This window comes from Gossypium hirsutum, chromosome A07 (genome assembly GCF_007990345.1).
Source record: "Gossypium hirsutum isolate 1008001.06 chromosome A07, Gossypium_hirsutum_v2.1, whole genome shotgun sequence".
Taxonomy (NCBI): Eukaryota; Viridiplantae; Streptophyta; class Magnoliopsida; order Malvales; family Malvaceae; genus Gossypium; species Gossypium hirsutum.
In genome coordinates, this window is record NC_053430.1 from 24,326,302 (window position 1) to 24,398,390 (window position 72,089).

The 72,089-nt window shown below is 33.0% G+C and overlaps 3 protein-coding genes, 1 long non-coding RNA gene and 2 pseudogenes across 12 annotated transcripts; 4 read left to right on the forward strand and 2 right to left on the reverse strand.

Annotated features, from left to right (window-relative positions):
• Positions 1-11,473: 11,473 nt before the first annotated feature.
• Positions 11,474-12,291, forward strand: LOC107955888 (protein MAINTENANCE OF MERISTEMS-like). Its single transcript, XM_016891673.1, has 2 exons — positions 11,474-12,056; positions 12,227-12,291. Exons 1-2 carry the CDS (start codon positions 11,474-11,476, stop codon positions 12,289-12,291), a joined length of 648 nt encoding a protein of 215 aa, XP_016747162.1.
• Positions 12,292-21,899: 9,608 nt separating this feature from the next.
• LOC107953186 (uncharacterized) lies at positions 21,900-24,135 on the reverse strand. Its single transcript, XR_001699116.2, has 3 exons — positions 23,976-24,135; positions 23,806-23,907; positions 21,900-22,215 (listed from the first exon to the last, which is right to left on the reverse strand). It is a non-coding gene; the product is annotated as an uncharacterized lncRNA (long non-coding RNA).
• A 2,018-nt stretch (positions 24,136-26,153) lies between these two features.
• Positions 26,154-27,932, forward strand: LOC107953185 (flavonoid 3',5'-hydroxylase 1-like; annotated as a pseudogene).
• Positions 27,933-28,375: 443 nt separating this feature from the next.
• Positions 28,376-39,373, forward strand: LOC107953187 (homeobox-DDT domain protein RLT1-like). Of its 9 annotated transcripts, none has more exons than XR_005930535.1 (5): positions 28,376-29,688; positions 29,760-30,410; positions 31,919-32,438; positions 32,620-32,821; positions 33,351-33,437. XR_005930535.1 is itself a non-coding variant. In XM_041117817.1 (4 exons), the coding sequence occupies exons 2-4, from the start codon at positions 29,783-29,785 to the stop codon at positions 38,910-38,912; spliced, it is 726 nt and encodes a 241-aa protein (XP_040973751.1). In that variant the 5' UTR covers positions 28,376-29,688; positions 29,760-29,782; the 3' UTR covers positions 38,913-38,942. The 9 variants fall into 9 exon arrangements, 5 of the variants coding, with proteins under 5 accessions (XP_040973751.1, XP_040973747.1, XP_040973748.1 ...); XR_005930532.1 differs by having other exon boundaries at positions 32,359-32,438; XR_005930534.1 differs by having other exon boundaries at positions 32,359-32,438; positions 33,393-33,437.
• On the reverse strand, positions 32,655-33,363 carry LOC107953188 (zinc finger CCCH domain-containing protein 45-like; annotated as a pseudogene).
• A 15,654-nt stretch (positions 39,374-55,027) lies between the features above and the next one.
• LOC107953189 (flavonoid 3',5'-hydroxylase 2-like) lies at positions 55,028-56,934 on the forward strand. The gene is made up of 2 exons (NM_001327601.2): positions 55,028-55,964; positions 56,045-56,934. The coding sequence occupies exons 1-2, from the start codon at positions 55,065-55,067 to the stop codon at positions 56,675-56,677; spliced, it is 1,533 nt and encodes a 510-aa protein (NP_001314530.2). The 5' UTR covers positions 55,028-55,064; the 3' UTR covers positions 56,678-56,934.
• The last annotated feature ends 15,155 nt before the right edge of the window (positions 56,935-72,089 follow it).

Below are 72,089 nucleotides of genomic sequence, written 5' to 3' on the forward strand. Positions count from 1 at the left end.
TTATATAAAAAGATTTAAATTTTTTATATATTATATAAGATATTTTTACATCTTTAGCCAATATAATATATGACATTAAAAAATAAAAAGGTTATTAATTCAAATTTAATATTTTTATTTTAAATAAATCTAATTGCCACATAACATTTTTTTCATTGGCCAAAGTGGCCTAACAGATTTTTTTTAATGGCGGTTACAAAATGGACCAAAAATAGAGAAAATTGAAACTTTAAGTACTAAATTGGGACAAACAAAGTTTAAGTATCAAAATGAAAAAATGAGTATACTTTAGAGGCTAAATTGTAAATTAAGCCATTTAAATATTGTACTAGTTTATTTATTTTTTTATTATAAGTAAAAAACATGTTTAAGGTATTGATTTGACGGTAATAAAATTTTGTTGAAAAACGTAAAAATTGGTTGTGGCAACCACCGATAGGGGCTGACACTACAGTATTGCGTCCAACTGCTTTTACAGTTATACATATTCACCAATCATTTGATTAGATTCATAGTTCTTCCAATCAATAAACTATACACTGTTAAATATACAGGGTATATGTCCAACACACTACATGTTTAAAAATAAAATACAATTTCGATTGAGACTTACTTCACTTGGCATAGTTATTGTTGTCAGTATAAGAGGACATAGGTTTGAGTATACTAAAATGCATTATCATCTTATTTAAAGGTTAAAGAAGGACTATGAATAGTTCTAGGTATTATATAAAAAAAAATCCAATCCCTTCTTTTCATACATTTTTTTTAGGTATTCTCCCAATACTTTTTCGTATATTTTAATTTCATCTTCATGCTTTTATTTTCAGAAATTTAATCTTTTTGCTTTTCAGATTTAAAAATTTAAGTCAAAATGTTAACACCGTCAAATTCTTTTATTAAATATGCTAATGTACATTTTTTTAAAAAAACTACTCAGTAATCATGTAACAAAAAATGACATTGTAATGAATCTTAATTAATTAGAAAATTTTAATTATGTTAACATTTTTTAAAATGTCATAATAAGTTTTTAATAAGAGGAAAGTATAGGTTAACTAATGATATTATAATAATTGAGATATTAAATTATATAAAAATTTAAAATATAAAAATTAAATATTGAATTCAAAAGTTGTATAAGGACTTATTTTCAAAAAGGTCAACATCAAAGGATTTGATTGATAGTTGTGGCATAGACATTTAAGGATGGATTTTTTTTTAAGACTGGTTGTTATTATTATCACTATGTACTAAATATAGATTAATCATTAAAAAATATCAAATTGTATACTTTTTTAATAATTTCATTATTTTTAAATTTTTTAAATTTTTAAAAAATTATAATTATTACTGCGACATTCATATGACAATTTATGTGTATATTACATTAATAAATTAATGAAATTAACAAAAAAGAAAAATTAAATAAAAATTTAAAATAATTATTTTTATAAAATTATAAGGTGAGATGCTATGGGCAGGTGCACAATTATATATAAAATGACAAACATCAATATATTTGTACTTAGAAAAATCTAAGAGCTAATCAATCCATGGGTGATTTTAGAAGGTGATACTTGTACATTGTTTTTATAAATTGATGGAATCGAGATTTTAATAATTTAATCGATGTAATTAATAGCTTATAATTAAAAATATTTTGATTTGGTAAAAATAAAAAATTTAAAAATAAAAAACTAGTTAAAAGTGAAAAAAATATTTTTTATTTATTAAAAATTATTATTTTTATTTATTTCTAACCAAAAAATTGAAATTGAAATATATTTTAGCTAATTTTATATTCCTATTATTAGAAAAGGGAGTGGGTGGAGGCCAACAAAAGGTAGTCTCCAAACCTCATTTACCAACAGACCCTTCCGAGAAATAAATGGAATAGTTCCCATCTAAATAGTTTTCTCAATAGTTTAATAACTCCTTACTTTTGAGGCCTCTAGTATTTTACTAGAAATTTTATCACATGTATATATGTGTAGAATATATAAATCGGGTTTTTAAATTCAAGTCGAGTTAAATTTTACAATTCGAAAATGTGTAAATTGATTCTTCTCAAAAATAAAAATATTTAAAATATTTAAAAAAATAATTTTTTCCAAACATTCATAAATGTATATTAAAAAATTACTAAAAATCTTAAAAGATATATAAAAATACTAATCATAATTTTTTTGACATAATGACTTTTTGGGCCATTCAACTTTACACTTATCCTTCCATTTAATTTTTTGTCTATTTTAATTCTTGAATTTGTATTTATTTTTTTTTTTGCCAAAACACCTCAAATTGGGTGAGAAAGTTAATATTTGGTAACTTTACTTATGTGGCATACACGTGGGTTATGACATAGATGTCACATCAACAATTAATTTTAAATTTTTAAAAAATATTTTTGTTATTAAATAAAAAAAGTGAGGAGAATAAAGAACAAAGAAAATATGAAAGCAATAGAGAATGTATTTTATTGATCAATTGGGATGATTACAATACTTAATCAGAGTCTCTATTTATAGGCATAAGAAGTATAAAAGAAGTAGAGATCTAATTCTAATAACTATTAGAATTTAAAATAATCAAAACTTTATCTTGATCATGATGGACATCCACTTAATAAGATATATAACACTCTCCATTGGATGTTCATTGATAGATAATGTTCATTGGTAGATAATGTGGCTCGTTAAAATCTTATTAGGAAAAACCCTGTGGGATAAAAACCTAATGAAGGAAAAAGAGTACACGATCTATAATATGCATTATATACTGCCTCATTAAAAACTTTACCAGGAAAACCCAATGGGACAAAACCTCGGTTAAGGGAAAAAGAGTACAACGCGTATTTACTTCCCCTCATGAAAACATAACATACTTTCTCATATTCTATGTATTCAATCTTGAATACTAGTTTTTCAAATAACTATTTGAATGTATTGCTAAGCATTTCTACCACTATTCTTTTGAAAATCATGAGTGAGGGGAAATTTTTGGAAAACATATTTTTATCTCTTCAGGAATTTCAACAATAATTTTAGGAAACTTTAATCATGATCCTTCTATAAAAATACAAATAGGTATTTTGGATCATTTTATAATCCTCTTTCATCTACTATTGACTAAGTCAAATTTACCACATATGTTCAATTATTTCAATTCATATATGTGAAAAATTTCCCGAGAATTTCAATATACTTCTAGTATTTTGAATCATTCAATGATTTTAATATAAACTTTACTATATATTGATTCATAAAAGGTTGTAACAATATCCATTAGACGCAAGTTAAATCGTTTATGAATTGACAATTTAATAATATATCTAAAGGTTATTGCATCCACCACAGAAGAATATTATATCTTTTCATAATCAATGCCAAGACTTAGCGGAAAATTCATATTTTTATTCCGCTTTTGCAAAACTACTTTACTTGCACCTTTACTAGCTTTATACCTTTAGATATTTTGACTACTGGTCCAAAAACTCTACAAATTTAATTGTACTTGAGTTGCATCTTTCTATTTTGATCAATTTATTCTATATCTATATTTCTCAATAGATTTATTCAGGATCTTCCTTTTATTTCATTATAATAATACTGCATGCAAAATCATTGTCAACCACTTTTATTATTCGGTTCCACATTTTCTTGAATTGACATAACTTATCGAGATCTCTTATTTTCATTATTTTAAAATTCAGTTTCAGGTACCTGAATCTCTTCTAAAGTTTTACTTATTAGTTATGTCTTGGGTCTCTTCTAGAGCACCCACCTCCACTATATGACCATCTAGAATAATTTTCATATTTGGAACCGATCAATCTATTATTTATTCCAATTGATTGTCCTACTGGGACTTTGAATCAAATTAAAATATTAGATGGTATATAACACTTGGTTATTCTCATTAAGTTTGTAAATACATCTAACAGTTAACTTGTAATGAATTATCCTTATTGAACTTCTGGTTCAAATTATTCTCCCCTTAACTCATTACATGCAATACCCCGAAAATTTTTACAGTAAGATATTATCCTTGATATAGTAAAATAAGAAAATAAAGTGACAAAAAGGGAAATTTTGAGTTATGTTAATATTGGGAAGTATATTATGATATATTAATTCAAGAAAGGACTAAATTGCAAAAGAGAGAAAAGTTTTGTTGCACAAGAGTAAATACTCAAAATTTGATGGGTTAAAGTGTAAATATGAAAAAGTTGAAGGACCAATAGTGTAAATATTTTAAGGGCGGAATGATCTAGAAACTAAGGAAAATGGATGAATTAGGACCAAATTGAATAGGTGAAGAACTATGAGGGACTAAATTGTAATTTTACCAAAGTAAATGATGACTCAAGGATGGAATTTTAAAAGATAATAAAGGGAAAAATGGTCAATTGAAAGAGAGAGAAATCTAGAAAGTAATAATGATGCTAGAGATATTTTGATATTTTATAATTATTTAATTAAATAACTATTATTTTATTAATATTTTAATAAGATATTTTATTAATATTTTATTAGTATATAAAGAAAGAAAGAAGAGGAATTCTCATCCATTTTTCCTATGCAAAACCAACATGAGAAGAAGAAGAAGAAAAGAAGTTTTTATTTCTTTACAATTTGGTCCTTTTACCAAAAATTTACTATTTTCACCCAAAAATCAAAAGAATTTCCATAGCTACGAATAGAGAAAAATGTTAAGGAGACTATGGGAAGTTAGAATATCAAGTTGGATTCAAGAAATGGAAGCTGAAGGAGAGAGAAAATCAAGATGAAGATTGAAATCAATAGAACAAGGTAAGAACATCATGATTTCAATATATTTTTAAGTTTGATATTATTGATAAAGCATGGGATTAATGTTAATGTAGAGTTTCCTTACTTATGGTCCTATGTTCTTAATATGTTAGTGAAGAGAAAATAAGAGAAAATGATGAGAAATAGTGTAGAAAAAGAAAATAAGGGTGTTATAAACATGGTAATTAATATCTTGCACTAAAATAGTTTTGGACAGCAGTAGTAGTCTAAATTTGAAAAATCACCAAAAATTGTAGAAATCTAATTATAGGATGAATAAAATATGAAATTAAATATTATTGAGTCTAGTGTCTCATAAAATAAATTATGTAAGCAATGAAATTTTAAATCATGAGATATAATTAATTTTGTGAGACAAGGTCAGAATGATTTTGGGTTCCCCTGTTCTGACTTTGGAAAATCATAAAAAATGGAGAAAAATAATTAGGGGCTTAAATTTATATTTTTAGAATCTTGAATGAGTATATTTTCAAGAGAAATAAATGTAAACATCATTCGAATTCTTTACTAGGAGATAATTAATTTTTAGTGAAGAAGGGTCAGAACTATAAGATAGCAGAACAGGGGTAACTTTAAAGAATAAACTGTACTTATTGGATAAACCAAAAATTATGAAAATTTTATGGTAATAATATATATGAGTCTAGTTTCAGGGAAAATTATCAGATCTTAATTTGGAGTTATTTAGTTCCAGATATAAATAATTTAGTGACTATAACACAGATGGACAGCTTGAATATTCATAAAAGTAAATAATAAAAATTATAGATAATGTTACTTACAAGTGTGTTATATACATTAAGGATGTGAAATGGAGAGGAGGAGGAGGAAAATATATATGAATATTCAGCTAGCATGGCTAATTTTCATGTTTTAGGCTTAGGGACTAAATTGAATAAAAGTAAAACTTCAGGGGGCAATTTTGTAAAAATATCAAAAATAACCAAATTGAAGGGAATGAATTGTTTTATTATTTAAATTAATAAATTAAGTGAAATTATCAATTTAAGATCTGGTGAAAATTGGGAAATGGTAAATTACCAAAATGCCCCTAAATCTTGATATTTCTGCAATTTCGCCAAGTAAGTTCGTGTAACTTGAATTATATTCTTAAATGCTTGAAATGTATGTTATTGATGTGAATATGATTTGAATGTTCATTGTATGAAAATTGATGAAACATTGATAATTTTGATAAAAAGGGAAAGAAATCCCGGTTGAATGAAAGGAAAATTAGATGGATCTCTGAAAAAGAATTGATGGTAAAAAAGGATCTGGCCCGGATGGGTGATTCTATCCTGTTACAGCCCTCCCGAAGAATATGTGTAAAATGGATTTAGCCCGGACGGGTAATCCAAATTAGGGTCTGAATTTAGCCTGGACTGGTAATTCAGATCCAAGCTTATTAGAGTAATTGTCGTTGCAGGGGATTTAGCCTGGACTGGTAATCCCGACAATACTCTATGAGTTTATATTACAAGGGACTTAACTTGGACTGGTATTCTCGCTGTAAGGATGAGGTTCGCGAGAGTGTGCTCCCTGAAATGAAATGTGTAAGACCATGGTTGAAAGATACCATGGCAACATGATATGAAATGTGTAAGACCATGGTTGAAAGATACCATGACAACATGATATGAAATGTGTAAGACCATGGTTGAAAGATACCATGGCAACATGAGATGAAATGTGTAAGACCATGGTTGAAAGATACCATGGCAACGTGACATGAAAAGAATAAGACCATGGTTGAGAGATACCATGGAAACATGACGGGAAATGAATAAGACCATGGTTAAAAGATACTATGGCAGCGTGATGTGAAATGAATAAGACCATGGTTGAAAGATACCATGGCAACGTGACATGAAAAGAATAAAACCATGGTTGAAAAATACCATGACAACATGACAGAAAATGAGTATTTATAACTTATTGGCTTGATGCATACAACAACATAATCTCATGTTGAAATAGAAAGTTTAGGTCTCATAAGTAATGGTTTAGCTATTAGTTGGAGCCATTTGATAAACAATTCAGCTAAATCATTTTGTCTGTGAACATGAGCTATAGGATGTTCAACTTTTATCCCAATTGACATGAAATAATCATTAAAAACTTGGGATGTAAATTCACCAACATTAGCAAGATGAATTGTTTTAATTGTATAATCTGAAATTAATCATTTAAACAAGCAATCTCGCAAACAACAGGTTGCGAGTTGATAATGCATGTGACTATTTTGTAGATCCATCTACAAAAATCATATAATATCAAAACCATCCACATGGTGGATGAATGGGCCCATATTCATTTCAGAAATGCAAAACATTAAATCTTAACTTTAGCTAGTGAGTTTCTAATAATCAATTTTCATTGAGAACAAACAACAAATGAGAATTATTTAAATTAAAGAATCTTCTGGTTCTTTAATTGAATGTCCATATGAATTCTCAATTAATTTTCGCATCATATATGATCCAGGATGGTCTAACTGGTCACGCCAAGTAGTAAACGTATTTGTATTAGTAAACTTTTGGTTTACTTTAACATGCATTTTAATTTAACTAACAATGTCAATATAAATTGCGACAAATTGATACTTTTACTGTTATTCTTTTTTCTTTGTATCCACATATAAGTAATATTGTGACATTTACTACTGAAATGTCTAAATCAATGTGAAGTCTATAATGCCACTAAGTCAATAAATATAATTTCCAAATAATTATATGCAGTATTCGCTTCAGGGAATATGCCAAAATCTTCAAATGCCCAAAAATCTGTTAATATCAAATTTTGAGAGTGGATCTCATTTTCCAGGTGTACAACAGGTACATAGCCAATGACTTTTCATACATAAGTTTCTCTTGTAAGTTCTCATCAATAATATTTTTCCACGTAATTTTAATTGAGAACTTATTCTGAATACTGTAGAGTTATACTCAATTTAAAAAAAAACTTGCAACTTCAGGTGCATCCAACCATAACGAGCTTTAGATAGAATTATCATATTCCATTACTCATAAGTAGATCTTTTACAATCAAATATTTTGTTTTCAACCCCTTTAATAAAGATGATGACAAAAGAATATCACAAAGATTATAAATTAATAACCCAATCCCCTTTTTTATTCATATGAAATATAATATTTTCCTCATTCAGAATCTTAATATAAGATCCATTATAAATATATTTTAAAGCCAATGGATTAACCATCACAAGATATGAATATATTAGCTGTTCTGGAGCTTTCGACTAATTTTGTACTACCAAATATTGGAATAATATTGGTTTGTTTTAGTACCAAATAAGATAAATATTTTCTAACTGTAATGATAGAATTCATTACTACATTTTCATATCATTCCTCAAAGAATATTAACAAAAACAAAATATTTACGCCATATATGTAGCCAATAATATTTCATATCACATTGATAACATGAGTTATCTTTACCCTTTCAAGAGTTATCTTGAGAACTCTTATTGTTCTCTTACTTATTACTATGTTCCCACTTTTAGTTGTTCATGAGTATATCTTTTATTTTTTTATTATTTACATTCACTTCGGGGAATGCAACAATCTAGTAGGATGGACTTATAAACATCCCAATAGATTCTTTATTTCATAATCACCATCGCAAACATGCATGAGATTTCAAATCAGAACTATCCATTCATGTTATCATCTTTAATCTCCAATTATAATAAACATGATATGATAAATAAAACATAGTAAAATACACCAGAAGATTTTTAACATCATCGTCATCACTAGAAGGTATGAGATAGTTCAAAAATATTCTTGATTTCATATAGATAACGATATCAAATCTTTCACCATCCTTAAGAACAAGAAGTAAAATAAGTTAATCAAAACAATGATAACATATAATGAAAGAAGAATGAAAAATAATAATCAAATATGAAACATTAAATAAAGAAACTTCTTGTAAAAACTTTGCATCTTGCCATCAAAGAAATTGAAAATCATGAAGGATAAATTTGATCGTCGATAAAAGGAACTATCACTTTGAGCAATATCATGCTGATAACATATTATAAAATAAAGAGAAATGGGGAGAATAAAGAACAAAGAAAATATGAAAGCAATAGAGAATGTACTTTATTGATCAATTGGGATGATTACAAAGCTTAATCAGAGTTTCTATTTATAGGCATAAGAAGTATAAAAAAAGTAGAGATCTAATTTTAATAACTATTAGAATTTAAAATACATCAAAACTTTATCTTGATCAAGATATTCATAACAATTTTTATATCATTTTAATAAATTTTAATTTTAAAAAATAACTCTTTATGCTTAACATATATAAATATATATGTGTAGAAATATAAATCGGGTTTTCAAATTTAAGTCGAGTTAAATTTTACAATTCGAAAATGTACAGATTGATTCTTCTCAAAAATAAAAATATTTAAAATATTTAATAAATAATTTTTTCCAAACATTCATAAATGTATATTAAAAAATTACTAAAAATCTTAAAAGATATATAAAAATACTAATCATAATTTTTTTGACATAATGACTTTTTGGGCCATTCAACTTTACACTTAGCCTTCCATTTAATTTTTTGTCTATTTTAATTCTTGAATTTACTTTTTTTTGTCAAAACACCTCAAATTAAATGAGAAAGTTAATATTTGGTAACTTTGCTTATGTGGCATACACGTGGGTTACGACATATATGTCACATCAATAATTAATTTTAAAATTTTTAAAAAATATTTTTATATAATTTTAATAAATTTTAATTTTCAAAAATAACTTTTTTATGATTTTTTTGAATTTTAAAAATAATTAAATGTTAATGTATCTACACGTCAACAAAATAAAAAAAATGTTAGCTTTTTTTTTTATAACACAAGCTTAAGGATTAAAAAAAAGGCAAAAAATGAAATGAATAGCTAAACTGACTTTTTTGTAAAGTTGGAGGGCTAAATAAGTTATTATACTTTTTCTTTTTTAAAATTCCAAAATGATAAATTTGAGGCTTAAAACAAGTAAATTATGAAATCATGTTTATCATATTATCTTGTTTTATTTTCTTATTTTGTTTTAGAAGAGTTTTCAAATATACATAATATTTATGTTTTTTAATTTGGAATTTAGTATTATTGTCTACAAGATTTCAATATGATCTGTTTAATTTTTTAAAATTTAATTCTAATAAATTTATTTGACACAGCTCGACTGAAATCTTATTTTACTCGACTTGATTTAAGAAAATTTTGAATCAAATTAGAATGATAGAATAATACTCATCAACTTAACTAACTCACTAAATTTTTTCACTCCAATAGATTTTATGTTATAATTGAAACTTCTCAAAGCTCACAATAAGACAATAATGAAGGTAAGAAAAGGATTTGATAATTTTTTAATAATTAAAAATCAATCAAATGTGAGGAATTATTGAAATTAAGAATCGTGTTATAAATATAGGAGAGAGATTGAGTGCACGGGTGTAAAACATAAATAGTTTTACATCTTTTCGTATATTTTTATAGAAATAATATTTGCATGCCAATTTGTTAATGTTGATTCTGATACATAGAAAGATATTGATTCCAATAACAGCAATTTATTATAAATAGAAACGAAATTCATTAAAGAAACATTAAAAAGGGCAAAGAGAAAAGAAAACAAGTAACTCAAAAATGATTTAATTTGAGTTATTGTAGGCATTAAACCATGAATTTTACCAAACCTGAGTTTTTCTTTTATTCTTTTTTTCTTAAATTATTGGAAACAAAACATGAAAATAGAAAACCTGAAGGACTACCTGTTGACATCAATTTAATTCAAGAGGGGATAAGAAAATTATATATTATAGTTTTATTGTAATTAAAAAATTTACACAATAGAAAACGACCATTTTACCCAAAAAGGCCATTTAAAAAATATAAATACAGAAATGGGCCGTTTATTGCATTATTTATCGGATTAGGTCGTTTTCCATGAAAACGCGTCCACGTAAACGCGATTTAGTGTCCACATCGGGCAAAATGCTACAGTCAAATTTTTGACCGTTGGCTTCCAACGGTCCAAAAGAAAAACTATAAACCCCTTAAACCATTTTTTCATACAAATCTCTCACAATTTCTGTAATTCTCTCAAAATTTCTTTCCCTTTAATTATTTTTCACACAATTCTCTCACAATTCTCAACATTCTTTCAATATTCCCTTCAAAAATCTATCAAATTTCATTGAAATTTTCTCAAAATTCTATCAAAATTCTTTTTTTAAAATTTTTTTTGAATTTAATTTTTTAAATTAAAAAAATCCGATAGTGTTAGCAATGGCCGGAGAATTAATCCGTCTCAATAATAAGCACATCTCCGTTGATCAAATGACAATTGTAAGTGATAATTTTAAATTTTCAATACTATTCGATATTTTTTTAATTTATGCAAATTTAAATAAATTTGCAATACTATTTGATATTTTATTCATTTATGCAATTATAATTACAATTTCAATACTGCTTGATTTTTTTTTCATTTATGATGTTTGCATTAATTAATTTATGCAATTTTAATTAATTTTTGTTTTATAAATTTTTATAGTAGTCTGTAGATCGAGTGTTGCAATGCTACATCTGTAATATGTTTGGTCCTCCATCGCCATTGATCGAGAATTACTTGCGGGAAGGGGGATTTGGGCATGTGGCCACGATAGGCCAGGGGTGCAAGTTGGACCTGAAACTAATTAGTGCATTGATAGAGAGGTGGAGACCCGAGATGCACACTTTTCATCTTCCATGCAGAGGGTGTACTATCACTCTGGAAGACGTGCATTTGCAATTGGGATTGTCGGTGGATGGGTACACAGTCACTGGGTCCACATCATCTACTGATCGGAGAGCCGTATGCTACGAGCTTTTGGGTGTTATACCGGATAATATTAACGAAGGTCGGATCGAGATGCGATGGTTACGAGACACATTCCCGGAGCCGGATAATAATTTGACTGAACTCGAAAGAATACGATATGCTCGAGCATATATTCTTGAGATGATTGGAGGTTATTTGATGACGAACTTGTCACGAAACCTTGTACATCTGAGATGGCTGCTGAAACTCATAGATTTTAGAGCAGCCAGCGAATTGAGTTGGGGGTTTGCCGTGTTGGCAACATTGTACAAGGAAATGTGTGGGGCGACGCGACTGAACGAAGCCAAAATAAGAGGTTACCTATCACTACTACAATCATGGGCACGGTTTCGCTTTCTATTTTCATGCCATCGAGTGGACCACCCATATACATTTCCACTCATAACGAGGTAAGTTTTATATTAGATTTTACAATTATTACGTAGATTTAGAATATAATTGTATGCTAAAAATTTATTTAATTAGGTGAAACCATTCGGCGAGTTATGTCGGAATACCTACCTCTCTCGAAGATATACGGCATCTATTAGACCAACAATCGAAAGCAGAAGTAAATATTAAATAAAATATATATACTAAAATAGTCGTTTCGTATTTAGTATTTACTATGTATATAAGTAATATTTTTATCATGTTCATATAGTTTCAATGGACACCATACGAGGATCAGAAAATTTGAGTAGTAATTCTGGATGAATTCCTTCAAAATCCAAACATTTGACATGTGAATGTCCCATTGGTGAGCTATGCTACTGTGGAGATGCACCAGTCAGATAGAGTATTGCGGCAATTTGGATTCTGACAACCGATTCCCGTGGCACCCGAGGTGTTTGATGATGAGCACAAAGTCGACTTGCGGCAACTGCATACGGATTGGCTGAGATTTTGGTCACACTATATCGAAATATGGGAAAATCAGTATGATTATATACCTACTCGGGAACCGATCATCATTCTAAAGTTAGCGTGCATAGCGAAATACACACCATGTTTTAGGATCCATGGTAAGCCATATTTATTGTCGGAAGAGGAGAGGCGACGACAAATTCGTGCCCAAAGGGAACGACAAGGCCCTTTAAATCCAAGAAGAAGGGATGACGACGAAGGCCCATCAACAGCGCCCACACAATCATCAGGCCCAACAGTTCAACCGACGACACCCACATCACAGCCTTTTCAGATTATGACAGGTGCGTATCCTAGCCCTTATATGTATCCTAACCCTTATATGTTTTTTTTCCTAGTCCTATAGCAGGTTGGAATCCATGGCCCGGTTTATCTTCGTTCCCGATTACTCCGAGTCAACATCTGATCTATAGGCCGCAGTAGCATGAGGAATCACACGAGGTACCATCGGGGAGCTCTTCTTTATACCAATCCCCATCACCTTACGGGATTCAAACACCTCCGCCATGGGTGATGCAAACACCGCCGCAATCATTATTCTATCAAGGTGGGTCACCCTCCCAACACCCACAACCAGATCTCCTGCCGGAGGAACCACAACCTCTGCCGGAAATTAATCGAATGAGGAATCCAGCACGGACCTATTGACGACCCCCATATGGCACTGATTCTGACCGTCACAGACATTGATTTTTTTAATATATTTGTACAAAATTTTTTATATTGTTTCATTAAATAGAAATAAAAGTTCTTTTAAATAAGATAATTGTAATACAACATAGTTTCATTTAATAAAATATAAATAATACAACATAGTTTTTTTCGACAACTATTAACTATTTCGATTTGGACATGATCTACTTGGATAGCCTGGGTTCCTACACCATCTGCACAAATTCTGATGATTGGTTGTTTCTCGGATATCCATATTGGTACGTATTCTATTCGAGCAAGGTCGACCCTTTGGTTTGCGATGCAATTCTCTATCTGGTAACAACTTAAACGGAGCAAGCGATTCAGGCAGCCAGTTACGTTCATCTAGAACAGGTGGAAATACGTGTCTTCATACGTTGTATATGGTTTCTAGTTTGTACACTTCGTCGACATAGCTCATGGGATCTAGACGGAGATTCTGACAAACTACAATTACATGAGTGCATGGATAACGAAGTGCGTCAAACCTCCCACAGTCGCAAGTCCTATTTCTCAAGTGTACACGATATTGCCCACCAATAATACCTTTGTGCGGTCTGTCAAACTCCGTCACACGAAACCATAGGTTGCCTCGATCGTAACATACTGTGTGCATGGTGTTCGCCTGCGCCTTCGCCTTGTTAATTTCTTGCAATACCTTTGCGCACCATACACGGCCTCTTTGCATTTGGCCTTTATAACTCACTGCTCGCTTCAAAAATAGTGTCACTAAATGAAAATATGTCTCTCGAACAACCGATATTATCGGAAAATGACGTGTTCTTTTTAGAATAGAATTTATGCATTCAGCCACGTTTGAGGTTATATGACCATATCTTAGGCTGCCATCATATGCTTGTGTCCACTGTTCGAAAGGTATGTTACAGAAGTAGTCTGCGCCTTCTTCGTTAACTGAACCCAAAACTGCCAACATCTCATGAAAACAATCCTTACTTATCTCATACCCTGCCAATATAAGTTGATAGTAAAAATTGCATACTATTCCATTTAAAATAAATGAAATATTACAAACAAAATTACATTAATAAATATTAAATACCCATGTTGATTACTTGTCGTTTTTCACTTGAAAATCGAAATTACCCGTAGTAGTTGGACGCAACGTGCCTTAGGCAATTCCGATGGTGTGTGTAATGCCATAGGCTTCCCTGTCACTGAATTGCGACTAGTATTCCGGTGCCCTAATCCGATATGACACAGATATTAGGTTAGGGGCAGACATGCCTCCTTAACCTAGAAAGAAAGAACTTCCAGTCATCTGCTAACTCCCCCGGTGTTATTGCAAACACAATTGGAAGGATTCTCCCACTGCCATCCTGTGTCACAGCTAGCAATAACCAATGGATATATCTACCGTACATAAAGGTACCGTCAATTTGTACCAATGGCTTGCAATATAAAAATGCGTCTTGGCATTGCTTAAAGGTCCAGAACAGATGCTTAAATACTTGGCATCCACGGAGCAATCAGTCGTTGTACGCAGGTTCCGTTTCAAGGTCTGTTACACAACCTGGGACATGTCTCTCCAGCACCTGACACTACTGCCACACTTCATTATCTGAAGCGTCTCACCCACCATGAATATTTTTTAACGCCTTCTGCTTAGCTATCCAAGCCTTGCAATAAGAGGGCGTGTACCTCAACTGGCTACGAATATTGGCAATTAAGACCGGCATTGAAGTTCTGGGATCAGTCTTCACCGTCGGTAAAATTAAGGTAGCTAACATATCTGAATTCATCTTGGGATGATCTTCTGAAACACCTATCAACGAAGTATGTTAAAAAAATGCAACAATACGTAATAACAGTACCATTAAAAAACTGTAAACGGTTAGTGATACTGTACCAGCAGCACATGAATATGGACCTTTGTACATTTTTATCTCCCACAAGCCTGTCTTTTTCCTCAACGACGCCATGATTTTCCATGAACATGTACCGTCTTGCACTGCACACTTGGCCTCAAACTTATTGGATTTGGATTTAATCACGTTGTAGTTAGCCCCGTTCATGATGTTTTGTTATTTTAATGCACCAAGAAAACTATCTTTATTGAAAAACTCCTTACCAACTTCTAATTCACCTGAATCCAATGAGGAACTTGTACGGTCACGCCTTCTGTATGGTAGATCTGGAAACTCCAACGCATCGTCTTGAGATAGATCGACATTATGCATATGGGCTGGAGGCGAGTACGCCCTGAATCACAGATCTTCTTCATCATCATCTGAACCCCCTTCAACATCTTCAGGTATGGTTGGAACAGGCTCTAGTTTAGAAAATAATGCAACTTCTGCACCATCGGGGCTAGCCTCTCGAGGTGGATCTGCATCGAACTCATTATCTAACCCATCATCATGTGCAACGTAAAAGGTCCTCTTACTGGTGGACGTCGTAGGGAGTACATTATCTGTAACGCCCCGTATCCGAGACCGTCACCGGAGTCGAACACGAGGTGTTAACGGACTTAATTCTTTACTTAAACAGCTCAAACAATTTTTTTAAAACTTCCAGAGAAGCTGGCAATCTGCGTCACAGTCACTTAAAAATTCATATCTCGAGTTACGAAACTCGAAATCCAATTCCGTAAATTTTCCTGAAACTAGACTCATATATATATCAACTAATTTTTTTCTAGAATTTTTGGTCGGGCCAACTGGTACAGTTTATTAGTTAAAGTCTCCCCTGTTTCAGGGTTTGACTGCTCTGACCTCTGTGTATTACGAATCAAATATCTCCCTATACAGAGTTCCAATTACTATGAAGTTTATTTCTCATAAAACTAGACTCAATAAGGAATCTGTACATTAAAGAATGACTTCTAATTATCTTTGTACAATTTTTGGTGAATTTAGAAAGTCAGAACAGGAGATCCAGAAATCTCTTTGGCCCTGTTTCACAAAAATTTAAATATCTCATAAAATATATCTCATTTACCTATTTTGTTTCTTCCATTAGAAAATAGACATAATAATATTTGATTTCATAACTTATTCATCATTTAATTCAATTTATACTATTTTTAGTGATTCTTCAAATTCACGTCACTGCTACTGTCTGATTTTGTTTTGTGCTAATTTCACCTTTTTCATGATTTCCATGGAATAACTAGCATTTAGGCATACATAACACCAAACATGTCCTTGATTAGCCATTCCAACAGCTAATCATTATCAAGCATTTACATACCATTTATTAGCCATATCATAAGATCATACACACAAAATGGCTACGATACTATACATGCCATACTCAAAATGAAACGTCTAGCTATACCAAAATAATCCTAGTGATAGTGTGCCCGGACCTCCGACGTACTTTACGATTCCCGAGTTAGCTTGACAAAACTATAAAAAGAAGGAAAATAAAGGGGGTAAGCATTAAGCTTAGTAAGTTTGCGTGCAAATAAATAACAACATTCATAAGAACTATCTTACTACTTGGCATGATACTACATAATGCAACTTCATTAATTGTCATAGACATATTTTAAACTTCTTCACTTACTCACTTACTTAAATACTTACTTACTTAATCAAATTTATTAATACATTTTACTTACCTTTTTCCTTATCAGCATACATGAACATTATGTACTTACCTTTGCTCTTCTAGCATGAACTTGTCTTACCTTTTTAGTATAACTCATCTTACCTTACCTTACTTTACCTTGATATTCTCTTTAAATTTTCCCGTTGAACCACTTGGAATACTAAGGATACACGGGTACCTTACCATTGCCATGACTTGTCATGGTCTTACGTGGTATCCTTTTGAAAATTACCATTGCCATGTCTTGACATGGTCTTACATGGTATCCTTGCCTTATGAACTCACCAATGCCATGCCTTGGCATGGTCTTACATGGGACCTTTGCCTTATAGTAACTTATCAATGCCATGTCTTGACATGGTCTTACATGATTTTCTTGCCTTAGAAACCTTACCAATTGTCATGCCTTAGCATGGTCTTACATGGTATCCTTGAACCCTAATGTCATGACATTTGTATCCTACACATTCCTAAGGTTCAACCGGGACTTTCTGAAATTTCTTCTTCGTCAATTCATGCTTAAGTCTTCTTTGAATAATTTCATAAAATAAATATACACATGCTGGAAATTAACAAAATTAACATAAAATAATAGAATATTTCATTTATTTACCGCAAACTTACCTCGAAACAAAATACGATCAACTATATCGATTTAGTCCACTATCTTTTTCTTTCCCCGGTCTAACTCCGGATTTTGTTCTTCTTGATCTATAATAAAAAAATTAGCTTATTTAATACTCATATTTATTAAAACAATCCTTGACCCAAACTTTGGCAAAATTACATTTTTGCCCCTAAACTTTCACATATTTGCACTTTTCCCCAAGGCTCGTAATTTAAACTTCATCCTATTTTCTTATGTTTTATGACATGCTGATCATTTTTCCCTTCTATGATAACATCAAATTCACACTCTAACATGTACTTATGACTATTAGGTATTTTTATCGATTAAGCCCTTTTACTCGTTTTCACTTAAAACCGAGTAGCACAAGTTGTCTAACATAATTTAAAACCTCATATTCTATCATAAAACACCAAAATACACAAATTTCACCTATGGGTATTTTTCCAAATATGAATCCTAGGTTGAATATTATTGCTAGAATAAGCTTAATCAAGTTATCGGGACTCTAAAAACGTAAAGATCATTAAAAACGGGGTTTGGAATCACTTACTATGGAGTTTGAAAGCTTGAAACAAACCCTAGCTATGGAGAACACTTGAAATTTCGTCCTAATGAAGAAGATGGACAAAAATTGACTTTTAATTTTGTTTTTAATTCATTTTAATAACTAAATGACCAAAATGCCCTTACTACTAAACTTTCCAAAAATTCCATCCATGTCCAATTTTTGTCCATAGACTTAGAAATTGGTCAAATTGGTATTTAAGACCTCCTCATTAATATTCCAAAGCAATTTCATACTAAAAACTTCTAGAATGCAAGTTTTGCAAATTATTCGATTTAGTCCCTAATCTCAACTTAAGCACTTTATGCATAAAATTTCATCACGAAATTTTCACACAATCATGCAATCATATCATGAACCTCAAAATAATAAAATAAATTTTCTAGCTCGGATTTGTGGTTTCGCAACCACTGTTCCGTTTAGGCCCTATTTCGGGATGTTACATTATCCCTCCTTATGGATGTTTCACAACGTCTCCAATCAGATGTGGAATGCCAAAACCACTAGAAGTTGATGTCATTCCCCAGTACGTATTTCTAGCATCAAACATCGACCCACTGAGGTGCATGTCCTATCCACTAACGGAGTGTCGTGCAGGGGTTGGGTATTCCATACTACTACTAAACATGGGCACTTCCGTGTTTTGCCACCCACTAACGGAGTGTCGGGCAGGGGTCGTGTATTCCTCTCGACTAGCAGTAAATGTTGAAGCTGCAAATGCATCATTTGGCGATGAAAATTGTACATATAACTCAAAATAGGTTGATCCACTAGTGAGATGAGTCTGCACCATTGCCTCCAAGCTACGAGCGCCTTTGATGTCGAATAATTCATATGTTACAAGATCAACTGCAGCACAAAATCGATACTTAATTGACAAAACTGTCATTGCCACCGTTTCGAAGATTTACACCTAATTCTTTTACGAAGTTCTTTCAAATCTATGTTCTGGTTAAAACCAGTCTCGCTGTGTTCTCCGATAAAAAAACAACACCGTTCTCGGTGTTACAGACCTCACCATCATAGTAAATAACAACACTAATACGTTCACTCATCTTCAATTTCTTTTCTTCTTAGCCTCTCTAATTTTTTTGTTGTAAGTTACGCAACCTGAGAATAAAATTTGGCTCATTTATAGCCTCATTTTTCTACGATCTACTGTAGCAAAAAAGCGTCCACGTGGGAGCTTTTTCCAGAAATGTTGCTGACAGTGCATCCTGCTTGAAGCATTTTCGACACTATTTGTTCAGAAACGTCTACTCAGAATTATTTTTCTACGAACTACTGTAGCAAAAGAGCGTCCATGTGGGAGCTTTTTCCCGAAATTTTGCTGACAGTGCATCCTGCTTGAAGCATTTTCGACACTATTTGTTCAGAAACGTCTACTCAGAATTATTTTTCTACAAACTACTGTAGCAAAAGAGCGTCCATGTGGGAGCTTTTTCCAGAAATTTTGCTGACAGTGCATCCTGCTTGAAGCGTTTTCGACACTATTTGTTTAGAAACGTCTACTCGAAATTATTTTTCTACGAACTACTGTAGTAAAAGAGCGTTCAAGTGAGAGCATTTTCCAGAAATTTTGCTGACAGTGCATCCTGCTTGAAGCGTTTTCGACATTATTTGTTCATAAATGTCTACTCAGAATTATTTTTCTACGAACTACTGTAGCAAAAGAGCATCCACGTGGGAGCTTTTTCTAGAAATTTTACTGACAGTGCATCCTGCTTGAAGCGTTTTTCGACACTATTTGTCCAGAAACGTCTGCTCAGAATTATTCTTACAGAAACCCTAAACCTTAAACCCTAAGAAAAAAAATTATATTGCTTATATGTTTTTTCTAATACCCTAAACACAAATTTATTTAAAAAAACTAAACCCTAATCCCTAATTTAATAAATTAACCCTAATACCCTAAACTCTAATTTAGTATTTAGTATTTAAAATTAATAGTTAATTTAATGAATTAAACCTAAAACCCTAAATCCTAATTCAATTAATTTTTTCTCGAAACCCTAAACTTAGCATAGCGCCAGTATGTATATATGCTGCAATCATATTATCTTTGAGAATTTTTTTTCATGTATGTATATTGGAAATTAATAATTAAAAAAATCAGAAATAAGCTTATTACAAAGTAAAAGAAACTTAGCCGGTGATCAAAAATAAAATGATTTAAGCCATTGATAAAGGAAAAAAAACCTAAACGCTGAAGTAATCGAATTACCAAGTTGTTGTTTACACGTTAAGAGTTATTTAAGGGTTTTATACTAAAATATTATAAGAAATAAAATATTAAAATAGTATGTTTAAACCATTATGTCTCAATTAACCCTAAAATTAATCAATTAATCCTAAACCCTAAATCAATCCCTAATTTAATCAATTAACCCTAATACCCTAAACTCTAATTTAATATTTAGTATTTAAAATTAATAGTTAATTTATACCCCAATTCAATTAATTTTTTCCTTAAAACCTTAAAACCCTAAGACCCAAAAAACCTAAAACCCAAAAAACCTTAACCATAAACCCTAAAAACCCTAACCCTAAATCAATTAAATAATAAAACCCTAACACTAAAAAAAGGGCAAAATGCTTTCTTAGGGGAGCGTTTTGTCTATGTCAGCAAAGCGCGCCCTGAAAGTCGTGTTTTTTGATGACGTGGACAAAGTGCTCCTCTAGGGAAGCGATTTGCTAACACGTACTCTCAAATCGCACTTACATGGATGCGTTTTCGTGAAAAATAACCTAATCCAATAAATAACATAATAAACGACCCATTTCCATAATTATATTTTTTAAAGGGTCTTTTTGGGTAAAACCCCTTGAAAAACACCAAGGGCACGTTTGGTTCGCTGTATTGGATTAGAGGTGTATTGGATTAGAGGTGTAATGGAATAGAGGTGTAATAGCAAATCAACTGTTTGGTTGAATGTAATGGAATAGAGGCGTAATAGTAAAACTGTGTTTGGTTGAATGTAATAGAGGTGTAATAGCATAATGGAGAAAACTAAAATGACCAGAATACCCTTAGCATAAATTTGTTTTGGTAAATGATTATTGTTATTGTTATTTAAATTTTAATAAGATTATTTATTATCAAAAATAAATAATTTAATCATATTTAAACATAATTATTATTAAATATATTAAATATATTATAATTAAAATATATAATTTAATAAAATTCTTAATAATTAATATTCTTATATGAATTTACTCAAATCATAATATATGATACTATAAAAGATAATTTGAAATGATTAATATTAAATATATTTTAATTAAAATATATGATTTAATAAAATTTAAAATAATTATAACTAATAAATTATCTTATATGAATTTGTATAATTTAAAATAATTATTATTACATATAATTTAATAAGATATAATTTCATAAAATTATTGATAATAAATTTTCTTATATGAATTTATATAATTTAAAATAATTTATATAATAAATCTATTGTATAACTTTCTCAAAGAGGTTCTTTCATCGTCGGGCATGGGTGTTGAAACCAAATACTTTAAGAAAAATGAATACTCTGACAGGGGTATAAAAAAGGGATACTTCAAGCAAAATGAAGAGTCGGAGAAACATAGCTCTGTATATTCTCTCAGTTGCTATATTTTTTGGTTTTCTTACCTTATTCTCTGAATTTTCTTCCTCAATGAGGTTCTTTTTTATTTTTTGATTTTAGCTTTGCCCCTATGGCATGAACCTTGTGATGAATTAAAAATTAAAGAAATATATAAAAAATGGGTAAAATTACAATGAATCATTACTCCAAAGTTATAAACTAGTTATTCTAATATGATATTAAAATGCCAAGAGTGCAAAACAAATAATTTTCCAAGGATACCAAATCAGAAGGGACTTAAAAGGCCAACTAGACAGAGAAATTCAAGCAGATGCATCGCCGTATTTCATCATTGATATGTTGCATTTTGGATCATAATTCAAATTCAACTACAAATTATAGGTTAATGGGTTTGAAGCAGCACCAACAACTGTAGCCATGGGATTCGACAAATTGGGAGCAGCAAGAATTGCAGTAGTGGTGTTTGATGGAACTGTAGTTCCTACATTCAAACAAGTTTAGTCAGTTAAGTATCTAGCATTTCAATATGATTCAACAAGCATACAATTCAATGTTATAAGAGGTAAAAGCATAACATTTGCCACTCTAAGTCATGTCAATTGCCGGAAGGTAAATGAGCAGAACTGCTAAAAGCTGGTGACCTTTAAAGCCATTATCAAGCCCAAAAGAACAGCAAAATAAAATAATTCGTTGTACATATCAGATATAGATTTTAAACATCCGACCCCAGCCTCTCTCAAAACCTTCCCTCTTCTATCTCGATGAGGAAATTACACAAAAAAGGGAATGGAAAAAAGAAACAACGTAAAATCCTAACAGCTATAATTCCTTAAAAGTTACACCAAGGAGTATAACTGCACCGCATCACATGATCAACCAGCACCGTTTCTATTGAAGTTAATATATTGAAAACGGAAATATAACTACACTGCACCACACGATCACCCAGCATCATTTCTCTTGAAGTTAATACAATACTGTTTTCAACAAAGTTATAAGCTAGTTAGGGGTCACCACTTCTAAACGCATAATAGTAGCATAGGAGATACATGTTTATGTTTGACCCGTTCTAAGCCAACACCCTTGACTTTGAAAATTGGAGAATCTCTATGGTTCCTTTTCCTTTTCAATGCCTGGCCCTTTGGCTAACTTGAGCTTTTCTCTTTATCGTTTACCATTCTAATACATTTTATATTTCTTTTCTCTTAATACTCATATTTGGTTTGCCATTTCCAAGATTCACGACGGTAGTTATACAAAGATGAATAGGCATATTCCTGGACATATATGACAGTTTTAAGTAAAACTGCTTTGCTATTTATAGATCAATGATTTAGGCTTGATTTATAAATTACTCGGGCGCATGCACATCTCATAATCCTTCGTATTCACCAGTGTGCATCAAAGACCATCTAATAAGATAAATCCCAGAATCAGCCATATGACCTCACCTAAGAATGAAGAGCTCGATCAGACAAACAAAACCTACGGAGCATTTTAATTGCTCTCATTTCCCGTATCACTTACATGAATAACAATAGTTTTGGTTAATTTCATTTCCAAGTCAAATTACATCAGATGTTCACTAGAAAGAATCAGAAGAGTAAATTTGTTAATCACATCAAAGCAGTGCTTGAATATTCATACACAGATGACCACATAATTCTCTAAAAAGGACTTCTTGAAAGCTTCTATTGCAATCTCGCTAATGACCAAAGCAAATAGATAAGACTTTAATTAAAACAAAGACAACAACCTAAAGTAGCAAAGGAAACTAAAAAACTATTGGAAACAACCACACGATTATTGAGGCAATGAGGTCTAATTTTTCTACAGAATCATATGCCTATTTCATGCATAAATGACTGCATAAGTCTACGCAAAGGATATCTTTAGTTTCAAGTTCAATACTGCTAATGACCAATGTATATGAACAAGTCAACACCATAATTAAACAAGATGACAAAATAAGATACTCCATCCATTCGTGGCCCAATGAAGTTGCTAAAAAAAATAGAATACCATTGAAAAAATCACAGGCATATATTTTTACTCAAGCAAAAGCTTGTACCATGATGCTGCCTTGGATCATAAATCACCATCTGAGATGTATCTGGACGAAGGACTTTAAGAGAAGCAGTCGGAACACCTGATGGTGCTGATGTACTCTTATCTGCACAAATGAAAACAAAAATTAGCCCAATGAGTATTAATAGTAACCTGGAACAAGAAACTGTGTACCTGTCATTGCAGATCCATTAGAGAGAGCTGACTTATCCACCTTCTTACCAATGTTTTTAGAGAGCCACTGAAGAGAATATCAATGAGTTCAAAAATTAGCAAATGCAATTTCAATGATTCAAACATAGAGGTACAGAAGCAATTTTAAGAGTTATACTTACAATTTTCAAAGGAAAAAGAAATTACACATAAACAAGTCCCAAATTTTTTCATATCTATTGCTGAGACATGAGCAACAAATTTGCGGTTTTATGAAAGAACAATAAAGCATGTTCAAGCTTAAAGCATCTAAAAAGTAGGTGTTAATCATGTTATCCGGACAGGTTTCAATAATCTAGGGCAAGAAAAGATCATAACATTACATTTTGACTCGAGGTTCCAAAGGCAGATGTGCATCCGGTACAATCAGAAACTCTAAAAGGAGCCAAATTATGCATCGGCCTTTGCAATGACATTACAATGACCATAACAAACACCAAGGTTATGACTAAAATAAAAGAATAACAGCCCTAGTTGCTAATACGTTATAGAAAAAGTTGGAAATGCTACATGGTTATCTTGACATGGAAATTTCCGACCTCATTACATCACTGAACTTCAAAATTTCCCATCAGTTGTAAACATAGCATATTACTTTTATTTACGACATACTTCTCAAATACATCAGATCAACCTAAATAGTCATCAATTGTATAACACTCACTGCCACCCTCAAGATATTGATAGATATCTCTACAACTATCTTTATCATGGAAGATTAAGAAGAAGGCCCTTGTTGCAAGACCAAGTACCAAATAAGGCTACACAGCTATGGCTCATTCTTCTGTGGACTTATTTGGCTAAGATACTTGCTAGAGGAACTTCATTCTTCTTCTTAGGTTTGCACCTACACGATGTGTGTGTATGTGTTTATCTTTGTCCCCTTCTAAAATTTTCAATACTACTCAAAACTGCTACCAAGCATAAAGCCTCCATTCTTTTGGCTACTAGCTTCAACATAGATGCCAAAATGCTGCTTGCAAAAACAGGCATAAACCAAAATCAGGTAATCATCAAAATCCCCACCTAAAGAGCAAATCACCATTCACAGACCAGGGCGGCACCAAACATACAACTAATACAGTTTTCTTAATACTATTAACCCTACATCCAATTTTTAAGAAGTCTTACTAACAAATATTTCTACCTTCTTGCACACAAATAGTTATTAGTCCTAAGCCAATGTTTAATGAATGTCCTAGTCAGACCCTCCTGCAGTCATAATCGAAAGTTGTACTGCTTAACCATCCTCTCTATTACCAAAAATTACTACTCTCAGAGGGTATCACCAAACATAGTTCATGTTCTAACTAATAGTCTGCATTATGTCACAAGTTTTCTCCCTCAAGATTTCTAAGATTAACCCAGTTAAATATGCAAACCAACAACCTTAGTAATTTTCCTTCTCATGCAACTGATTTCTCTTTTCTATTTTCTGATTGAAATGTTCCATTTATGAGAAGTGTGAAATCGAAAGAAAGAGAAGAAAGAGGGGCTGCTGCTGGTTACTGTTTTGGCTGCTGCTGCTGCTAGAATTTCCAATTTTGTGAATATATTGAAGAGAAAAAGAGAGGGTTTTGGTGTGCGGAGCAGATAGTGTTGGGAGGAAATGGGGAAGGGAAATTTGATGCCGAGACGAGAAGAAACGATGACGACAGATTAATCAACGGAATCAGTGGGAAATGGGAGGAGAAAATGATTAGGACGGAAGAGGAGAGGGTCGGGTAGGGAGGGAGGGTAAAACAGAGAGATGGGGAGGGAGGCCGGGCGTAATGGCTAATACAACGATTTGGGAACGGATTGTAAAACACGAGAATTTGGGGATTAGGGGCGTAATGTAATACGCGCGTAATGGCTAATACAGCGAACCAAACGCCGGATTAGGGGCGTAATGTAATACGCGCGTAATCGGGGCGTAATGGATTGGGTAATACGGCGAACCAAACACGCTGCAAGTTGCATGTGACTAATAATAAGCCAAAAGCAAAAAGTAGCCAACTAATTGACTCCTTGTCTTTACATTATGTTGCTGCCAAACAAGTTTGATTAGTGGGTGGAGCTGAATCTCACATGCTTTGGCCTAACCTCCTCATTTATTTAGTCTATATATTCCGAACCAAAGGTGGTTTTTAGAATGTACCACTACCACTGGTGTCTCTTCATATTTGGTCCTTCCGGTACTTCACCATGCCATCATTCGATACTATCCTCCTTAGGGATTTGGTAGCTGCAGCCTTCCTCTTCTTTATCACACGTTATTTCATCCGTCGTCTTCTTAGTAACCCCAAACGAATACTTCCTCCGGGTCCGAAAGGGTGGCCGGTTGTGGGTGCTCTTCCACTCTTAGGTTCCATGCCTCATGTCGAACTAGCCAAGTTAGCCAAGAAGTATGGACCTGTAATGTACCTCAAAATGGGAACCTGTAACATGGTGGTGGCTTCAACCCCGGATGCCGCTCGAGCTTTCCTTAAGACCCTTGACTTGAATTTCTCTAATCGACCATCCAATGCTGGTGCCACCCACATAGCCTATGACTCTCAAGACATGGTGTTTGCGGAGTATGGTCCGAGGTGGAAATTGCTTCGTAAACTGAGTAACCTCCACATGCTTGGTGGCAGAGCCCTTGAGGATTAGTCCCAAGTCCGGGCTGTTGAGCTAGGCCATATGCTTCGGGCCATGTGCGAGTCTAGCCGAAAGGGTGAGCCAGTGGTGGTGCCGGAAATGTTGACGTATGCCATGGCCAACATGATCGGGCAAGTGATACTGAGTCGGCGAGTATTCGTGACCAAAGGGTCGGAGTCGAACGAATTCAAGGACATGGTGGTGGAGCTCATGACGTCCGCCGGCCTCTTCAATATAGGTGACTTTATACCTTCTATTGCGTGGATGGATTTACAAGGGATTGAAGGCGAGATGAAGAAATTACATAAAAGATGGGATGTACTTTTGACAAAGATGATGAAAGAGCATGAGGAAACAGCTTATGAACGCAAGGGGAAGCCTGATTTTCTTGATATAATTATGGATAACAGAGAAAACTCTGCAGGGGAAAGGCTTAGTTTGACCAATGTCAAGGCGCTTCTGTTGGTAAGTCGAGTTTGAGTTTATACTTTCCAAGTTCCATATTCGTAAATTAATGATAACTATGCTTGAATTTTGCATGGTAGAATCTATTCACAGCTGGCACCGACACATCCTCAAGCATAATCGAATGGGCATTAGCTGAAATCCTGAAGAACCCAAAAATACTGAACAAAGCTCACGAGGAGATGGATAAGGTGATTGGCAGAAACCGAAGGCTTGAAGAATCCGACATACTCAAGCTTCCCTATCTTCAAGCCATTTGCAAAGAGACCTTCCGAAAGCATCCATCTACTCCCTTGAACTTGCCTAGAGTGTCCACCCAGCCTTGCGAGATCAATGGCTACTACATCCCCAAAAACACCAGGCTGAGTGTCAATATTTGGGCCATTGGCCGAGACCCTGACGTGTGGGGCAACCCACTGGATTTCAACCCTGAAAGGTTTCTGAGTGGGAGATTTGCCAAAATCGACCCCAGAGGGAACGACTTTGAGTTGATTCCATTTGGTGCTGGGCGAAGAATCTGTGCTGGAACCAGGATGGGGATCGTGCTGGTTGAGTACATCTTAGGCACTTTGTTGCACTCTTTCGACTGGATGCTTCCTCCCGGTACTGGGGAATTAAACATGGATGAGTCCTTTGGGCTTGCTTTGCAAAAGACCGTGCCTCTTTCTGCCATGGTTCGTCCACGCCTCGCACCAACTGCTTATGTTTCCTAAGCACATCCCTTGCCTTATCACTGCTCATTTTTCCTACTTCTGCTGCTTGCGTTATCTGATATTCAAGCTTGCGTTATCTTTTAGTTTCAATTCTACTCTAAAAACAATCTTGCATGCCTTTCCATTCGATCTTATCCATACCTACCTATACTATCATACTAACCTTTATTTAGGGTGGTGAGTATTCATTGAGTTGAGTCGAATCAAAGTAAAAAAATTTCGAGTTAATCAAGTTGATGAATCTTATTTTAACAACTGAACTTAATTTAATATTTTTTCGAATCGAATCGAGTCAAAAAAAATTTAGTCAAGTCGAGTCAACGAATTTTATAATTTATACTAAATGTTACGTTTACATGAACCGATTATTTTAACTAGTAGACGAAGTATAAGATTATTTAACTATATAAACAATATGATAGTTTTGTCTTTAAAGTTAATGAGTAAACATTTATCAAAACGATATAGTTTAGCCTTTTAACTTAATAGTTTTGACTTTTAACTTTAGAAAATGTAAAAATTTATCAAAACTACGTAATTTTACTTTTTCTTATTCGGATTTTCGAATAACTCAAATTGTGTAATTCATATTTGAGATAAACTGAAAAACTTAAATTTTTATTCAAGTTAATCCGAATAAGTTAATGGCTTAGGAAGGCAATGTAGTTGTAATACCATGTAGTTGGTCGGAGGTTGAATTGAATTGGTCGGAGGTTGAATTGTATTATTATCTGTATGTTAAATTGAAGCTTATCATGTGTTATGTTAGGAAGCTGAATTTTCAGATGAACTTATGTTCCTTGGTTCTTTTCATATGTTACTGTGGCCATAAAATCCATTCTTTTGTTAGATATTTCCTCCATTCTTTTCTAATTTTTATGGGGTTATATTGTTGTTTTTCTGTACTCTAAACCCTATCCTACCAAAATGGCTGAACTTGAAAGTTACTAATGTTGGTGCTACAATAATGATTTGGAAAATCTTGAAAATGGAGATATATACTTTTTATTGTTTGGACCTAGAAAGCAAAGTGAGAAGGAAAAAATTTAAAAATTGACTGATGTTTCTTTGGAAGGAAAAAAAAGCAAGATCCCTGAGGTATGGACTATCAGTGCCTGTTCTTAAGTGCTATTTGTTCTGTTGGTTATTTATTATGAATGTTGGAGATGAGTTGGAGGAGGTAAGATTTGATGGGTCGTAACAAGAAAAATAACCTATTCTGTTATACCACCCTTAAAAGTGCTTCCTTTTCTGGTGTAATGGTTTTTACTGGTCTTCAATGATATCTAGAAATGGTTTTTAGAGCTAGCTGATGTGGGCAGTTATTTTGCTTAAGATTTTCTTAAGGTGTTGTAACTTGAGGACCTTATGAAAATGATAGAGATACCAAGAGGATCATTGCATGTAAAAGTGAGATTGTGGAGAGTATAATCTGACAAATGTGAAGCTGTACAAATGGTTGAAGGAGTATAGTAAAATTGTTCATCGGACTCAGTTATTTGGATGAGATTTTAGTTCAACGGAGTTTCCCTTTTAATTGTTTTACAATATTTTATGCCTCTTCATTGTTTTACATTATTTTATGTATTTGGTTAGGACCCATTCTGCTTCTTCTCATTGATAGAAAATAATCCATTATAAATATCTGTGACAACTCTGATTTCTATTATTAAGCATAGCAGCATGTTAACTAATCTTTTTCACTTTTATACTTAAATTTTATCATATCTAATACTTTTGTTTCTATTTCTTTGTTATCGTTTTAGATTCAGGTCAGGTGCAGATTGAAGAGGATAAAGTTTCTCTGGATGTGAATAAGAAAAGAGCGGTGAAAACACCAGCCCAGGTTATAGTTCTTGAGAACTTCTATAAAGGTAATAATTCTTGTCTTCTAATTGAAATGTTTTGTTTTTTCTGTTTCCAAAGGTTTTTGGTTCTTTTACAGACGAAAGATTTGCTTCAGATAAAATGAAAGCAAAACTGGCTGTTCAACTAGGGTTGACACAAAAGCAGATATCTAGTTGGTTTTGTCACAGAAGGTTAAAAGACAAAAGGAGAGATGACTACTACGCTAATGTGCAACATGATTATTCTAGTGGTGTTATCCAGGATCATGTTAGCGGGCTCAGGCAAGATTCTTGTGGCAGTATTAAGCAGGGAGATTACAGAAATATTGATCTGAGGGAGGTAGAAAGTCGAATAATTCATGGCCAAGGGTTTCCAGCTGCTGACCTCACATACGAGCGTAGAAGTCATCAATATCCATATGGCGTTCAGATGGAGGATCCATCTTCTGAAAGTAGTCTGTCTTTGCACGATCAGCTTTTCTTGAAAAGTGGGAATCCTTATGACATGCACATTTCAGCTAAACCTACACAAAATGGAGCAATTGTGCAGACAAACTCGAGTTCTAAAAGCATAGGTTATAAGCCATCTGGATATTTGAAGGTTAAGGGTCAAAGTGAGAATCCTGTTATTCGTGCTGTCAAGAGGCAGATGGGAAGGCATTATCGAGAAGATGGTCCAGTGCTCGGAATTCAATTTGATCCACTTCCTCCTGGTGCATTTGAGTTCCCAAGTAGCCATCCAGTCAACGGTAAGCCTAATACCCAGATCTGTTTGATATATTGACAATTTTCATAGAATCATACAAGTTGCTTAAATTTCTTTGTTTTTATTGCTTGTTGCATTGTTTTTCTGTCTGCTAAACATTTATTTGCTTCTGAATTTAGAAAATAATTGTTAGATTGAACTTCTTTCTACTGCCTTTAGGCATTTGCTGTGCTGATCATGGTGATGTCAGAAGCAAATGCATGAGAGAAATCTCTTTAGTCTTTGAGAGAGAGGCATTGGGGCATAGTCCTTTTGTGTACAAGTTTTTTTATTTTTAAAGTTGAGATAATGTTTTTTACAATTTTATAGCAGTTTATAAATAACAAAACAAATTGTTCTACAAAAAAAAAATTATCCCTCCTCACTAAGGGCTAGTTTGGCAATGTTTTTGAAAAGTGCTGTGAAAAAGTACTTTTTAAAAAATTAGTTTAAAATTTGAGTGTTTAGTATTATTGTCAAAAAGTACTTTTGAGAAATAAAATGTTCATTTTAGACATGTTATTATCAAGTAACAAATATGTATTTAAATAAAATTTAAATTAGTTAATATTATTATATTTTAGTAAGAATATAAAAAAATTATTATAACTTGTTAATATTTTAATATATGAAATAGAAATTTTAAATATTTTTAAGTAATAAATATTAATTACTTATAAAATTTAATTAGATTATATAAACTACATTTTAAATATTTAAATATAACCATTAAAGATTTGTTTAATTAGTATTTTAAAAAATATTTTTATTTTTAATTAACGATTTTAACACATTTGTAATTAAACACAAAAAAAGGGAAAAGTACTATGTTATTAGAGGGTGAAAAAGTAATTAAGCACTAAAAATGCTTTTGAGGGAGGAAAAGTTAAAAATTTTAGCTTCTTCTTTTTAAAAGTGCTTTTGAAAGGCATTTCTAAAAAGTCAAAAATTCTAGCCAAAAACAATTTGTTCTGCACAATTTTTCTTCCAAAAGTTCTTTTAGAGTCAGAAATGTTTTTTTTTAAGCACAAAAAAACTGGCCTAAGAAGCCTAGACCTTAATTCAAGTAATATCAATGATAATTTAAACCATCATGACTATCCCATTAAATAATTTTAGTCCAGATGCTGAGAATTATTTATTCACTATTTTCTTCTCTGTTTGCACATATGTATACTTTTGTATCTTATCTTTTAATCATTTCCATCTCCTTCCTTGAATATTTACTTTCTTATTCCATGTACTTTGTTCCTTTGATGTTTCTTTATTATTAAATAGCTAATTTCCTATATGGTTTCAATCTCCCATTCACTTTCTTTTTCTTTTTTATTTTTTCTGCTTTGATCCCTCTATCTCCATTTGTTTTGTTTACCCTCATATCTACCCCCTTCCTTTCTCTGTTGATCTTTCTTTTATTTCCATGGATTTTTCCTTTTGATTTCAAAAGCATCTATCTTTCTTGTTTTATTGGCTTTATTACAAGTTATTTAATGATGAGAGTTAAAACTGCAGAGGAATAATGTTTCAATGACATATGCATTCCCTGTCTGTGGAAAAAAGGTGTAAGCCCTGCGGCGAAGTTTATGATTGTCAGAAATTCATATTCCTATGAGCTGTATATTTGACATCTTGCTACAATTTTCAGATCATTTTGGGTTCAAATCTATTGCGAGTTTAGGGCACTTAAATTTAGGTTTCTCAGGTCAAATCATTACGAGCTTAGATCATTTTGGGCTCAGATCAATTTAGGTTTGGGATGACTTTTATTATTAAATTAAGTTTGAGTCCGGGTTGGTTGGGTCAAGTTATCGAGTTTGGGTCAGAATTGACAAGTCTAACAGAGAGTACACTCTTGCTAATATGCTTCCCTTGTAGTCTTGAAGCTTAACTTTGATTATCCTCAGCCTTGAAATATTTGAACTCATCTATATCTTCCATTGATTGCATGGCAGAGCTAATCAATATTAGAGATTTTCGGCATCCCCACTGTTTAGATATCTCTAGAGTGATGAAGCAGTCGAAGCCTAGGATTGTAAGTGGATTCTTGATGCATTTTTCAAAGTTTTAGCATGCATAATGGACACCCAAACTATATTTATATTATATTTTGTAATTTTAAGACCCTGTTAAACAGTGGTCACAATAACTGAGAGTTAATTTGTACTAGTTCAATCAGTATTTGAGCTAAATATGATAAACTATTTTTTCCTAAGGTGCCATTTGCAATCTTGTTGAAAGAGAACTAAATTCAGGGTAAAGGTACATGCAGCGGAGGCACACTATAATCTTGATCTTCTAAAGAATATAGATGTTCTAGGCAAGGCCTCTTTGAAGCTAGATCATCCCTTTTCAACAAAACATCCACGTCATTACTCACATTAAAGAGCTCACAAAGAGCTTCCCTTATATCTTGAGGTAATTCTTGGCAGTCCCTGCTGATTTTGATAGGTTTGTAGTCATTCAATGGGTTCTTAAGGTGTAGTGTCTTTTGGAAAGGCAGGTGATTTAAGCAGAGCCATTTGACCTTAAAACTGCAGCCCAATGATTACTTTTACCACTTCCTTGGCGCTAAACATTATATCGCCTCAATCCAACAGAAGACATCATTTGGGTATAACCTTGGAAGAAACCACTCATGTTGACACTAAATATTAAAATAACAAAAACGAAATTATGAAAAGCATCTTCTAAAATTGGTTTTTCATGACTTAAGTAGCCCAAATTCCTTTTTCAATTGATAGTTGAATATTTTGGTGGTTCAAACTCTTAATGATGAAATATCTTGTATTACACAATTTGCCCCTTTTGTCTTCCATATGAGAATACTCTAGGTCTTATGCCTTAAAGAGATAGCCATCCTCATTCTCTAAATCATCTAAATTTCCCATGTCATTTTTCCATTCAGTCATAGATGAATCAACTGCAGATGCATTTTCTCTTGCAGTATCAGAAGACATATCCTTATTCACCTCCAGTCACAATGCAGATTAATGAAAAAGAAATCAAGCCAAACTCTATTTAAGAGGGAAAACCAAACAGAAAGCAAAACAGAAATGTTGAAGTTGAAGTTGAAGTTAAAGTGTAAGTGGAAGTACCAAGTGATTGGCTATGTATTAGTGTCTTGGCCTTGCCTGTAGTAAATGAACCCTAACTTTTGTTTCCCTTTTTTGTTTTTCTTTTTTTTTTTCGATTTTCATTTCTTAGAATTGAACCTTCCAACACGTTAGAAGGTGGGTTTACAACGATTTAGTATAGAAGAAGAATAGAGTACTAAACTGAACTTTTCTATTCCGAATCTTGAAAGGAATTCTTGCTATGTTCATTTTACATCTCAAATATATAAAGAGCTAGCATAACTGCTCTTTCAACAAATTGTTAGCTATATTAACAATTTCAGTTTCTAGCTAACTAACTGCATTTACTATAAACTCTAACATCCACTCATCTTCTCTACGGGAAAGACTTGAAGAAAATTACGAAACTGAGTAAAAGACGTTACTGACTGTGGCTTGGTGAACACATCAGCCACTTGATCACAGGCGGGAACCTTACCAACCATAAGCGATCTATCCGCAACTTTCTCACGTACAAAAAACAGATCTAGCTCTACATGCTTGAACTTAGAATGTAGGATAAGATTGGCTGCAACCTCTACTGCACTTGAGCTATCGCACCATACGTTTGGAGTATCAGCAGACTTAAGCTGTAGTTCTTGAAGTAACGAAAGTAACCAGGTAACTTCACTTGCGGCTGCGGCAAGGCTCCTGTATTCTGCCTCTGTCATAGACTGCGACACCACTTGCTGCTTCTTAGAGACCATGACACGAGAGTTTGTTCAAAGTACATACAGTATCCTGAAGTTGACCGCCGATCATCGAAATCCAAACCCCACTTGGCATCGGCATATCCAATCAATGACAATTGAGCAGACGGATGAACGACTATCCCAAAATCAAGAATGCCGTACAAATACCTCAAAATGTGTTTCAGTACTACTATATGAGTAGTAGTAAGATTATGTATGAACTGACAGATCCGATTTACTGCATATGCAATATCGGGCCTAGTTAGAACAACATATTAGAGAGCACCAGCAAGGTTATTGTATTCAGTCGGGTCCTTCAACCATTCGCCATTATCTTTAGACATAGTAGATGAGCTGACCATCGACGTATGAACACTCTCTGCATTGGTCATCTAACACCGCGCAAGAATGTCACGGATATATTTCTTTTGACATAAATGTAGACACCAGGATGAGTGAGTAACTTCTACCTGAGAAAATAGTGAAGAATGCCGAGATCTTTAAGCGAAAATTTGTCATTTAACATTCGAACAAACCAATCTATAGTAGTGAATGAACTTCTGGTAACAATAATGTCATCGACGTATACAAGCACATATAGGGTAGAATTAGACTGGATTCGAACAAATAATGATGCATTATATTTAGACCCAACGAACCCGATAAAGATGAGAAATTGCTTCAACTTCTCAAACGACGCACGCGAAGCTTGATGAAAAAGCTTTCTTCAGGTGACACACAAAATGTGTACCTTTGGAATCACACTTAACATGCCTCGGAGGTTATTGCATAAACACCTTAATGTCAAGATCACAATTTAAGAACGTATTATTTACATTGACCTGAGGAAGTGGCCATTCTTTTGAAACAGCAACGGATAGAATAACTCGGATGGTAGCAGGTTTCACCACTAGACTAAACGTTTCTTTGAAATCACATCCAGGAACTTGAGAACAACCCTTAGCAACTAACAGAGCTTTCTTGCAGGTAATGATACCATCAAGATTTCACTTTATTTTGAATAGCCATTTGCAGCCGATGACCTTACGATTAGGTGGTAGGTAAACAAGTTCCCAGGTAGAGTTGTGAATAAGAGTATCATACTCAGCCTGAGCAGCAGCCCGCCACTCGGAGGTACTTCTTCAATTTTAGATGGCTCAACATTCAGAGCTCACGGTTTGAAAATACCTGCTTTAGCCCTAGCTACCATAGGATGAGTGTTGGTAACAGGAAAAAGAGAATCCGGACTACTATGAGAAGATGAAGTATTATCATTAGATCTCGTGGAACAGGGAGCATCGACAAGCAAAGGAAAATCTGGACTGGGAGCATCAGTCGGTGGTGAACAGGAGTGCTGAAACTCAGAGACCATCCTAGAACCTATCGAAAAAGTGTCAGCTTGATACGAAACCAGCAGAATAGCAGAGACCTCAAGAGGTCGAAAAGAGATTTGCCGAACAAGAGGAACACCCATGAAGCAGTAGCTTTTGATACTGGAACAGAACCTTCTGAAGCAGACTCAGATGAAAGAAACCTATTCTCATCAAACATAACATGTCGAGAGATGACAACCTTACTTTTTGGTAACAAGCATTGATAACCCTTGTGTTGAGAGCTATACCCCAAAAAGGTAGAAGGCTGAGACCGAAACTCTAATTTATGTGCCAAAAATGGTCGTAAATATGGAAAACAACAACAACCAAACACTCGTAGATGATCGTATGTGGGATCATGCCCAAAGAGAGCCCTAAATGGAGATTCTCCTTGTAAAACTACTATAGGAAGTCGATTAATGAAATGCACTACACAACAAAAGGCATACCTCCAATATTCCATGGAGAGATTTGCTTGAGCTAACAACACGAGGCCTATTTCAACGACATGCCGATGCTTATGCTCAGCCACTCTATTTTGTTCAGAAGTATAGGGACAAGTTAATCGATGAATAATCCTCTGAGAGGCTAGGAAAGACATGAAGGCACGATACTCGCCTCCCCAGTCATTCTACAGTTGTTTAATAGATTTGCCAAACCGTGTTTTGATTAGCTGTTGAAAACTAGTGAAGCACTTGATAGTCTATGAATTTTGATGAATGAGATAAATCCAAGTAAACCGAGTACACATATCAATAAACGATACATAATACCACTTATTATCACAAGCAACAGACGTTGGTCCCCAAAGATCAGATACAATCAATTCAAAAGGAGCATATTTAGTGGTTGAAACAGAAAATGGCAATTTATGTGACTTCCTTTTTTGACATGCAATACATACACCATCAAGACAGAATTTATTTGAACCAATACCATATTTTTCTAAAACATTTTTAACTACAGAAGCACACGGGTGACCAGGACGGTTATGCCACAAAGAGAACATTGAACAAACCGCAACTTTATTTTGTATCCCAATATGAACAGCAGAAGAAACTTCAGCAGATTGAGTAGGCACCCTTCAGTAAAGTTTCCCAGGTCTTGATGTCCTTAATAACACAATACGTTGGATAAAACTCAAGAAAACATCGTTGTCATTAGCAAACTGAGACACAGATAAAAGATTCTTTCGTATGCTTGGTACACATAAAACATTAGATAGCCGTAGCAATTTAGACTGAGTAGGTAATACCCCATTACCAACCAACGAAATGACAGCAGGTGTTCCATCACCCATTAGTAGAGGGGACGTACCTGAATACGGCATGGTATCACTGAGCGCAAAAGTGTCGCGATATACATGATTACTATCATTGAAGTCGGGGTACCATGACGCGGTGCCAACTGGCATAGGAATATAGGATTCAGTGCAATCTCCGTTAGACCCGTACTGAGTAGTATTTATATGGGAACCAAAAAAATCAGAGTAGTCGGAGGCATGTAAGTCGCCTAAGCAAGGAAGACTAATGCAGGGGTCAAACCTAGTATACACCCAGGCTCGTGGTTTAGTCTACCAAGTAACGGAGGTAGGACCAACATTTTGTCCTGACCCAGGTGATGGGCTAATTTGAACATAGTTAGAAGTGGGCTCAAACGGATTTGAGGAAGCAAATGGCCTAGCACCAACATTTTGGCCCCAAAGGTATTCGGCCCAACATGAGTTGGCCTAGGTGGATTCATCACCTGGAGTACAGGCTTATATGATGCATATGGCACCAACAGCCCACGTGCCAAGTAAGATGGTATTCCATGATTCGGTCCACCATATGGACCCATAATTCCAAAATTATTTTGACCACTGTCCAACTGATTTTGACTAAAGGCATATGCAACCCTAGGGTTCTTTGGTTGCGGCATCCACCCCTTATGCACCAGCTCATCATGCGGCAATGCCCAAGCAGTAGCAGAGGACGACCCAAACGCCGGAAGAAAAGCTAAACAAGGGGCACGGGCAAATCACATTGATGCAACATTGGAGGCCCCGACGGTGGCGGATTAGAGTCCCAATGATACCGGTAAAAATACCGTTAAGCGAGGTAGTTAAACCTCTTACAGATCTAACATTAAGACTGCGATCAAAAACTCCGCCCTTGTCCCTGAGAAAATGACTGGCCTCTATGGACAGTCTCCTTCACCACTTGCGTTGGTGTGTTTTCGACGATATTGGTATGGAGAGGAACATCATGGATAGCACGAGCTTGACGGTTCTCACATTTAACAAGAGTATCGACCAACCTTTGGAAGGGCACAGCAGTAGTTGACAATGATAACAAATAAATAATGGCCTCAAATCCGAAGAAGACCGATAAATATCACTTCCTTCTTCTCCTTATTCGAAATTTGTGAACCTGAAGTCTCCAACAACGTACACAAATTCTTAATCTGAGCTAAATTAGTTTTAATAGGTAGATTACCTTTTTAATAAGTGTAGTTCATGGCGGATGTGCGAATGTTTGGCACTAGTGTCCACCACAAACAGATTCGTTGACGTGGTCCAAACGTCGCATGTCGATTGAGCATCAGTGAAGGAGATTTGGTAAGCAGTACTGATCCTGGAGAGAAGCCACGATGTTAGAAGACAATCTTGTTGCTTAAACACTTGAGCCGACGGATTTGGTGCCAGAGATCCGTGTGGTGCTTGTATAAACCGAGACGGTGGAGGTAAGGTGCCATCGAGAAACCCTAGAAGATCATAGCCATCTAGAACAAGTCTTACTTGTTGTTGCCATTGGATGTAGGTTCCATCATCAAGTTTGACAATATCATGACGCGGAAACGAATTGACCACACGATTACTATTGAACAAAGCATAGCTCGGCTCAGTAGTGGCGGAATCAATAGAAGTCATGTTAGCCATAGGTCCTGGATCAGCCAGCGAATAATACCACGTTAGAAGGTAGGTTTACAACGATTTAGTATAGAATAAGAACAGAGTACTAAACTGAACTTTTCTATTCTAAATCTTGAAAGGAATTCTTGCTCTATTCATTTTACATCTCGAATATATAAAGAGCTAGCATAACTGCTCTTTCAATAAATTGTTAGCTGTATTAACAATTTCAGTTTCTAGCTAACTAATTGCCTTAACTGTAAACTCTAAAAATATAGGATAAAATTTACATTTATCATTGATAAGTCATAATTTATACATATTTTTATCTCATGCTTAGCACATATTTGGATGAATTATCATTAGATTTATGGAATTTGATGCTCTTAATCCTTTGATTTTATGTTTTATACTTAGGTGAGCATAGGAGAGTAAAAAGAGTGAGAAACGGGCCAAAAATGGAGAAAATGGGTCAACGTGGGAAATCAACACGGCCTGGACTTCTTTACACGGGTAGACCACATGCCCTTCTAGTTTTAGCAGACTCTAGCACGGCCTGGACTTCCTTACATGGGTAGACCACATGCCCGTGTCTATTCAACAGAATCTAACACGGCTGGAAGCACTTACACACGGGTGTGTCCCGTCGAGCCCAAGTTTAGTTCTATTCGGAAAAGGGCACTCTTGAGGGTTTGGAAGCATTCTAAAGCCTATTTAAACACCCTAGAGGAATCACTTAGGGGAAACGCGGAGTAGGAGGGAAGGAACTACTCGAAGAAAGCCGATTGATCCATCTCAGAAGCCGGATTCTCCTTCAAGACTGAAGATCTCCCTTCACTTTCCTTCGAGTTTTTTAGGTTTCTTTATATTTTGTTATCATTATTCTTTTGAGATGTTTTCTTTTACACTTATGAACTAAATCCCCTAAATACCTAAGGGGAATGAAACCTAAGACGGATCTTGTTATTATTTTCTGAATTATATGATAAATATTTATTTGATCTTAATTATGTGTTCTTAATTCTTGCTTTAATATTCCAGGATATTGATTCAAGTATTGATGTGCTTATTCAGAGGAGCAAAAGTCTCTGTCTAAGAGTAGATCTAGCATAATTAAGCGGAGTTGATTGCACCCCTAGACATAGGGCGACATAAATCTGCCGGATTAGGGTCAAACCTAATAAGGGAATCCATAGATCGAGTTAATGCAACACTAGGGGTTTTAATTAGAAAATGGATTTCAATTAATCAACCTAGGGTTAGACGTTGTTAGTCTCGAGAGAGATAATAATATAAATTAGGAATTTCTACGGATCAAGTCAAATGAATAAATCGTCTAATTTAGAGTCAAATAACAAGTTATGTCTAGGTGGATTTTTCCCTTGGGTATTGTCTAAATCAGTCAGTTTTCCCAAAAGTATTTCCCTAATTTACTTTCTGTGCATTCTTAGTTTAGTTAATTAGTTTAGATAAAACAAATCCCCTTATTTTTATGCTAGATAATAAAAAGAAGGTTTAATACTAGTACTTTTAGTTCCTGTGGGTTCGACATTCCGGTCTTGCTATAAACTATACTACTGCTCGATAGGTGCGCTTGTCTTTTTTGTGATAATAGTTAGTTTTCGAGTACGATCAATCATAAATTTAAAAACTTATCACGAGACGATCACGTCAATCATTTCAAAAAATATAGTTTAAGTTTGACCCCAAAAATCTCTGGATTTTCCTTGAATTAAAACTTACAAATTTTAGCAACATATAAGTAGTCAAATTCCCTATACACAAGATTTGTAAGAAAGTGATAAAGTCAAACTTAGAAGCTTCTTTTTTAATGTTGTAATTTAATATTTGTGAAAATTTAAATTTATTTAAAGAAATCGTAAATAATATCAATAGTTGTTGGGTATAATTGTAAAATATATTACACTTTTAAAAGAAGGATTTAGGTTCAAATTTTAGAAATAATATTATTGAGAGAGACAAAATAGTCAAAAATCTAGAAAAGATCAATATTTATGAACCGTAAAATGAACATAAACAATATATTGTTTTCGAAAAGAAAATAAATATTGAATAATGATCGTAATTAGATAAATAATAATATAATTTTAATCTTTTTAAAATTACTATAAAATATATATAGATAAGATAAACAAACAAAATTAACAAGTAATAATTTAAATTTGGAAGAACAATTTAAAATCATTTAATATTTATCCTAATAAATTTTCCAAAATTATTGATCACATTTATCCAAAACTTTGAAATCATATTATTATTTAATAATATTATTCTGTGTATATATATGTGGACAAACTCGCACACGTAAGACTCTCATTCGTCTTTGTCGTTTGCCCTTTTTTTTAAAGCATCTGAATAATCCTGTCACTCTTCTAACTTGTATTCTATTAATTTTTTTAGGTTGATTAATTATTTTATGAAATTATAGAATAAAATATTAAAGATTAAAATATGCTTTTAAGTTTATATACATTTTATATATTTAGAATTTAGTTCTCTACTTTCTGAATTTAAAAATTTAAGTGTAATAGTCACCACTATTAAAATTATTCTACTAAATTCACTACTATGATATTTTAAATAAAAAATCGTATAATAATAAAAATAATATTGAATCAAATTAAATTAAAAAATATAAATTAAATATTAAGTTTTAACATTATATAAGGGTTGTCTTATAACTTAAAAAAACATAAGAAATACCTAAAAAAAGTGTTCAAGTGGACTACTTAATAACATTAGAAATTATAAGGATTAAATTATGTTAAAAATTAAATATATAAATTTAAATTTAAATTTAGACATATTAAAAGGACTAAAACTAAAATTTAATTCTTTTATGAAATGCAAAAAAAGAAGAGAGAGAGAAAGGGAGCAATTAGGTGTGTGCCACGTGACAAATGAGAGGTGAAAAAATCATTGCTTTTTTAATTTATATCTAAATAAACTTTTAAAAGAAAGTGTCTGATTAAATAAATAAATAAATAAATAATAATAATAACAACTTATTTTAGTGTTGTTTTAATATTTTAACTTTTAAATATCTAATTTTGTTTCATTTCTATGTACAATAGCAACCTTAAATTTGGAGTAAAAAAAAGCTTAAACTCTTAAAAAGGATAAAGTTGTTTTTTATCATTTTAAATTTGAGAACTTATTACCATTTAAATATATTGGTAATTTAAATTGGATTGATTCACGATTTGACTATTGAAGTATTTTTAGTTTCACACTTTGATACTTAAATATTTTTTGTCTCAATTTGGTACTTAAAATATCAATCATTTCCTAATTTGGAATCTAAAGTATGCATCCATTATATTTTTTAGAAAATTTTTTTACAGATGTTAAAAAAATATGATAGCCAATCACAAAGTATCACGCAGCGGCTTTATATAAAAATACAAACATTTTCTTCTATTAAATGTATATATACATTAAAAAAATATGAAAAATAGAAATAAATATATAAAAATTCAAAAATAAACATAAAATCTAGAAAAAAAATATATAAATTTAAAAATATTTTTTAAAAATAAAATGAAATAGTTGAAATTAATAATATTATTACAAAAAAGGTAAAAAATATTTAAATAAGCTTTAAAATATTTTTTATAAAAGTCTAAAAATGTATTTAAATGTCAAGGTTTTTTTGCAATTACTTGAAATTTAAATAATTTTTAAATTTTTTTATATATTATTTTGCCTTTTTATAATTTAAAATTATATATTTTATAATTTTATATAAAAAGATTTAAAGTTTTTTTTATATATTATATAAGATATTTTTACATCTTTAGTCAATATAATATATAATATTAAAATAAAAAATCCTAAAAGAGCCAAGAGTGCTCTCCTTCGTAACCTAGCGAAAACAGTGGATGTTGTGGCTTGAGAGGATGGAAAGTGGTGGCGAAAAGGGGTTTGGGGGAGACGAAATCTTTCTTCTAGCAGAAGAGCTTATTCAACTATCAGTCAAGAGTTCAAAGGTGGAACCAAACGACAAGCCAACTCTAATATGTACAATCTGGATAGAGAAATCCTACAATCCAGACAGCTTTAGGGCACAGATGAAGAGCATATGGAAACCAAAGAAAAAATTTAAGACCAAGCATGCCGGGCAGAACCTTTTTTTGATTATGTTTGAAACTGTTGAAGATTTAGAAACTGTTTTGGAAGGTCAACCATGGTTATTTGGGACGAATTTAATTATCATGGATCGTTTAACAAAACCGATAGAAAGAAGGCAGATCATTCTTGTCTCATCCTCGTTTTGGATTAAGATAGGACCTTGCTTACCAGAGCTTGACAGGAAAGATCTCTTGCATGCTATTGGAGTTACCTTTGGTGGCATAACCAGATCTAAAATTAATGGTGAGTTTTGTCGTCTTAGAGTTAATTTAGATGTGCAAAAACCTATTAGGAGGGGTATTTTTGTCTCAACAGATAATCGAAGTAAATCTTGGATTCCTTTTAAATATGAAAGATTACCTACTTTCTGTTTTGGCTGTGGAAGAATGGGGCATGGCCTTCAAGAATGCCAAGTGATAAAACCTGCAGGAAAACTTAAAGTTAGAGATAACCCACCTTTCTCTTTAGCGCTGAAGGTAGAATTAAATTTGCTTGGAAGAGAAAGTTTACAATTTAATGTTCTTTCAAAAAAGCTGCAACCCCAATGTTCATATACAGGAAATTCAAAGGAGAGCAAGAATCGCATGCGCAAGAAAAAGAGAGTACTGATATGCCTTTGGAAAAAAAGGATAGTACACAGTTGATAGAAGCAGAGGATGCGAAAGAAGGACAAAAGGAAGAGATAATCGTTGAAAGGGCAGTCGCTGGTAATTATTATATAGATGAAGATATGCTGAAACCAATCAAGAAATCCAGTTGGAAAAGAATTGACTTAGAAAGAGGGAGAAGAACTTATGAGGGAGAGAACAATTTGAAGAAAAGGAAATCAGCAGAGGTTGAAGCTGATAAGTGTCGTATAGAAGGATTCTCGGATGATACAGTAAAAAAGATGAGATATGGTGGACAGGATTTGGAGTATGATGATAGAATATATTTGATGGAAGATAATTTCAACCAAAAAAGATGGAAGATAATTTCAACCAAAAAATATCGGCGGTTGCCATGAGGCAAGCCGATCGAACGCAATGAAAATAATATGCTAGAATATCCGTGGACTGGGGAATCCACGGGAAGTGAGAAGGCTTCGATTTTCGCTGAAGCAACAAAATCCCCAAATGGTCTTCTTTATGGAGACTAAAATTGATGAGAAGTGGATGAAGAAAATTAGGAGGAGATATGGTTTTGGAAATGGGATTGATGTCAGTGTAGAAGGGTTTCGTGGAGGAATTTGTCTAGCATGGAAAGAAGATATCCAGGTTAGTTTAAAAACATTCTCATTAACTCATATTGATGTGCTGGTGAAAGAAGAGAATATTACTGAGGAATGGAGGTTTACAGGCTTCTATGGGTCACCTTATATACAGAATAAAAATGTCTCATGGAATCTATTGAGGAACTTGGGTAAGGAATCGGATCACCCTTGGCTAGTGGGTGGGGATTTTAATGAAATAATGTACTCTTTTGAAAACAGCGGGTGTCAACCAAGAGAGGAGAAGAGGATGAAAGCCTTTCGTGAGGTTCTAGAAGAATGTCATCTAACTGATGTGGGATATACGGGGGTATGGTTTACATAGGAAAGAGGGAATATGGCGAAAACAAATATCAGAGAGAGATTGGATAGGGATGTCGCAAATGAAAAATGGATAAAGCTTTTTCCAAGAGGTAATGTTCATCATTTAACATCTTCATTATCTGATCATTGCCCCCTTCTAATTAATACAACAACTGGATATAATTTTATGGGAATTCCAAAATTCAAATTTGAGGCATGGTGGACTATGGAGGAATCACTTGAACAAGAGGTCAAGAAAATGTGGGAGTCATCAAATGGTTCGATTGTTGATAAATTGCAAAGGTTGCAAATTAGTTTGACAAGATGGGCAAGGTCGATAAAGAAGAAGAGGGACGAATTGAAGAATAAGCTTATAAAAGAACTCGGAAACCTAATGGAAAAGGAAACAGATGATGATATACTGGCAAAGGAAATAGATACTAGAATTCAGCTTAACATGGAGATAGATAAAGATAAATTTTATTGGGAGCAACGAGTACGAGCTAATTGGCTCCAATTGGGGGATAGGAATACAACCTTCTTTCATAGGTTTGCATCCACACGAAGAAGGATAAACACAATTAGTAGGCTGGAAGCAGATGATGGTAAGGAAATCTACAAAGAATCAGAAATAAGAGGGGCGACTACGACTTATTTCCAGAATCTTTTTACATCTAATGGTGTGGGACATCTATCTCATCTTTTATCAGGGATTTATAATAGTATTACGCAAGATATCAATGCAACTTTATTGGCGAAGTATTCAGCAGAAGAAGTGTATATGGCACTAAAAATAATGGAGCCCTCTAAGGCACCAGGCCATGATGGCTTCCCGGCTTTATTTTTCCAAACTTTTTGGCACATCGTGGGACCAGATATCGTAGATTTTTGTTTAGGTGTCCTAAACGAGGGGAAGGATTTTAGATTTTTCAACCAAACAGAATTAGTACTTATTCCAAAAACTTCTAATCCTACAAGTCTTGTGAATTTTAGACCAATTATCCTATATACAGTTATATATAAAATTATCGCCAAAACAATTGCGAACCGCTTTCAAGAATTTATCGGAAGATACATTGATGATGCTCAAAGTGCTTTTGTCCTATGCAGGTTAATATCAGACAACGTGTTATAGCATATGAGTTTTTACATACACTACAACAAAAATGGATAGGGAAAAAGGGATTCATGGCAGTGAAACTAGATATGAGTAAAGCTTATGATAGAGTGGAGTAGGGTGTTTTGGAAGCAATAATGCTTTGAATAGGATTTGCAGTAGAATGGGTGAAGTTAGTTATGAAGTGTATATCCACTGCCTCGTATGTAGTAACTATAAATGGGAGGCGCGGTGATACTTTCAAACCTACAAGAGGACTCCGGCAAGGTGACCTACTTAGCTCTTTTCTTTTTCTAATATGTAGTGAAGGGTTATTTACTTTGATTAGGCTGGCGATGAAAAAGAGATTAATAAAGGGTGTTAAGGCTAGTAGAAGAGGACCAGCAATTTCACATCTACTATTTGCAGATAATTGTATTTTGTTTGGTGAAGCTACAAAAGGTAGAACAAAGATTTTAAAGGATATTTTAAGAGGATACGATCGATGCTCCGGTCAATGCGTAAACTTCAACAAATCAACCATTTTCTTTAGTTCAAATATGACAGAAAGGGACAAAAAAGAAATCTCAAATGATATGGGAGTGAAGTGTTCGACGAATATAGAGAAATATTTAGGCCTCCCTAATGTGGTGGGTAGACGAAAGAATGTGTCGTTTCAGAATCTTAAAGATAGGATTAGGCAGAGAATTGAAAACTGGAGCACAAGATTATTATCTCAAGGAGGAAATGAGGTGTTTATAAAATTCGTACTCCAAGCTATACCAACCTATGCCATGACATGTTTTCTTTTACCTAAGGCACTTTGCAGGATTTTGAAAGTATTTTTGCTCGTTTCTAATGGCAAAAAGGAAAAGGGAAAAGAGGAATTCATTGGTGCTAATGAAAATTTATGTCCTGTCCTAAAGTCAAGGGAGGAATGGGCTTCAGAAATATGGCACAATTTAACCTTTCATTACTAGCCAAGAAAGGATGGAGGATGATTAATAATTAGAATTCTCTTGTTACACAAGTTTTTAAAGCTAAATATTTTTCGAATAATGGTTTTTTAAATTCCTGATTGGGAAACTCTAGCTCTTACGTATGGAAAAGCATATGGGCAGCTAAAAGTATCTTGGAAAAAGGATTATGTTGGAAGGTTGGTACGGGTCGTAACATCTTTATTAATCATGATGCTTGGATACGCAAATTTTAGATTATCAACAGAGATTAATGTTATGTGTGATACTAAAGTAAGTAATTTGATCGATAGTACAACAGAATATGAAATAAGGAGCTAATTCGTAATACTTTCTCAGAAGAGGATACTGCAAAAATCTTTCGTATTCCCTTGGCACAAGTATTTCACGATGACTTCCTCACATGGGGGCAGAAGCTTCGGTCAAATTCTCGGCACGTAGCGCCTACAAACTATTACAAGTCTCTGAAGGAATTTCTAGAGCTTATGCTTTACAAACCATCTATAGGGACTTTTACAAAAAAACTCTGGCTACTAAACCTACTAGCAAAAATAAAGTTTACAATCTGGAAAATTTCATGGAACTACCTGCCTACAAAAACTAATCTGCTAAGTAGAAATTTAGCAAACAATACAAACTGTCCTCGGTGTGAAGGAATGGCTGAAACCATTGACCATCTATTCCGAGAATGCCATGTTACAGTGGAAGTATGGACAGTGTTATCCATCCAGAATATAGTCATGGTTCAAAATATGGAATTCTTACAGTGGCTCACCTGGGTTTTTGAGTAGTTCACTCGTTGCGAATGTAGTCTTTTCTACTGCGCCCTTTGGGCCATCTATGGAGACAAAAATAAAAGAATACATGACGAAAAGGTTAATACGGGCAAGGAAATTGCAAGCTTCATTATCAGCTACAATAATGAGATTACTGGTTTTGGAAAAAAAAGACTTCAGAAAGAAAAGTAGACAACAGTACATGGCAGTTCCACCTTATGAGTTCGTTAAGATCAATTTTGATGGTGCGTATAATGAAAGAACACAACAATCGGCCACTGGTGTAACGTCCCCTAACCCTATACCGTCACCGAAACAGGGTTACGAGACATTACCAGTCAGTACAGTCCAATTCCGGTCATTAATTAAAATAAATATTCACAAACATCCTAGTTTTAAGATATCGTCCCTTTAATGGGCCCTTGCGGTCCAATATGAACAGTAAATTCAATTCGGGACTAATTTAGAATCACTACGAATTTTTAGTAAATTTCAAAATTCATACTACATACCGTTGCCAACCATAATTTACTCATTTCATCAATACTTCTACAACCTAAATGACTCTCATTAAACATCCTAGGTACATGCCACTATCAATACTCAACATACTTTACCTTAATGAATTCGGGATCATCCTGGGATGCTGATTCAACGTACTATCTTTACTTAACCTGCGCACGGAAACAAACCGTACGCTGAGTATGGTATACTCAGTGGTATTTCTATAATCCGAACAATTTATAATATAACAAATACTTAAGATCATAATAACAATTACAATTATTCAATTATTTATTCATAGATAAATTTCAACTACTTACCATATAAATTTTATACAAATCATATAATAAACACAATAACATAATTGTTCAATTCTTAACTAAATCCATTATTATTTACTCCATTCTTTCACTTACTATTCGGTATAGCTTTCCTTAATTTATTCACAATTCAATATCATTAAACTATATTCAACTATACACTTATCAATCATATTTCATTTTAATTCATTTCAATAACAATCAATTTCATTTATATCATATCAACTTACTATCCCTGATAGCTTTCACTATAAACATACGATTCATATATCTCAAATCACATTTCAATTCATCAAGTGGCATCATATATCATCAATTCGAACTCCAATCATTTCATGAACCTTTGGTTCATATTTTCAATTTCATATAAATTTTCAATTCTCAATTCAATTTCTCGTTTCATTTCAATAGCTTGATCAATCAAATTTATTCGATTTATCTTTCACTTAGTTACCCCTATTAACAAACCCGGACTTTGACGGATACACGGATTCCAACTCAAACACACCAGTACGGCACATTGTGCCTAAAACGATACATAGTACCTGATCAGAGTACGACACATAAAGTGCCTAAAATGACACACGAGGTGCCTGATACGACACACGAGGTGCCTGAAATACGACACATAAAGTGCCTGATCAGTAAAGCCGGCAAATCCCGTACACTTCCAGATCCTATGGCATGCCAATTATATCCGACTCAGCCCGACTAGTTAATAGGGTATTTCATTCACTTTCTCAATTTAATAATTCTTTCATCAATATACCATTTTGATAATCACATATATTCACCCATTTTCACAATTCATACAATTTCATTCAATTCAACAATATATTTCAATTATTCACATTAATTCATAATTCAGTACAATTCAATTCACTTTTCAATATCAAATATTCAAATATCACAATCTCATATATTCATATCAATTTCCTCATATTTCCAATCAATATATTTTTCAATATAACATTCATTCAATATTCAAATTTCTACATAAATCATATATATATTATATAATTCAATCAATATAAATTCAATCAAAATAATTTCAATCAATATAAATTCAATAAATTCATCGCATACCAAAATCAATCCATTCCAATTGTAAAACATCATAATTCTAACACTAACAATTGCCATATGTATATAAATATGACAAATAATAACTAAGTTTGGATTATAGAAATACAAACCGTAATTTTCGAGCTAACTCCAGTTGACTTTGTCTTGTCCTTTCTTAGCCGAGATTTCCGGTACCACATTGACTACGAAATTAATACAATTCATAATCATTAATACATTAATAATTTATATCTTGAGTTACAGAATATTTTTCCTAAAACTAGACTCACAAATCTTATTACAATAAAATTTTCAGAATTTTTGGTTTAGCCATTAAATACAGTTTATTCTTTAAATTCACCCCTATTCTGCTGTCTGACAGTTTCGTCCCTTCTTCACTAAAAATTAATTATCTCACAATACAGAACTTGGATAATATTCCCGTTGATTTCTCCTGAAAATAGACTCATTATGGATTCTAAACACATAACTTTAAGCCTCTAATTATTTTTCTTAAATTTTTGGTGATTTTCCAAAGTCAGAACAGGAAAACCCGAATTCATTCTGACCTTATCTCACAAAATTCATTATATCTCATAAGTTACAACTCAATTGCCGTTTCTTCTATAAAAAACTAGACTCAATAAGATTTAATTCCATATTTTATTCATTCTCTAATTCAATTTCTACAATTTTTTGTGATTTTTCAAACTTAGACTACTGCTGCTGTCCAAAATAGTCTTAGTACAAAATATTGATTTACTTTAATTTCAATTTAATCCTAACTAAATTCACTTACTTTTCTATCTTAATTCATACTTTATTTCTACTCAATTTTTTAACCAAACTTAGACATAATTATCTATTTTTCATCATAAAACCATAATTTCAAAATTCTTTCAATTTAGTCCTAAAGCATAAAACTTATGAATCACTTTACAATTCAATCCTTATATCATTTCTAACTTGAATTTCTATCAATTTAGCCCTTAATTCATCATTTTATTTAACATGGACAATATCTAGAAATCTAATAACTTTCAAAATATCAACTTAATTTCATCAAAACTTTGTTCTAAAACTTCTAAAACATCAAAGTTAAGTAAAAAGGGCTTGATTGACTTACCTATTAAAGCTTAAAGCTTCAAACCTTCAATTTTCTCTTTTCTCCCTTTCTTTCTTTCTTTTTCTCCACTGCTCTCTGTTTCGTTTCATTCTGTTTCTATTTCCTTTCTTTTGTTTCTTTAGTTTATATAATATAATATAATATAATATAATTAAAACATAAAATATCTTTATTATATAATAATATAATAATATAATAATATACTAAGCATAAAAAATCTTAAATTTTCTTCACGGTACACCGCCTCAATTTATACTTTTTGTATAATTTCCTTTTTAGTCCTTTTTATTTTCTTTTAATCTATAATTCAACTTTTACCCCTTATTCAATTTAGTCTTTTTTCTTAATTACTCTTAATTAAATTAAATTAAATTCACTTAATTAAACTCTAATTAACTACTCATTTTACTTCGTAAATATTTTTAATAAATATTTACGAATCCATTTTTCAGAAACGGAGACCCGAAAATATACTTTTTCGGTAACGGTAAAATTCGAGTCATTGCAACTGGTATAATAGTTAGAAATGAGGAAGGAAAAGTCCTCTTCTCGTGTTCAGAGATACATCATGAGATTACCTCAGCTTTTGCTGCTGAAGCAGTAGCATGCCAGAAAGCAGTTCAAGTAGGGGTAGAAAGGGGTTGGCAGTCTATTATCATTGAAGGTGATTCCCTCGCAATAATCAAAAAATGCAAGACACAAAGTCAGGATCGATCACTAATAACGTCATTTATACATGATATATAATAGGTGACAAAGGGATCTAATAAAGTCAGGTTCAAACACATACTGAGAAAGGCAAACGCCCTTGCTCATCTCCTTGCAACAGAAACTTTAAAACGAAAGGGAAGAGGTGTACCTGGAAATGGAAGTTCCTGCATATGCCGAAGATCAAAAATGGATTGACTAGATGCGAGAACCGGATTGAGGTGTCTGCTGGGGAAGAAGGAAGGAGGAGGAAAAGCTTCATTGAATTTTTTTTGAGAAGATAAGTTTTGGAAAACTGAAAGCGTCAATACTGATGGAAATGATGGAAAGACAGTCCACAGTTTTCAGAATGTTTTGATTGGCAATGGTTTGGCGCATTAACTGCTGTTCCAGAATTTTCTATTAAAATATCTAGATATTTTGTTATGTTTTTAGGATAGCTGTTTTATCAGGTTTTATATTGGGCCTCTATTTTTAGGGCCGTGCTATTTTGATAGATTTGGACTAGTATCTCCAGTGAACATATTTGTATTTACTTTTATCATATTTATAAAAGCCCAATCTGACTTATAAAAAAATATAATATTAAAAAATAAAAAGGTTTTTAATTCAAATTTAATATTTTTATTTTAAATAAATCTAATTGCCACATACATTTTTCCATTGGCCAAAGCGGCCTAATAGATTTTTTTCTACTGCTGTTACAAAATGGACCAAAAATAGAGAAAAATGAAACTTTAAGTACTAAATTGGAAGCTTAAGTATCAAAATGAAAAAATGAGTATACTTCAGGGGCTAAATTGTAAATTAAGCCATATAAATATTGTACTAGTTTATTTATTTTTTAAATATAGGTAAAAAAACATGTTTAAGGTATTGATTTGACAGTAATGAAACTTCGTTGAAAAACGTGAAAATTGCTTGTGGCTACCACCGGTACTGGCTGACACCGAAGTATTGCGTCCAACTGCTTTTACAGTTATACGTATTCACCAATCATTTGATTAGATTCATAGTTATTCCAATCAATAAACTATACACTGTTAATTATACCGGGTATATGTCCGACACACTACATATTTAAAAATAAAATACAATTTCAATTGAGTCTTATTTTACATGGCATAGTTATTGTTGTCAGTATAAGATGACATAAGTTGGAGTATGCTAAAATGCATTAGCATCTTATTTAAGGGTTAAAGAAGGACTACGAATAGTTCTAGGTATTATATAAAAAAAATCCAATCCCTTCTTTACATGTTTTTTTTTCGTTTAGGTATTCTCCCAATGATTTTTCGTATATTTTAATTTCATCTTCATGCTTTTATTTTCAGAAATTTAGTCTTTTTTCTTTTCAGATTTCAAAATTTAGGTCCAATTGTTAACACCGTTAAATTCTTTTGTTAAATATGCTAATGTACATTTTAAAATTTTTTAAAAAAAATCACTCGATAATTATGTAATAAGAAATGACATTGTAATGGATCTTAATTAATTAAAAAATTTTAATGATGTTAACATTTTTAAAAAGTCATAATAAGTTTTCAATAAGAAGAAATTATAGGCTAAGTAATGATATTATAATAATTGAGATATTAAATTATATAAAAATTTAAAATATAAAGATTAAATATTGAATTCAAAAGTTGTATAAGGACCATTTTTTTCAAAAAAGGTCAACATCAAAGGATTTGATTGATAGCTGTCGCATAGACATTTAAGGATGGATTTTTTTTATTCGAATTTAGACCGATTGTTATTATTATCATTATGTACTAAATATAAATTAATCATTAAAAAATATCAAATTGTATACTTTTTAATAATTTTATTATTTTTAAACTTTTTAAATTTTAAAAAATTACAATTACTGATGCCACATTCATAAGACAATTTATGTATATATTACATTAACAAATTAATAAAATTAAAAAAAGATGAAAAATTAAATAAAAATTTAAAATAGTTATTTTTATAAAATTAGAAGACGAGATGCTATGAGCAGGTGCACAATTATATATAAAATTATAAACATCACTATATTTATACTTTAATTTGTACTTAGAAACTTGAAAAAAAATTATATTGTTGAATCTAAGAGCTAATCAATCCATGGGTGATTTTAGAAAGTGATGCTTGTACATTGTTTTTATAAATTGATAGAGTTGAGATTTTAATAATTTAATCGATGTAATTAACAGCTTATAATTAAAAATATTTTGACTTGGTAAAAATAAAAAATTCAAAAATAAAAAACTAGTTAAAAGTGAAAAAAAGAAATTAATTTTTTTATTTATTTCTAACCAAAAAATTGAAATTAAAATATATTTTAGTTAATTTGATATTCCTACTATTAGAAAAGGGAGTGGGTGGAGGCCAACAAAAGGTAGTCTCCAACCCTCATTTACCAACAGACCCTTCCGAGAAATAAATGGAAGAGTTCCCATCAAAATAGTTTTCTCAATAGTTTTAATAACTCCTTCCTTTTGAGGCCTCTAGTATTTTTCTAGAAATTTTATTACATGTACATACGTGGAGAATATATAAATTGAGTTTTCAAGTTGAAGTTAAGTTAAATTTTACAATTCGAAAATGTGAAAATTGATTCTTCTCAAAAATAAAAATATTTAAAATATTTAAAAAATAATTTTTCCAAACATTCATAAATGTATATTAAAAAATTACTAAAAATCCTAAAAGATATATAAAATTACTAATTATAATTTTTTGACATAATGATTTTTTGGACCATTCAACTTTACACTTAGCCTTCCATTTAAATTTTTGTCTATTTTAATTCTTGAATTTACATTTTTTTGTCAAAACACCTTAAATTGGATGAGAAAGTTAATATTTGGTAACATTGCTTATGTGACATACACGTAGGTTATGACATAGACGTCACATCAATAATTAATTTTAAAATTTTAAAAAAATATTTTTTATATAATTTGAATAATTTTTAATTTTCAAAAATAATTTTTTATGGTTTTTTTGAATTTTAAAAATAATTAAATGTTAATGTATCTACACAAAATAAATAAAAAATGTTAGCTTTTTTTTATAACACAAGCTTAAGGATTAAAAAAAAGGTAAAAAATGAAATGAATAGCTAACTGACTTTTCTGTAAAGTTAGAGGGCTAAATAAGTGATTATACTTTTTTTTAAAAAATTCTAAAATGATAAATTTGAGGCTTAAAACAAGTAAATTATGAAATCATGTTTATCATATTATCTTGTTTTATTTTCTTATTTTATTTTAGAAGAGTTTTCAAATATACATGATATTTATATTTTTTAATTTGGAATTTAGTATTATTGTCTACAAGATTTCAATAGGACCTGTTTAATTTTTTAAAATTTAATTCTAATAAATTTATTTGACACAGCTCGACTCAAATCTTATTTTACTCGACTTAATTTAAGAAAATTTTGAATTGAATTAGAATGATAGAATAAGACTCGTTAACTTAACTAAGTGACTAAATTTTTTCACTCCAATAGATTTTATGTTATAATTGAAACTTCTTAAAGCTCACAATAAGACAATAATGAAGGTAAGAAAAGGATTTGATAATTTTTTAATAATTAAAAATCAATCAAATGTGAGGAATTATTGAAATTAAGAATTGTGTTATAAATATAGGAGAGAGATTGAGTGCACGGGTGTAAAACATAAATAGTTTTACATCTTTTTGTATATTTTTATAGAAATAATATTTGCATGTCAATTTGTTAACGTTGATTCCGATACATAGAAAGACATTGATTCCAATAATAACAATTTATTATAAATAGAAACGGAATTCATTAAAGAAACATTAAAAAGGGCAAAGAGAAAAGAAAACAAGTAACTCAAAAATGATTTAATTTGAGTTATTGTAGGCATTAAACCATGAATTTTACCAAACCTGAGTTTATCTTTTATTCTTTTTTCTTAAATTATTGGAAATAAAACATGAAAAAAGAAAACCTGAAGGACTACCTGTTGACATCAATTTAATTCAAGAGGGGATATGAAAATTATATATTATAGTTTTATCGTAATTAAAAAATTTACACAATAGAAAAACACCAAGTTGCATGTGACTAGTAATAAGCCAAAAGCAAAAAGTAGCCAACTAATTGACTCCTTGTCTTTACATTATGTTGCTGCCAAACAAGTTTGATTAGTGGGTGGAGCTGAATCTCACATGCTTTGACCTAACCTCTTCATTTATTTAGTCTATATATTCCGAACCAAAGCTGGTTTTCAGAATGTACCACTACCACTGGTGTCTCTTCATATTTGGTCCTTCCGGTAATTCACCATGCCATCATTCGATACTATCCTCCTTCGGGATTTGGTAGCTGCAGCCTGCCTCTTCTTTATCACACGTTATTTCATCCGTCGTCTTCTCAGTAACCCCAAACGAACACTTCCTCCGGGTCCGAAAGGGTGGCCGGTTGTGGGTGCTCTTCCACTCTTAGGTTCCATGCCCCATGTCGAACTAGCCAAGTTAGCCAAGAAGTATGGACCTGTAATGTACCTCAAAATGGGAACCTGCAACATGGTGGTGGCTTCAACCCCGGATACCGCTCGAGCTTTCCTTAAGACCCTTGACTTGAATTTCTCTAATCGACCATCCAATGCTGGTGCCACCCACATAGCCTATAACTCTCAAGACATGGTGTTTGCTGAGTATGGTCCGAGGTGGAAATTGCTTCGTAAACTGAGTAACCTCCACATGCTTGGTGGCAAAGCCCTTGAGGATTGGTCCCAAGTCCGGGCTGTTGAGCTAGGCCACATGCTTCGGGCCATGTGGGAGTCTAGCCGAAAGGGTGAGCCAGTGGTGGTGCCGGAAATGTTGACGTATGCCATGGCCAACATGATCGGGCAAGTGATACTGAGTCGGCGAGTATTCGTGACCAAAGGGTCGGAGTCGAACGAGTTCAAGGACATGGTGGTGGAGCTCATGACGTCCGCGGGCCTCTTCAATATTGGTGACTTTATACCTTCCATTGCGTGGATGGATTTACAAGGGATTGAAGGCGAGATGAAGAAATTACACAAAAGATGGGATGTACTTTTGACAAAGATGATGAAAGAGCATGAGGAAACAGCTTATGAACGCAAGGGGAAGCCGGATTTTCTTGATATAATTATGGAGAACAGAGAAAACTCTGCAGGGGAAAGGCTTAGTTTGACCAATGTCAAGGCGCTTCTGTTGGTAAGTCGAGTTTCAGTTTATACTTTCCAAGTTCCATATTCGTAAATTAATGACAATTGTTCTTGAATTTTGCATGGTAGAATCTATTCACAGCTGGCACCGACACATCCTCAAGCATAATCGAATGGGCATTAGCTGAAATCCTGAAGAACCCAAAAATACTGAACAAAGCTCACGAGGAGATGGATAAGGTGATTGGCAGAAACCGAAGGCTTGAAGAATCCGACATACCCAAGCTTCCCTATCTTCAAGCCATTTGCAAAGAGACCTTCCGAAAGCATCCATCTACTCCCTTGAACTTGCCTAGAGTGTCCACCCAGCCTTGCGAGATCAATGGCTACTACATCCCCAAAAACACCAGGCTGAGTGTCAATATTTGGGCCATTGGCCGAGACCCTGACGTGTGGGGCAACCCACTGGATTTCACCCCTGAAAGGTTTCTGAGTGGGAGATTTGCCAAAATCGACCCAAGAGGGAACGACTTTGAGTTGATTCCATTTGGTGCTGGGCGAAGAATCTGTGCTGGAACCAGGATGGGGATCGTGCTGGTTGAGTACATCTTAGGCACTTTGTTGCACTCTTTCGACTGGATGCTTCCTCCCGGTACTGGGGAATTAAACATGGATGAGTCCTTTGGGCTTGCTTTGCAAAAGACCGTGCCTCTTTCTGCCATGGTTCGTCCACGCCTCGCACCAACTGCTTATGTTTCCTAAGCACATCCCCTGCCTTATCACTGCTCATTTTTCCTACTTCTGCCGCTTGCGTTATCTGAAATTCAAGCTTGATGTGATGTGTGCGTATCAATTGATGCATCTTTTAGTTTCAATTCTACTTTAAAAAACAATCTTGCATGCCTTTCCATTCGATCTTATCCATACCTACCTATACTATCATACTAACCTTTATTTAGGGTGGTGAGTATTCGATTGAGTTGAGTTGAATCAAAGTAAAAAAATTTCGAATTAATCAAGTTGATGAATCTTATTTTAGCAACTGAACTTAATTTAATATTTTTTTGAATCGAATCGAGTCAAAAAAATTTTAGTCAAGTCGAGTCAATGAATTTTATAATTTATACTCAATGTTACGTTTACATGAACCGATTGTTTTAACTAGTAGACGAAGTATAAAATTATTTAACTATATAAACAATATAATAGTTTTGTCTTTAAACTTAATAAGTAAACATTTATCAAAACGACATAGTTTAGCCTTTTAACTTAATAGTTTTGACTTTTAACTTTAGAAAATGTAAACATTTATCAAAACGGCGTAATCTTACATTTTCTTATTCGGATTTTCGAATAACTCAAATTGTGTAATTTTAGTTCAAAATTTAAATTTTTTATCGAATTTTTCGAATCAAATTAGATTTTGCTCAGTCTACTTTACATGGTGTCTTTGAAATTCAAGACGTATTTTTCTATTTTACATGTTGGGTGATATTAGAAAGACATAATTGCAAAATTCACCCTCAATGTTTCCAAGCCTTTTCACTTTAGCCCTTAACATTCTTTTTTGTTGCAATCTCACCTGTTGCAAAAAATTTCAAATAAGGCAGGAAAATGAATTTTTTATTTTTACTTTACTTTTATTGTAAAATAAATTTTCTTCAGTGTTTTAGGCTACATCTAGCATCGGTTTTTTATATAATTTTTGTACATTGGGCCACATCCATCTTTGCAAATTCAGACTCATGCCCAAATTTGGGCTTTCAACAACTCAAGTCCATTTAAATTCAATCACGTAGCCGAACTCGTGTAACACCCCCTACCCGTATTCGTTGCCGAAATAGGGTACGACGCATTACCAGAGTTTACGAATTAATTTTTTTAACTCAATATAACCCCATTATAGATATCTAACCTTCCTTACAATTGTAAACCGAGACCAGTCCACATCAACCAATCCAATTCAACATATTTTCAAAATAGATTCATGCATATTTATAAGATAACCTCATCATATACCAAAATCAAGATTTGTTAGCCATACCAATGGCTGACCTTACTATCATTTCACATTAACATTTACTTTATTAGCTTATACATGCCATTGATTTCCAAAAAAAAGTTTCTTTATATACCGAAATCTTGAGGTTGATAGTGTGATGTGTCTCCTACCGAATCCGACCTCTGAGCTCTTAACACTATAAAATAGGGGAAAAGGAAAAAAGGTAAGCACTTTGTGCTTAGTAAGCTCATGTAACAAGAATTATACTTACCTAATATTTTCAATACAATGCAATAAACATTCAAATATCCATTCAATGCATTATTACCCTAACATGCACAAACTCAACATTCAAGTTAGCCCAATAATTTCCATGTATCAATAATATATACCATGATTGATGAGCTCATCAATACCATGATTTCCATTCCCTTGTTATTTTTCCATATTTATCCCGTTGAATTTCTCAAAATTTCGATAGATTTTCAGGGGTACACTTTAGTGTATAAATCTGTGTCCATCAATTCACATTCATGTGCGCACATTTCCATTTAAGAGAGCACACTCCCGCGAACCTCATTCTTACAGTGGGATTACCACTCCAGGCTAAATCCCCTATAATATAAACTTATAGAGTATTGTCGAGATTACCAGTCCAGGCTAAATCCCCTGCAACGACAATTACTCTAATGAGCTTGGATCTGAATTACTAGTCCAGGCTAAATTTAAACCCTAATTCGGATTACCCGTCCGGGATAAATCCATTTTTCACATATTCTTCGGGAGGGCTATATTAGGATAGGATCACTCATCCGGGCTAGATCCTTTTTACCGCCAATTCCTTTTCAGAGATCTATCGAATTTTCCTTTCATTCAACCATGATTTCTTCCCCTTTTATCAAATATATCAATGTTTCATCAATTTTCATACAATGAACATTCAAATCATATTCACATCAATAACATACATTTCAAGTATTTAAGAATATAATTCAAGTTACACGAACTTACCTCGATACTTCTTCGTATACAAAAATCTACTAATCCCGAACTTTTCCATTTCCTTGATCTAGTTTCGTATTTTAATTTTCTAGATCTAAATAAATAAATTTAATCATCAATTTAATACATTTCATGTTCATATGTAACATTTGCTATAATTCTACTATTATTTGTAGTTTATTCAAAGTTGTCTACTTGAGTCATAGTCACTAAATTATTTATATTTTAAGCTACATAACTTCAAATTAATATCCGTTAATTTTTCCTGAAACTAGACTCATGTATCTTCTTACAATAAAATTTTCAGAATTTTTTGTTTAACCAATAAGTACAGTTTATTCTTTAAAATCACCCCTGTTCTGCTGTCTGATAGTTCCGACCCTTCTTCACCAAAAATTAATTATCTCCTCATACAAGATTTGAATGATGTTTCCGTTTATTTTTATTGAAAATATATTCATTTAAAATTCTAAAAATATAAATTTAAGTCCATAATTATTTTTATTCAATTTTTTATGATTTTCCAAAGTCAAAACAGGGGAACCCAATTCATTCTGACCTTGTCTCAAAAAATTTATTATATCTCATGATTTACAATTTCATTTTTTATATCGTTTCTTCTATGATAAACTAGACTCAATAAGCTTTAATTCCATTTTTTTTCATATTCTAATTCGATTTCCAAAATTTATGGTGATTTTTCAAAGTTAGTCTACTACTTCTGTCCAAAACTGTTTTAGTGCAAGATGTTTATTACCATTTTTCCCCTAGGCTTTCTATAAATAATAATTTCATCCCTACTCAATTAGCCTCTCAATTGAGCTGATTTTTATCAATTAACACTCTAACCTATCACTTTAAAATACCTTATAACCTTTGGGTATCAAAATTTCAGCACTAGACTTTAATTCCAAACATTTTCACAATTAGGTCCTAAAAATCAATTTCTATTGAAATTACCTAATAAAATCATCTCATAAACAAATTAAAGCTTAAATTTCATGCTATTTCATCATAAAATTACAGAACTCAACCATGGTGACTGTAACACCCCTTACCCATATCCGAGGCCGGGCTAAGGTACGAGGCGTTACCAGACAAACATACAAACATTAAACTAAAATACGAGCCATAAAATTTTATTCATATTTCAAAGCGTTCATTCTCTTACACATAGTCCCTTATTTGAGTCTACGGAGCCCAAAACATACTTTAGAAAGGGTTCGGGACTAAACCGAGAACTTACGAAAATCTTGGAAATTTCATGCTTTAGGCTCCACACGCCCGTGTCCCAAAGTCGTGTTCCATACACGGCTGAGACACATGGTCGTGTCTCTGCCTGTGTGGAATATACCTAGGCTATTTTCCAAGCTTTGGTCAACCTTGATCTCTTACACACTTATACAAAATCAAAAGCATATAACATGGTATTCATTTAATGATTAAACACCCTCAATTAAACCACAAACATAGCATTTGTATGTCATCATACATGTGTCTCTCATACTCATTTTACCTTGTTTATTATAGTACCACTTATACATTTATAGTAAGATTATCATCTTACCAAATATCTTCAGCTTAATCATCAAGCATTCATATTTTAAGCTAGATCATATCTTTATAAAATACCACGATTCAGATGTGCAGAATAACATGTTTGCCTGAAACATTTCAATTCAATTCCATACCCAACAAGCATTACATTGAGACTAGTCATATATATATATACATGTCATGATACATAACATTCTCTTTTGTTTTCTTATAAACACATATCATTTATTTCATTATATCAATATTTCATATACCATAGTTTCCATGTATTCCACATATATTTATTTTCCTCCTCCTCCTCTCCATTCCACATCCTTAATGTATATAGCATTCTTGTAAGTACGATTTCACAATTTACTAATAAATGTTCACATCAAACTGTCCACACGAGTCATAGTCACTTAATTATTTATAATTTGAACTACAGAGCTCCAAATTAAGATCCGTAAATTTCCCCTGAAACTAGACTCATATATATTTCCACCATAAAATTTTCATAATTTTTGGTTTAGCCAATTAGTACAATTTATTCATTAAAATTTCCCCTGTTTCACTTTCTGACAGTTCTGACCTCTCTTCACTAAAAAATAATTATCTCATAGTACAGAACTCGGATAATGTTCTTGTTGATTTATCTTGAAAATAGACTCATTATGTATTTTAAAAATATAATTTTGAGCCTCTAATTATTTTTTTCCAAATTTTTGTGATTTTCCAAAGTCAGAACAGGGGATCACGTAATCATTCTAAATCAGTCTCACAAAAACATAAATATCTCAAAATATAGAACTCGTTTGCTTTCTATTTTTCTTTTATATACAAATAGACTCATTAAGATTTAATTTTATATCTCATTCAGTCTCTGATTCAATTTCTACTATTTTTGGTGATTTTTCAAAATCACGTCACTGCTACTGTCCAAAATAGTTTTATTGCTAATTCACTCTTTCACACTTTCTTTGTATTAACCTCATTTTAACATACATATCACAAATCATTTTCACCACATTTCATACATCACAAGTATAGGCCCATGATCACAAGGTCACCATAAAATCATCCTCATGTATAACTTACTTGTTTATAACCTTACCACATCCTGGTCACTTAATGAACACATCATTCATATAACCAAGTTCCTACACTTATTCATCACAAAACTCACAAAGCAATACATAGAGAGTCTCTCGTTGAACACTTCGGATCAATCCTCGATACTTGGTGGTTTCAGCACATAGCTCCACCCACCATATAGTTTGGCTCTCTTGTACACATGGTGAACACTTAGTACCACCCATGTGACCTAGCCAGTTTATCTCGTAGCTCTCTTGTCTACATGGTGTCTTTCACTTGGAACCACGCATGCGACCTAGCTACATATATCCCGTAGCTCTCTTGTCTACATGGTGTACACATAGTATCACCCATGCGACCTAGCTACACCATAATGTCTTGTAGCTCTCTTGTACACATGATGTGCACTCAGCACTATACATGTGACCTAGCTACATACCATCTGTATCATCCAATCTTTCCGAAGGTTCAATCGGGATTTCTCTCTCTTTCCAACAATTTCACCAATCAAGTAATTATCCACAAACATATTTCCAATATTTTTATAAAATATCATAATACAAGTAATAGTGATGTATTACTTACATATAAACTTACATCTCATTTAATATCAACGCAATAACATTAAATTACACATTATCTTATTAAAAATCATATGAACTTACAATTTCCCATAATATCCATAATCATAGAAATCACATTTATGTATGATAATTCAATGCACTTCATGTACCATAGACATATTTTTAAATCAATTCATAAACTTGGCACCATAATCATTTAATTTAACATAATTCAATTAATTCACTAAATTTAACTTTCAAATATAAATTACAACATTATTGTTGTATTATTATCATACCAACTTACATACTTTCAACACCTCAGAAATCATAGTAAATATATCAATTTTACATTGAAACATGCATAAATTAATGCTTATTATACATATGAACTTACCTTGATATTAGAACGGTCATTTTACCAACTTTCCCAATTTTCGATTTTTCTCTCATTCTAGGTTCAAATCTCGTTTTTCGAGATCTAAAACATCATATTTTACTTATTTAATTAATGTACTATTCAAAACAGTCCTTAACTCAAACTTTGGAAAAATTACAATTTTGCCCCTAAACTTTTGCATATTTACACTTTTGCCCCTAGGCTCGGGAATTAAACTTCATCCCTTATTCTTATGTTTTATGACATGATGATCACTTTTACCTTATATGGCAACATCAAATTCTCACTCTAACATATGCTTATGACTATTAGGTATTTTTACCGATTAAGCCCTTTTGCTCGTTTTCACTTAAAACCGAGTAGCACAAGTTGTGTAACATAATTTAAAACCTCATATTGTATCATAAAACACCAGAATACACAAATTTTACCTATGGGTATTTTTCCAAATATGAACCCTAGGTTGAATTATTGCTAGCATAAGCTAAATCAAGTTACTGGGACTCCAAAAACGTAAAGAACTTAAAAACGGGGTTAGAACGGACTTACAGTTGAGCTTGGGAAGCTTGAAAACCCTATCCATGGAGTCTCCCTTGGTATACACGTCCATGGTGAAGAAGATGAGCAAAATTGGCTTTTAATTTTGTATTTTAATTCATTTTACCCCTAAATGACCAAAATACCCTTACTACAAACTTTCCAAAAAATCCATCCATGTCCAATTTTTGTCCATAACTTATAAATTGGTCAAATTGTTATTTAAGACCTCCTAATTAATATTTCAAATCAATTTCATACTAGAAACTTCTAGAATGCAAGTTTTGCAACTTATTCAATTTAGTCCCTAACTTCGAATTAAGCACCTTATGCATAGAATTTCTTCACGTAATTTTCACTCAATCATGCAATCACATCATAGACCTCAAAATAATCATAAAATAATTATTTATATATCAGATTTTGTGATCCCGAAACCTCTGTTCCAACTAGACCCAATTTTGGGCTATTACAGTGACTTTCAATTTCATCCATGAACTAAAAAACTAATGAATTTAATAGTAGGACCTAGTTGTAAAAGTCTTAAAAACACAAAAAATTATAACAAAAAGGCAAGGATTAACTCACTTGGTGCAAAAATTATGAAATACCAGCTTGAATAAACCCTTAGGACGTTTTTGGCTGATGATAATGAACAAAATATGAAGAGAATTCTAGATATTCTAATTTGGTCCCATTTTTATTTTAGTAAATTTTGTTATTTTTCCATTTTGCCCTTATTTCACCAATTCTCCTGATTTTTCTCAGCTTATGCAGCCCAAAATATCTCCTTTTGGGCTTACCCTCCTCATTTAACAATTGAGCTATTTAATCCTTTTAGTAACTTTTACACCCTTTTCAATTTAGTCTTTTTTACTTAATTAACTACCCAAACATAAAAATTTTCTAACAAAATTTTAATACCATATTACTAACATTTTATAAATATTTATAAAAATATTTTTGCTTAGTTTTATGAGATCGAGGTCTCGATACCTTGTTTTTACCCAATTTCTTCAATAATTTCTTTTTCTAACTAATCACTAAATTGATAAAATTTTTCTATCAATATTTTCATACGATTTTCCTATCATATCAATATTCATGCAAAAAATATTAAAATAAATTTCTCTTTAAATTGGATTTGTGGCTACGAAATCACTGTTCCGATAACCTAGAATTTAGGCCATAACAACTTGGGTATATACAGAGAAGTGACAGACGTAGAGAGAGTGACACATAGAGGTTATATACAGGACAAACGAAAATTAAAAACAAGAAAACCCTTCCTCAAGCAAATACAAAAAAAAGGCCAAACATAACCACAACAACCAAAACTCATATTCAGATTTTTAAAGGAAAAAAAAGGGTACAAAGCCTTCTTTCAAAAATCCAAATGGCGAAAAGCAGTGGAAGAGGATTTGGAACAACATACTTTAAAAGCAAGCCAATCAGATGGGTAGAACTGGAGATCAGAGAAGGTATATTTGAACTTTAGAACTTAGAAAGGAATGTCGTAGAGTGTTCAACTTGGCTAATCTGAGCTCTAGTGCAGCGGAGTACGGTGACATCGTCGCCTGATTTTTTGTTTCATGGGCGGCAGAGATAAAAGAGAGGAAGATAATTTTTCTTCTAGTTTGAAGGTTAAAAATGAAATGGGTAAATTACACCAACAGCCACTTAAATTTGGGGTAGCTGACAAAATAGTCACCTAGGTTTCATTTCAGTCACTCAACTTTCAAAAAGTTACAAAATAGTCTCTAACGTTATAAAAAAGTGAAAAAATAGTCACTGATTAACAGTTTCTATTGGGGTGTTAACGGGACCGCTGACGTGGCAAGTTAAATTTGTGTTCAACTTCTGCATCAAGTTATTATAGCTTTCTGTAAGTTTTAAGGGTTGTCCTCTCTTCTGGGTTTGCTTTTGTCTTCTATCTTGTTTTTGTTTTTTTCTTCTTGTTGTTATGTTATTTTCTATTTCAATTCATCACCTATTATAGTTCATATATATATTGGTTCATAATTTCCATGGTTGATGCTAGTTCGGTGTTTTTGATAAAACCCAGATCCTGTCATCATTTGACCCAACTGACATTGGCTGCTGATTTGGGAAAGAAGAGGTAACGGGGAACTACATAGAATTAGAAACCTGAAGCTTTTTCTTAATTTTTGAAGTTTGTAGTTTTGCCTTCCAGTTTTAAGTGGATTTGTTTTTTTTTTCTTTTATTTCTGTTGAAGTTAAGTCAAAAGGTGTTATCTTTCTATTTTATAGTTGTAATGAGCAAAACAAGTTGTCAAATTTTGGTATAGAATGATTGGTACGAGCAAGAGTGTTTGCTTTGGTAGATGCTTTTGGGGGTTTTCAAAATTTTATCCTAATAGAGGTTTCTACTTCTGGAATAGTTTATAGGGTTTTCTTATCTGATTTTGGAGTTGAAGTTCCCTTTTCTTAATAGACTAGGTTATGCTGTAGAGGAAAATTGAATAAGGCATGGTTCATTGTGGATTTGGTTCTTTATTTTGATTTGAATATGGTCAAGTAGATGCTAGGCAAGCTTTCTCGAAAGCCATCTAAGTCTTCTGAGAACCATGAATCTGGGGGTTTGTTTGCTCATCCTTTAAGTAATCCCTCCCACTCCAGAAGCAGTGATATCGTGGGTAATCATAGGCTGCTAATTGATAACGCACCTCTTTCTGGCCCTAATTCTTCTTTTACTTTCAGATATAGACATAGAAGTAGACTCTCCCAAGTTGTTGATCAAAAACTTAATGAAAATTCAGGAACTGCTCCATATGAAGCTTTTCCAGGACTTAAGGATGTTCCTAGCCCTTGAAACTGATTAACAGTTTCCCCAAATCACTTCAGGCATCTTCATTTTTCCTCTTCTCCTTATTCTTCTTCTTTTCTTCATCTTCATCTTCATCTTCATCTTCTTTTTCTTTTTCTCTAACCCTAAAATGGTGTTGGTAGGGCTGTTAAAGTAAGAGTAACCGGCCAGCTAGACGGCTTTTTCACACCAACGATGCCATCACCTACCATGTCACTTTGCAGTGACATTTGTGACGAAAAACGGAAAAAAGGACTGTTTTGTAACTTTTCAAAAGTTGAGTGACTGAAATGAGACCTAGGTGACTGTTTTGTCAGCTACCCCAAAGTTGGGTGACTATTGGTGTAATTTACCCAAATGAAATTAAAGAAAAAAAAACTTTATCATGAAAGGGGTAAGACCCCACAGTTGCACCATTACTTTTTTTTTCTTTTACATTTTTTACTTTTTAATGTATATATAAATAATATAGAATTTTAAGGATTAAATTACCCAATTTTTTTTTAAATTACTGAAATAGGTCGATTTTTAAAATATTTACAGGAATCCAATTAGAAGCATTTTCAAGGGAAATCCAGAAAAAAGCTTTCAAGTAGAAGTGTTTTTTGCTTGTCACCAGTTAAATGCTTCCAACTGGAAGTATTTTCCCCGTGTTATATTAGGTTTTTGGTGTGTTATGGTTTAGGGTTAAAGTTTTAAAGTAGGGTTTAGGGTTTTAAATTTTAAATTGATAAAACTTTTAACATAATAATTTTGGATGTTTCGTTTTTCAGGTAACAGAGTTCGATAGACTGTGTACACCTGAGACATAGGACTTGTGGCTGTGGGAGATTTGACGCATTTCATTTTTCACGCGCTCATGCAATTGCAGTGTGTAGTAATCAATGCTTGGATCTCATGAGTTTTGTGGACGAAGTGTAGAAATTAGAAAACTTGTGCAACGTGTGGAGACACTTATTCCCACCAATCCCAAATGAACGTATGTGACCGTCTGTATTTAGCGCTCTGTTTAAGTTGTTACTTGATAGGTTATTACGTTGCAGACCAAAAGGTTGATCGATGCCAACTTGAATACTCGACAACATGGATATTTGGAACATGTCAAACCAATCGAGGTTATGTGGGTGGTGTAGGAATTCGTGCCATATAATGCTATCATGTTCACATCGAATGGACGATACAAACTAAAAAACAAATATCAATTCCATTGTAATATGTAAATGCGTGGTTCTATGAAATAATAACAAATATCAGCTTTCATTTTGTGAAATGGTAACAAATTACAACTTTAATTTTTTGAAATGATAATAAATGTCAACTTTAATTTTGTTAAATGATAATAATATTCTTTTAAAAACATAATAATAAAAATCATCGAGACAATATAGACGTTCGATATAACGATAAAATTAATTAGTCTATATACTGGTCAAAATCTATGCCACATCGAGGTGGTTGATGATTGTGCGCTGAATTCCTTCTTAGTTCAGCTTCCGGGCAGGGTTGTGGTCGTTAAGGTTGTGTTCTCCGTAGCTCCTCTTTTTCCCATTTGGTCAATTGCGATCCTTGCATTCTCGGTTGCCATCGTTCATCCTCTGGTCTAGGAGTAGATGGTTAGGAAGGAAACCCAGCTTGGTAGAATAAAGATCTTAGAGATGTTTGCATTGCAAACGGTGAATGAGCATAATTATGTTAAGTCTCATACATCGATGGGGTAACGAGTAGACTCTCTGTCGGTGCCTGAAACATAGATAACCTATATGTCATTGTCAGCATCAGAAACGTAGATGGCATAGGCGTGTAATACGTTGGGGATGGATGTCTAAAAATTCGACTTGACATAGGACTAGAAGCAGAAAAATGTGGTCCAATATATGGTGCTTGTGTGAAGATAATAGGATTAGAATACACACCAGAATAAGATGGTACATACTGACCGGTGGGTGGTGTGGGCATTAGTTCTACGATCGTCATTGCCAATTCTTGTGTGGGCGCTAAAGATGGACTCCCCTCTCCAACTCTTAGATTTAAAAGGGGGTCATCGTGGCCTATTCGTATGGGGATGCCAATGCCTCGCTTCTTTCCTCTCTTCTTTACCGATTATTCCACATGTTGATATGTTAAGAATGGAATACTTTTCAATTCTCATCTGGTCGCCGCAAGTCTATAGGATACAGATCATTAAGGTCTTGAGGTGCCATGGGAATCGATTGTCAGAATCCAAACTGTTGCAACACTCTATAGGTCTAGTACATATCGACGGTAGTGTACACTACCAATAGGACTTTCACATGTCAAGTGTTGGAATTCACAAAGAATTCATCGGAATGATTTCTCAAATTGTTGGATCCTCATATGGTGTCCATTCAAACTATATTGACATGATAAAAATATTAGTTATATATACTACTAAATACGAAATTGACTATATTAATATTATATAGTTCAAATTTAAATAAATAGATACCTCCATTTTTTATCATTTATCTAATAGAAGCTGTACATATTAAAGCTAAGTAGGTAATCTCACGTGACTCGACACATGGTTCCCTCTATTTAAATAATTTATTAGCATAATAAGTTTAATTTAAATTAATTTTTTTATTAAAATATCTACTGAATTTTACTTTGTTAGGAGTGAGAATGTATACGAGTAGTTCACTTAGGGATGTAAAAATGGAAATCGGTATCGCGCCCATGATTGTAGTAGTTAAATGCAACTACCAATTTTGATTTTTCCTAGTTACGGCGCCCGGCACATAAGAATGTACGCTCAAGTGTATTGTTCTTTTTGGACTTCAGCCGAATCCTTATTGAGCCACCCGAATTTTTTTTAACCAATTCATGTCTATCTGGGCTCCACAAATCATTTTCAAAATTCTCCCCAAAAGTTGATCGTATACGTCTCTCCAATTGGTTGTGTGAACTGACCCAGTCTATAATGCTCTAAATTATTTATCTTTGTTTCTGCAAAATTTGTTACAAATATGTATCTGTTTTAGTGGTTAAGTGATTTGAGGGTATATTTGAGGTATTGGGTTCAAGTTTCACTTTAGCAATTTTGCTATTTTTGATCCTACCCTTATCCCTTTTGGGTGGGCTTATGTTATATTTTCTATAAAAACTTATATCAGAATGAGCTTGCTAGTTCAAGTGGTAAGGTGTTAGCTTACCTAAAGGTCTCATGTTCGAATCCTTGCGTGAGCGTGGATGATAATTTTTGCTTCCTTGTGTGATAGAGGTTAGGTGAAAGTGAAATTCTGGGGTAGTTGGATGTGGTTAGTGGGTTGGATTCTAGGGGATAAGGTGGTTAGTGGATGGAGTGATGAGTTGTTTCATTTTAATTTTAATTTATTTTATTTTATTCCCAAAGTTCCCTTTATGGGCCTTTTTTTTTCTCTTCTCCTCTATTATTTTTATTTCCTAAGTAAATTTCCTTTCTCTCCATCCTTCAACCCTTAATTTCGATTAAACTGTGTTTTTGTTGGTTGATCGGCATTGTGGTGCATCTGCCGCTTTCTTCTATCCCAATTTTCGATTGTGATTTGATTCGGTAAGTTTGGGTAAGTGTAGTTATTGCTTTTGATTAGTGATTCTTTACTGATGGTTCTTGTTAATGCTGTTTAGGGGAAGGTCAAGAGATTCGAAATTGTCCGTTAGTGGATAAGTTGTTTGGAACTACCGTTTCGATTAAAGGTAAGGTTTTGGTTGTATAATGGATTGAACGGATCGACTTGGTTTCAATTTTAGTATCAATTTAAGTGACTAATTTGGTGATTTTGTTGGTCAATTTTAAGTTCTGCTTATCTTGTGGGAGCGTTCAAAGCAAATCCAAATTAGGTGTGTAGCGAAAACATGAGAAAATAAGGTTGGACGAAAGCCCAAAAAGTGGCTTGTCGACGCTACACGGGCGTTTGCAACACACGACCGTGTGATGAGAGAGTGTGTGGTCGTGTAGGTCACACAGGTTAGGCCAATATGGGCGTATGGGCCATGAGCCAGGCCGTGTGGGCTATATGGGCAAGGCCAATTTGGTTATGGGGGCCCATACGAGCATGTGGGCCCAAAATTCTAAAATTTTTCCTAGGGTTACATATGTCATTTTGATCAACTGTGGGCCTTCCGTAGGGTCGGTAAGGGCAAAATAAACCTTGATGCATGTGATCAGCTATTCTGAAAAATTGATTTGAGTTAGGATAACCGATATGTATGTTTGATTGTTTAGTATATGCATGTATGATATCTTTATACAAGCATGCTGGTTATGTTAACTCTGTTATATATGTACATCAATATCTTGTATTTGTATTTGGGGCAAGATTTGTATATGTGGAGGAAGTGTTCTGTGAGGCGACATTTCACCGTTATTTTGGCAACTCAGCTGCAAACTATTCTGATTAGTGTCATACGGACACTATATAGTGTGTAGGCCTGGGTGGGTGTTTAATACCCCACGTGGCGCGTTGGGATGGACAGAGATGGTGTGTAGAGGATGGGGGTAGAATTTTGCATATTTGTATAGTTTTATTGATCTGATTCTATTGAGGGCAAATGTCTTTATCTGTATCTGTATACAAAATCCTGAGTTTATGTGAAAGTATGACTATGTTTGGTTACACACAGAGTTTATGAAAACTCACATCGTTTGTCTATTCTGTTCAGGTAATCTTCAGACATAAGCGGTTCGGTGTGGTGGAGTCTCAGTGGTGACCACTAGTTCACTAATGGTTTAATTAATAGTTTTAATTAAATGCTGCATTATTTTGAGAGTTTGTAATTTTTAGGACTCTTTGGACTATTGGTTTTAATTTCGAAATTTTGAAACTGTTTAGATTATTATTCTACAACTTTTAACAAACTAATTCACGAAAATAATAGTTCTACGCAAACAAATATTTTTTTGAAATCAAGCACGATTTTCAACTATAACGACTTATAAACTTCCGTTGCAAATTCATGTTTTACTTAAAAAGGAATAATAATAAGTTTTTCCAAAAATGTGGACTCTTTTAGAATAATTAATAGGAGAAGATGTAACAAAAAAAGTTTTGTTTCAAAACCCTTCTTCATAGCATTTTCAGATTCGACTATAATGTCTGGGTTGAGTTTAGAGTGTTACATTTAGTGGTATCAGAGCCAGGTTACAAAAATCGAGTTGTAAATTTTGGGTTCAAAATTGAATTTGAAAAATAAAGATTTTTAAATAAGTTTGTTTCTTATAAGTAAAGTATGTGGTACACCGAGTCTCTGGCGCCAATCGTGTAAGTACTTCTGGACTTAGAAATACTGTAGTTAGAACTATCTGAAACTATATTGAGTTAGCTAGAAATTAAGATTTCTGAACTTTTGATAAATATTTGAAGCATAAAACATTTTCTAATAAACACTAAAACTGATGTATAAAATTTCGTAATGTAGATAAAATTTTGAAACAATGAGCACTCATGGAACTCGTGGTCATGGTATTCATTGGCGCGGCGGGCTCCGTAAAGGGACTCAGTTGAGTCTTCCTTATTGGGCAGTATGCCAAATCTGGATACGAGCGAGACTCCGACTACACGTACTGGTGAGACTAGGTCTCAAAGTCGTTTGGTTGGGGACGATGCATTGTCCTAAGCTATGCTAAGGGTATTGGAAAGGGTTGCTAGACCCCAATTTGGATCTAGGGGCTGTGGGTTGGTAACTAAACGACTTCGGTCCAATAGAGCTGAATTGTTTAAAGGCGTCATTAGAGTCGCCCCTACTATGACTGAATATTGGAGGGAGGCCATAAAGAATATTGAAAGACATTGACTACACTCTTGAACAGAAACTGAATGGTGCAGTGCCTTTGCTTCACAGTGAGGCGTACCAGTGGTTGTTATCAGTTAAGGAGGGTACTCAACCAGATTGGATTAATTGGGAGTATTTTAAGACCGCCTTCTAGAGGAAATATGTGGCCGAGTTTGAGGCCGAAATTTTAAAACTGAATTGTTATGCTCTAGGCATAGTAGCATCTGAATACGAGAAATGTGTCCACTTTAAGGATAGTTTGAAGGACAGTATGGGGGGTTTTGATTGTTTTGCAGAGAGAGAGAGTTCACCATTCTAGTAGAAAATGCGAAGATCGCTGAAGAAGTTAAGCACATGGAGCGCCAGAACAAGGATTGTGAGAGAAGAAACAATAAGAGGGAGTTAGAGCCCTTTAATTATGCTTAAAGGCCTAAGAAATG

Excerpts from the sequence above, each read along its gene's own strand:
- LOC107955888 (XM_016891673.1), top strand. The coding sequence starts at position 11,474 with ATGTTTGGTCCTCCATCGCCATTGATCGAGAATTACTTGCGGGAAGGG. Across the intron at positions 12,057-12,226 it reads GAACGAAGCCAAAATAAGAG|GTGAAACCATTCGGCGAGTT; the intron begins GTTACCTATCAC and ends TTATTTAATTAG.
- LOC107953187 (XM_041117813.1), top strand. The coding sequence starts at position 29,783 with ATGAAAGCAAAACTGGCTGTTCAACTAGGGTTGACACAAAAGCAGATA. Across the intron at positions 30,411-38,894 it reads AAGTAGCCATCCAGTCAACG|GTGAGCATAGGAGAGTAAAA; the intron begins GTAAGCCTAATA and ends TTTTATACTTAG.
- LOC107953189 (NM_001327601.2), top strand. The coding sequence starts at position 55,065 with ATGCCATCATTCGATACTATCCTCCTTCGGGATTTGGTAGCTGCAGCC. Across the intron at positions 55,965-56,044 it reads ATGTCAAGGCGCTTCTGTTG|AATCTATTCACAGCTGGCAC; the intron begins GTAAGTCGAGTT and ends TTTGCATGGTAG.